The sequence below is a fragment of the Salvia splendens genome, chromosome 10 (assembly GCF_004379255.2).
Source record: "Salvia splendens isolate huo1 chromosome 10, SspV2, whole genome shotgun sequence".
In the NCBI taxonomy this organism is placed as follows: domain Eukaryota; kingdom Viridiplantae; phylum Streptophyta; class Magnoliopsida; order Lamiales; family Lamiaceae; genus Salvia; species Salvia splendens.
This window is the reverse complement of record NC_056041.1, coordinates 23,067,026-23,118,369: the sequence shown is the minus strand read 5'-3', so window position 1 is coordinate 23,118,369 and position 51,344 is coordinate 23,067,026. Positions and strand designations below refer to the sequence as shown.

Below are 51,344 nucleotides of genomic sequence, written 5' to 3'. Positions count from 1 at the left end.
CCATCGTCTAATGGATGATTACTTTGTGGATAACCCTCGTTATCCACCCGAGATATTCCGCCGAAGATTCAGGATGTCGTGACGGTTGTTCAACTATATAGCGACGAATTTGGCGGAGCGTTACCGGTGCTTCACCCTCCGGCGTGATGCGGCTGGCCGGATCGGGTTGTCTACGCAACAGAAGTGCACCGCTGCAATCCGGCAGCTTGCCTACGCCGGACCAGCGGACATGTTCGATGAATACCTACAGGTGGGTGAGACGACTGGCCTCACGGTGCTCAGGCAGTTCTGTAATGGGATCCGGGAAATTTTCGGTGGGGAGTTTCTACGGAAGCCCAACCTGGATGAGTGTCAGCGCCTACTGGATATGCACGGTTCGATGCACGGGTTCCCAAGAATGTTAGGAAGCATCGATTGCATGCATTGGGAGTGGAGGAACTGCCCCGTGGCATGAAAAGGTCAGTTCACTACTAGATTCAAAAGCAAACATCCAACGATGATTCTGGAAGCCGTTGCAGACTACCGTCTGCGGATCTGGCATGCGTATTTCGGTGTGGCAGGTTCGAACAACGACATCAATGTTCTTCAGTCATCGCCGCTATTCAACGAGGAGTGCCGGGGGGAGGGTCCAGAAATCAGCTTCGTAGCCAACGGTACGCGGTACAGTAGGGCCTACTATTTGGCAGATGGGATATATCCGCGGTGGCCCGTATTCGTGAAGACTGTCCGCCAACCGGTTGGACCGAAGAAACAATATTTTGCGCGCAAACAAGAGAGTGCTAGGAAGGATGTTGAGCGGGCTTTTGGTGTTCTCCAATCGCGGTGGGCTATTATACGGTGTCCGGCACGAGTTTGGCACGAAGATGATGTCGCGAATATTATGCTAGCCTGTATCATATTGCATAATATGATAATAGAAGATGAAGGCTTTGCGGCAGAGCGATGGGCACCGGAAGAATGCGCAAGTACAAGTCACGGTGTTGCCTCCGCGCCGATCCAGATGGGCGTACCACGGAGCAATGAATATTTGATCCAACGCTTCGCTGATATGCGCAGGACCACATCACATAACACACTGCAGGCCGATTTGATTGAAGAAGTGTGGGCACGTAGGGGAGGTGGTGGCGCAGTGTAAACATGTTAGTGATTTGTACTAGATTAAATGTAGTGTGTAATTTTAATTTTAATTTTAATTTTAATTTTAATTTTAATTTTAATTTTAATTTTAATTTTAATTTTAATTTTAATTTTAATTTTAATTTTAATTTTAATTTTAATTTTAATTTTAATTTTAATTTTAATTTTAATTTTAATTTTAATTTTAATTCTACTTCTACTTCGTATAGTCGTGTTCTTCTAATTACGTATAGCCCGATAAATTTGTTCATAATTACTTGAAACATTATAAAATGAAAGTTGATTATAAAATTTGGGGGCTATTGGAGGTGTCCACTATAGTGGCGGATACAAAATTTTGGGGCTATGGACAATAAAACTGAGCTATGGACAATAAAACTGGGGCTATGGATAAAAACTAGGGCGGGGCTATTGGGCGTGTCCGCCTCATAGTGGATACTCTAACCATTTCCATCAGGTCCAATACTGGACATGTGCAGCTACAAATTTTGTAAATATGTCATCACTTCTGTAAGAGCGTCCACTATAAGGTGGACGCGGCTATAGCCGCGAGCGGGGCGGAAGCGGGGCGGTAGGCGCGGCTATTATAGTGGAGGGGGTGTCCGCCGCGAGGGTGGACGCGGCTGGTGGGGGGAGGGCGGCGGACGAGGCTTCGCCGCGAGTGGGGCGAGGACGCGGCGGGGTGGCTATAGCCGCGCCTATAGGCGCGGCGCCTATAGTGGCACGAAGATTAGCCGCGGCGGTTGCATGCGATTAGCCGCATGGTTTGAAAATTTTTTATTTTCGTTTTTCATATTCGTTGTATAATTTTACCGGTATGCAATACAACGAATATTCGGCCTAATTACCTCGTATTCTAGTTATTTACACTGCGATTATTTAAATTACACTTGATTGAAACTAAAAAATATTTAAAAATGAAAATTGATTATAAAATTTTGGGGCTATTGGAGTTGTCCACTATAGTGGCGGAAATATAATTTTGGGACTATGGACAAAAAATTGGGGCTATGGACAAAAAACTGGGGCAGGGCTATTGGGCGTGTCCACCTTATAGTGGACACCCTAAAGTACACTAGTTGAAATTATCACTTGTCTATCTCACATTTGATTAAAGAGTTGGTGTGGAAGTTACAAAAGTGTAGTAGAACTCTTTTATTGTCAAGTATGTCTAATCTAAACTAATCTTGGGACACTTACCAAAAAAATTGAATAAATCGACGTCAAATGTATGATTCTAGTTGCAGTCTTGTTGCAACGAAAAATGGTCTACCTCTACAAACAGTTTCCGGCTCAACGCCCCGACAGCGTGGAGAAGGCCATCGAGGGAGCCGCGGACAAGGGAGTATCGCGCACCACCACAGCTCTTGGCTGCCTACGCTTGTCCATTCTCGCATTTCCATCATCGTCGTCATCTTCATCAATTGACAAGAGATCCACGACAAGCATCTGCGTGTCGGGCGCATCCTCCACCGGCCTCCGCCCTTCCAGCATCTCAACCACCTCCGCCATGGTCGGCCTCGTCCTCGGCTTCTCCTGTATGCACCACAGCGCCACCCCAACCATCCGTCTCAACTCGGCCTCATCGACATCGGCCTTGTCCAACCTATCATCCACAACCTCAATCAACTTCCCCTCTTTCAACTTTTCAACCACAATCCTCGGAAAGAACTGAAACTTCTTGTTGGAGTGATGCCCCTTGTCAAGCTCAGTAATGCACCTCCTTCCACCAATCATCTCCAACAACACCATTCCGTAGCTGTAAACATCGCATTTCTCTGAAACACCGTTTTCCAGCAGCCATTCCGGCGCCATGTAGCCTCTCGTGCCGCGGATCGTCGTCACAACACGGCTCTCGTCCCTCCCCTTGAGCTTCGACAGTCCGAAATCGGAAACTAGGGCGCGGAAATCGCCGTCGAGCAGTATGTTTTCCGGCTTCACATCCAAATGCAGGACGCATGATCGGCAATCGTGGTGGAGATAATTTAGGGCTTTTGCTACATCTAACGCGATTCTGCATCTCAGATCCCAGGGCAAGCAGCCGCTTCTCTGATTAGGTTTAATTTTGGGGAAAATCCAATTGTCCAGTGATCCATTGAAGACGAATTCGTAAACGAGGAAGCGAGGGCTCCCGCCGGAGGCAATGCAATAGCCGAGGAGGCGAGCTAGGTTTAGGTGCTGGACGCTGGCGATGGCGGCGACCTCGGCTTTGAACTCCTTCTCGGCGCGCTCCTCGCCGTCGATCCGCTTGACGGCGACGGCGGTGCCGTCGGAGAGGATGCCTTTGAAGACGGAGCCGGATCCGCCGCGGCCGAGGAGGGAGCGGAAGCCGTCGGTGGCCTCCTCGAGCTCGCGGTGGCGGAACTTGGTGGGGACGCCGGCGACTTTGCGGAGGAAGCTGTACTCGATCCGCAGCTCGCGGCCCTGGAAGCTGAGCTGGTGCTCGAGCTGCTTGCGGCGGATGTTGTAGCGGATGCGGAGGAAGGAGACGGCGGCGACGGCTAGGATGGCGGCGAGGGCGGCGCCGCAGATGAGGTAGAAGGATTCGGAGAGTTTGAGGGAGAGGCGGGCGATGATGATGGAGGTTATGAGGAGTAAAATTATGGCGATGGAGATTAAGATTGATCTTGTGTCCTCCTCCATTTGCGTGTTGGATGGATCAAGATCAAGATCAAGATCAGTTGGAAGAAGAAGTAGTTGCTGTTTTGATGTTCATCATCACAGCTTTGACTGCCATTTATTTCTTCTTTTTAAAATTATGCAAAGACTTTTTCTTATTTACCGAATACTAAAGCACACATTTGCATAAAGCTAACTACCAAGTCTTTCTGGATAAATAACGAGTGAATTACTCCAAATAAGTAGTCCTTTAGACTTTTGAGGTTTGTGCTTTTGTGACGTTAGGGTGTCCATAATGGTGGCCCTTGAAGGCCATCAAATGTGGCCCGGCCACCATTCGTGGCTTTTTTATGGTTCTCTGCAATGGTAATTAAATAAAATTTAACAAAAACAACAAGGGCCACCAAATGTGGCTCTCTAAAAAAAATAGTTTGTTTATTTTTTTAATGTTATTTTTAATTTAACTATATTAAATTTTATTAGACTTTAAATTTATGATATTTATAAATTTAATTAAAATAAAATAATTTGGATTGTAAATAAAAAAATTCACAACCTAAAACCAAAATGTAACAAGAACTTCGTTGTATTATATTAAAATAGGAAAATTATACAACGAAAGTTTTCTAATTTAAAAACAACAACCCGAAAACTCATATCACTCTGCGGCGCCCCTTCTACGGTTCCAGACCTCTTCAACCATATCAGCCTGCAGTGATGTATGTGATATTTGGCTCCGCATATCGGTGTACCGCTGGATCAAGTATTCATTACTACGTGGTACACCCATCTGCAGGGGCTCCATGGCAATACCCGAGCTCGAACTAGCACCATCTTCTGGTGTCCATCGCTCTGCAGCAACTCCTTCGTCATCTATTATCATATTGTGCAATATGATACATGCAGTCATGATGTCTGCGACATCATTTTCGTGCCATTGTCGAGTCGGGCACCATATAATGGCCCATCGCGCTTGGAGTACACCAAAAGCTCGCTCAACATCCTTCCTAGCACCCTTATATTTTTTCGCGAAGTAGGTTTGCTTCGGCCCAACGGGTTGTCGGATCGTCTTCACAAACACGGGCCAGCGAGGGTATATCCCATCGGCCAAATAGTACCCCATGTTGTACTGAGTATCGTTGGCCATGAATCTAACTTGCGGACCCTCACCCCGGCTCTCGTCATTGAACAGGTGTGACGATCGTAGAACGTTGATGTCGTTGTTCGATCCAGCGACCCCAAAATACGCATGCCAGATTCGCAAGCGGTAATCAGCAATGGCTTCCAGAATCATCGTGGGATGTCTGCCTTTGAAACCAGAAGTGAACTGTCCCTTCCAAGCCACCGGACAGTTCCTCCACTCCTAGTGCATGCAATCGATGCTCCCCAACATCCCTGGAAAATGATGTGCAGTCCCGTGCATATCAATCAATCTCTGGCAATCATCGGCCGATGGCTTCCGTAGATACTCCCCTTTGAAGATATCCTTAATGCCCCTGCAAAACTGCCTCAACGTCTGTAGGGCAGTCGTTTCGTCCATCTGTAGGTATTCGTCGAACATGTCAGCAGGCCCGGCATAGGCAAGTTGCCTAATTGCCATCGTACACTTCTGGTATGTCGACAAGCCGGGTCGACCGGTGGCATCATATCGCAAGTTGAAGCACTTGAACCTCTGCGCCAAACACGTCGCTATATGGACGAAGAGATTTTGAGACATTCTGAATCGCCTACGGAAAACCTCTGGCGGATAACGGGCGTTCTCGTTGAAGTAGTCTTCCATCAACCGGCGGTCAGCCCCGGCATGATCACGGTCGAAATACCGCCGATGATAGAATGGCCGAGGGACTGCCACCGCCTCCGCCGCATCTTCCACCTCGTCGGCTTCACGTTGCACCGCTGCAACAAGGTTTTGGAACACCAGATCTACCGCTTGTTGGAATCGTTCATCGTCGGAATCCATAGTTGCAAGGTTGAATTAAAATTGGAAGGAAATATTGGAAAGATTGGAGGAAAATGGAAGTAAAATGGAGTTGAAAAAATGGAATGGAAGTGTTGTATTTTATAAATAATTTTTGAAATTAAAAAAAAAATTAAATTAAATTCCGCGGCCCACTGCAGTGGAGGGCCGCTGCTCGCCCTCGGCTCTCGGCCCTGCGCCCCGCCTCTCGGCTCTCTGCAATGGGGGGCCGCGCACCGAGCCGCGGGCCGCGGCTCCCCCATTGTGGACACTCTTAGAGCATCCCCATCCCCATCCATGCTCTTCGGGTCTGGCTCCATATTTATTAATTTTTTACTCCCTGCTTTACTAAAGAGCACAACACCCACATCTATACTCTTCCGCAAGAACATGCTCAAAAGTCCCACCATTCTATTATTTAATTTAAATACTTCAATTATTAAAAACATTTCTACAATATAAAAATACATTAAAAATATTCGAACTACTATTACAAAATTTTAAAAAATATATTACATACTTAAATCCTAAAAAATAAAAATTACATACTTAAAATCCTAAAAAAATAAAAATTACACACTTAAAATACCTTCGGGGAAGACTATTTTATCCCCAATGTTTTTCGAAGACCTCATATCATTGCAAAATGTGCATCAAGTAGCTCGGGAGACATGTGCGACGTATTGGCCATATTGAGTTGAGCCAAAAGGGTTCACAACGAGTTGGTGGGCGGTTGAGGTGGCATAAAGGGAGGAGAAGCGGCAGCGGCACGACGACGGTTGGCCGTCGCATGTTTCCTTCCTTGCGGCCGGCGTTAGGAACTACTCGGGCCGGCGTCGGGGCTACCCGACAAGCTCCGGATGCGGAACCAAAACCTATCCCCGGTTTGGTTCTTGCCAACCTCCGGATCTTCGGAGATTTCCAAATAGGCTTTGAATAAGATATTCATCTCCCTCGGAGTGTACGGGGTGCGGAGGTGAGGATCGTCGCCACGACCCATGATACGAGTGCTACGAGGAGGAGGAATAGGAGGAGTTTGGGAGCCGCCGCTCCCTCCCGATCCTTGTTCGGGTACCCACCTTTATCGCCCATCGGGGGTAAGCATGCACAAAGCGAACCGACCAGGCGGTCCGAACTGGCCCGGCGGTTCCGAACCGCCGGTTCATGAACTGGAACCGGCCGGCGGTTTCGCGGTTCAAGCGGGCTGGTTCAGGTTCGCGAAAATCATGAACCGTGAATCGGTGGTTCAACGGTCCCAACGGGCAGTTTCCGGCTAGGGGCGTAAGGTTGCAGGTGAGGGTTGCAGAAAAACCGGCGGTTTCCTACGGTTCCGGTGCTTTTTCAGGTGGCAGAGCGTAGGGTGCAGTGTATAGGCCTGAAAACCGGTCAGAAATCGTCAATCTTCGGCCTGAAGCCGTGGACTGAACCGCCGATTTTGGTCTGAACTGCCGGTTCAGGCGGTAAACCGGCCGAATTTGAAATTTCAATTTTTTTTTTATTTCTTGCAATTTTACTCCTATAAATACCCCACTTCCCCCCTCATTTTTGCTCACCACATTCTTGTGTTAACAAGGATTTCATTCTCAATCTCCCTTTCTCTATTCTCTCCTCATTCTCTCTAATTGCTCAAGTTGTTTACTAGTTACTACTTACTACTATATTTGTTGTTGTGTTCGTAATTTACCATTTATTCCATACTTCATACATATTTCATCTATACTACTTTCATTTATCACTATGTCTTCTTCTCGTGGTGGACCGGGACGTGGTGATCGGGGTAAAGGAATTGCCCAAGATCAAAGTAGTCGTCCCTCAAAATCAAGGCGACCTAGTCGTCAAGAAGTTATGGAAGAGGTTTCCCGAGTGGCGGCTGAACGCCTGCAAGTAAGTTCTAAAAAATAAAATTATTTTTACAATTCATAATTTCATAAGATTGAGTTTTTAATTTTTTTTTTGTTCCTAATTAAACTTCAACCTATATTATATTTATAGATAGAAGAAAATCATAGGATGGCCACGCTACTCGCTGAAATGCATCAAGGTGGGGGCGGGGGCGGTGGTTCCCAACAAAATGACGAGTACGACGTGTCTATATCGTCGGACTCGGACAACAATGATGATGATCTCATTCTCGTATTCCGTCTAGCACCGGCGGAAATGAGGAGATGCCTTCTCCTCCTCCACCCACTAACACTACAAAAGCTTTGAAATCTGATATTTGTGTTAAACACTACAAGAAGGTCCCGGTGGTGATTCCAAGTCCTCATGATCTGCACTCTCAAAAAGACATCAGCGTTTCATGCGTATTGTAACTATTGTGATAAAGTCTACAAATTTGCGAGTGGTGGGGATATGGCACCCTCCGTCGTCATTTGGTGACAAAGCATCCGGTAGAATGTGGCACTACCTCTACCCAAACCCAACTAAACTTCCAACCCGGTGGCTCAGGTTCGTCAGGTATGCCTCTTTTTAAATATGATCAAAAATAAAATTCTGACGTTATGACTAGATGGGCTGCAATGAAGCATTTTCCTTTTAATGTTTATGATGACAAAAAATTTGAGGTTACTATGCAAAGTGGTCTAAACGTAGCTATAAAAAGAATAGGTTGAATGACCGTTCAACGATCTACCGTTAGACAATGTTTAGATAAAAAGGTTGAATTATCACGTTATTTAGTTAACTTGTGCCACAAAGTGAACATTTGCTCAGATGTATGGACTGATTGTTTTAACCGGCATTCATACATGGGAATTACGGTTCACTTTGTGGACAATAGTTGGACTTGGAACAAGCGTTTAATTGGTTTTAGAGAATTTGACACACCACACACTGCACCTGAAATTGCTTCTTTAATTATTCTAGTTTTGAATGAGTTTCAATTATGCAATAAGATATTTTCTATTGGTTTTGATAATGCAACTCCCAACACCGCAAGTATTAGTGATTTGATTGCGGCTTGTGCTCCGGTTATTGGATGTAACTATTTTCATCAAAGATGCATATGTCATATTTTAAATTTATGTGTACAAGATGCGCTTGAATTATAGCAAAAGCATGTTACTCCTATTAGAACTACAGTTAGATTAATCCACAAAAGCCAGCTATTGGCAAAGCTTGGAAGAAATATTGCCATCAAAAGAATGTAAGATATATGAATTTTACTATGAATGTGTCTCATAGATGGAATTCGACATATGATTGTTCTACTTTGATGCATAAAGATTCTTTATGTGATTTTTTATAACCTATCCCGTTCATGATTTATATCTTTCGCATAGTTGTTGGGAACATAGTGTGGCTTTATTTAAATTGTTTAAATATTTCAAAAACGCTACTGTTGAATTATCGGGTGTTTATTATTGCACCGTTGTTCGTGTTTTAGAGCATTGCATGTATATATCACTTGGTTTTAAAACTGCAATGAAAAATGCTTCCTCTTCACCTGAATTGATGTGTGTTTTATATTATATGATTGAAAAATGGCGTAAATATTTCAGTGAGATTCCAACGGTGTTTTTTATTGCAAATGTCTTGGATCCAAAATGGAAATTAGCCGGTACCTCCAAGATTTTAGATTTTTATTATAACAATTTGAGTTCTATTGATCTTGGTCCACTTCAAGCAATCCAATCGGATACCAGTGACGAATTTAGAGTAGACCTCTCCGAAACATTTCAAATAAACCTCCCGGGCCGGTCAATTATCCAACAAACCTTCGAGTTTAATTTGCATGCTCTCTACACCGAATATGAAACCAAGTATAACAATACCCACCAAGTCAGAAGACCCCCCCTCCTCCACAACATAACTACGGCTTCGCATTTCAAGCCGATTATGATGACTCCGACGCGCAATCCCAATTAGCCGACCAATACAGCTACAACACCGGCGGAAGGTCCTCAGGTATGGTAAGTGAATTAGATTTATATTTCGATTCACTCTTTTCCTTTGGTGATGAAGGTCCTACTCCTCCCGCCCAAATCGACGTCCTCAATTGGTGGGGACCCACGAGAAAGATTTTCCCATACTTGCGTCAATGGCCAAGGAGATTTTTTCTGTTCCGGCTTCCACTGTCGTCGTCGAGTCCGCTTTTAGTGTTGGCTCGCGTGTGTTGGATGAATCAAGAGTAAGCTCTCAACGAAAAATATGGAAGTCGTGATGTTACTTGATGATTGGGCCAAAGTTGACGTTAGAGAACAAGAAAATGATTTGGATGATCGTCAGGAGGGATCACAAGATGAATTCACCGGGGATGAATCGTAGGCCAACCGTCAACCGCCGCCGGCCAAGCCAAATAGGTAAGTAAGGTAATAGAACTACGTGGGCTTTGATTCCCTAATACAAATGAGCATTGGGGATACGTAGGCACCTCAACTTAAATTTTAAATTTAAGTTGAGCTCAAGTCCTTTTTTCCTTTATATCTTTTTTTTTCCATTGGTTCCTACTTTAAAAATATGCAAATACAATTAAATAATTGTATTTGTATATACTCTAGTCGATGAAGTAGATTTCTCTATAAGGCTAAATCCGGGAAACTCTTGACAATTCTACTATAATTGTTGATTGTTAGACTAAACTCAACAATTAAAGTTGAATTGCTAAAGGTGTCCTCAATTTAGTTATGTAGAAAGATCTTCTTCGCCGATTAAGAGTATATATACTTATAAGTTTTTTTTATAAGAACTTCTAAGTCTTTTTTGTAATTTGTAATCAGCTTTGTTGTTGACTAGTAGTCTCGTTTGTATTTAAATTTTTGTTTAAGACTTCAAGACCTCAAGATTTTTGTGATTTGTAATTGTTGTAACGTGTAATCTCAATAAAATTGTAACTTTCATCGTGATTTTTTGAATTATATTTACGCACATTTCATACATAGAAAAAATGCAAAAAAAAATTTGTGGACGAACCGCCGAACCGGAACCGGCGGTTCAGGCCGAAAACCGGCGGTTTTGAACCGCCCCGTAAACCGGCGGTTTTTTTAACCGGAACCGCCGGGACCCTTGGCGGGCCGGTTCTGGTTCATGGGAAACGTGAACCGTGAACTGCCGGTTCATGAACCGGAACCGGCGGTTCCTGAACCGTGTGCAAGCCTAATGGGGGGCATCTTGCTCGTCCACCAGGTAAGGACGGTAGCTACCCGGAATTTGAGAACCTTGGGTTAGAGGAGGGGCGAGAATTCCGTTTTCGGACTAGGGAACCATTTGCGGTTCCAACCACGGGAGTCGGAGGGGTGATCGCCGGAGCCGGATATTTTTTTTTGCAAGAGTGGAGTGAAAGATTGAGAATTGATGAGAGAATTTAGATGAGAATTGTATAGTGTGGTGTAAAATTTTTTGTGTGGAAATGATGGTATTTATAGATGAAAAATGTGAATTTTGGGGAAAAATTGAAAAATAAATTAAAAGTGGTGAGAAAAGGTAATAATTTATTGGGAAGTGGGAAAATAATTTTTTTTATTTAAAAATGATTTTTAAATTAAAATTCGAATTTAAAAAAATAAAAAATGCCAACGGCTTGGTGTGCGCCACGTCGCCCTGCTCAGCGGCACGGACGTGCTCGATGTATCGAGCAGCGTCGTGCCGTCGGCAAGAGCGCAGCGGCGGACGTGGCGCTGTCGCGCCGTCGGCACGGTCGCCGTCCGTCCCAGCAATCACCATTGGGGATGCTCTTACTTTCAAAATATTATACTCCCTTCGTCTCATTTCAAGCGATTGATTTCTTTTTTACCGTTGTTTTTACGAAGATGGTAATAAATAATTAAAGTGGAAAGAAAGTAAAGTAAGAGAGATAATAATATAGAAGAGATTTGTATTTAAATTATTCTTTTATTTATTTTATTTTCTTTTGACTTTAACTATTTATATTATTTTTCTCAAACATACGATGAAAAACAGTAAATCACTTGAGATAACAACGGAGGGAGTAGATAATTATTGCATTATGATGTTTACTCATTTTCTATACTTTGCTTTTTTATATTTTTTGGATTGAAATGCCTAAATTCACATTTTTTTACTTTTCTTGACCAACTTTTAGACTACACATATTCTGCTTATTTACACAATTTAACTTACTATTCCTTCTCTCACTATTTAACATTGAAAAGGGATGAAACAAACATCTTGCAAAGTAAGCAGTTTTGAATGGTCTGAAGAATGTAGATTATCGGATTGTTTGTAATGCAAATTGTTTTTACAGTATTAGGAAATCTTTAGAGGTTTGGTAGAGATGCGCGAATTTGTACTTTGGTATAATGCACTCACTCCGTCCCAACTAAATTGATATAAAACTTTTCATTACCGAGATTAAGAAATTGCGTTGAAAACTAGGAGAAATGAATAAAATAGAAGATATAAAGAGAGAGTAAGTAGGTGATGTAATTAAGTAAGAGCATCCACAATGGAGGCTAGCGGATAGGCTAGCCGATCCGCTAGCCCCCATTGCGACAATTTAGGCTAGCCGATCGGCGAGCTCTAGCCGATTCGCGGGCGCTAGCCGATCCGCTAGCCGCCATTGCGGGCTCAGAATCGGCTAGCCGATTTTTTTTTTATGTAATTTTTTTTATAATTTACTTTTTTTAATTTAAATAAAATTAAGAGCATCCATAATGGAGGCTAGCGGATAGGCTAGCCGATCGCGGGCGCTGGCCGATCCGCTAGCCCCCATTGTCCAGTTGCTTATCCTGATGATGTGGCAGGAGGAGTTTTTAGTGCTGCTGATGTGGCAGGAGGAGTTTGTGGCTAGGCTATGGTTGGACTATTTCTATTGTGGATGCTCTAATTGGATGTTTTGATTTTTGTTAAAAAGTGAAATGACTCAACTTAGTTGGATATCCCAAAAATGTATACGACTTAACTTAGTTGAGAGACACATGGGTTTTAAGAGTCTCCAACTTGAATGTGTAGTGACGAGCATAAGCAGTCCTCCACGTGAAAAACTTCTTCGCATTCAACAAGCAACAGTGACTTTTGGAGATTTCTGCCGATTTTTTATTAAGATTCATGTTTAGAATTTGAGGAGAAATTGGTAGATTAAGATTCATGATTTTGATGAATTTGGAGTTGAATTAGTAGTAGAATTTAGGATTCATGTTGGATGAGTAGAATTTAGGGTTCATGTTGAATTAGCGGAATTAAGCAGTTAGGATTTATGTATTTTGTGCAATATATTGGGTAATTAGTAATTGCTTTTAATAAAGAATAATTAAAACTGCTTGTGATTCTAAACCTGTTACTGTTTTTTTTTGGTTGAAACTCTTGTTTATAACTGAATGAAGATTGCATTGGAGATGACTAAGGGTGCTTCGCATTCTTCAATATCATTTCTTGGTTAAGGTTAGGATAATGTTGTAATGTTGCAGCCTGTAGATTTCATTTTTGCCAAAATACTCATAAAAAGCATTATTGCAGGTAGATTGTGCATTTTCACCTTGTGGTGAAACATTTCTTCTTTGTGGTGATTATTGAAACTATTCTAAACTTTTAATTAGTTTGAGTATTTGTCAAGAAACATTTCTTCTTTGTGGTGATTATTGAAATCCACATCCCTTGGTCCTTGATGCTATACTATTGTACTCCTTAATATGTGAAAAATGGGAAGGCAGAACAGACGCATTGGGCTTGAGCTTCTCTATTTTAGAGCATCAGCAGTGGCGCAGAATTCCCGGTGGAATTCTCAAAAACACCTTCTGCCACATCATACGGACTTCCCACTGCACTGCCACGTCATAAGGACTTCCCACTGCACAGTGGCGGACATCTCGAAGGACTTCCCACAATTAAAAAAAAACCACAAATTCACAAATTAAACAATTTCCGGAATTAAACAATTTACGGAATTAAAATTTCGACACAAATAGGGAAAAAATTCCATTAAATAAAAAATTTCCATTAAATAAAATTTCCGGACGTCCGTGGGAGTCAACGCAATGGCGGACGTCCGCACGCCCGTCGCGACGGAATTCCGCGTAACGCCACGGAACTACGGTGTCCTCGGCGGAATTCCGTATCCGTGCATACCATGCACAATGGCGGACGTCCGCCACAAAATTTCGGCACGCCGGTCAGAATTCCGCCGGGACGAGTACCATTGCTAATGCTCTTACATTTAAAAATGGACGGAAGAAGTGTGATATTTTTCAATTCAAAATAGAGAAAGAAAAGAAGAGAAAACGTGTGCAGTCATAGATGAGTGGGTAAAGAAAAGTATTCCCTCCGTCTCGGATAATTTGTCTTATTTTTCCATTTTGATCCGTCTCATTTCACTTTTATCGTTTTTTGTAGTAGATCTCATATTCCACTAATTCATTTCTACTCACATTTTATTATAAAACTAATATATAAAAGTATGACTCGCATTTCACTAACTTTTTTAACTCACTTTTCATTACATTTCTTAAAACTTATGCTCGGTCAAAATGAGACGAATTATCCGGAACGGAGGGAGTATAAAAATGGCCCCAATGACTTGGAATGCAAAAGTAAATAATAATGAGCAAACATCAAAATCTAGAGATCACCCATTATATTATTAAAGTCTAAAGACCACAATGGTGCAAACCTCGAAGTCCATGGCTATTTAGCTAATTTACTCATAAATAAATTTATAGAGCTATATCTTTGTTTTTAAAAATTTTAATTGTTTTGGACGATTTAAAAAAAATAAAATACGAATTTAGATCTAGATTTTATAACGACAACAAAGAAGACTTCAACTAATTTAGATATCTTTCTCTATCTGCCTCGGCTAATTGAATATTCGTATCTATATTTTATTTGTTGATTTTTTTGTTACTATATTTTTCAATATATCACACAGGCGAAAGAAGATTTTAATTTTTTGTATGCAATAAATGTGAATTAATCAAATCTCACCACTCTCCTTTCCCAAGTAAAAGGAGGGAAATCAAGCAAGCAAGCCATGCAAATTGGCAGAAACGTTTCTTTCAAATTAAATTGTGATTTAAAGACTCAAATCCCCAAATAATCTCAAGTTCTCAACTTGGGATGAAAAAACTACTTAACTTAATGTCTGTATCAATAAGCTTGTTATTCTTGACTATTCCATGCCTAATAACCACAAAATAGAATTGATCTTTCGCCTCTAATTTCAGTCAAACAATGTTCATCTAATCCAGCAATAACATTATGGCCAAATCACACAAGAAAGACTCCACAGATTGAAACAAATAAATAGTATTCAAATTCATCGACGAGCCTCTGAGTAATGGTGCATCATTTACCATCGAGTCCCATTTTGGAAGATAGCCAGGCACAAACCTCATCCATTTCCTCTGGAATTGTATAGTGACCAAGCCTGTAAAATACATTTGGTAACTATCAAATGAACCAATGGGACAAAAGGCTTAGTTGTAGCAGAAGATGGCTTACGTAGCATAGGATTTAAAAGTGACATCTCGAAATCCAGTAGAAGTTACCTTCTCCGCGGACTTCTCACCAAATTTATAAGCAACTACGTCATCCCCTGCAATGATATCTTCCGGTATAAATTAAAAATGTAACTGTGTAGAGACATTGTTAAACCTTATATTAACACATGCGTTACGTAGATTCACTGGTGTGTACAGAAATCGAATCTGAGTAGTTCACACCAGTAAATCTGATACTATATCTTCATGGTCCATCAAATTCCATGTATTACCATAGGACATACGCGCGCGCGTACACACACACACACACACCTTTGCCATGACAAAGCAGAATGGGTAAGGATGCAGCACGTCCAGAAGCCTCAGCCACACCTTCTAATTTGGAACTCAGAGTCCTGCCAAAGTTCATGGAAATATATCATTTTATAATAATATTTCACCATTTTGACAATGAAGAGGATATTGTTTGGAACAAACTTTGCGCATGGAAGCCAACCGCTCAATCCAACAACAGCACTTATATTTTGGGAGAACTGGTTGCCATTCTCAAATTTCCCTCGAGCAAAACAAGTAGCACAGTATAGGGAGGTTGCCGCACCCATACTGAAGCCTCCAACACCTAGTTTTACTGTGAAAACCAATTTTGAACTAGGTGAGTTAGTTGAAAATATTTTTCAAAGAAAGAGGTGCACATCCCCCAACTTCTAACGAGAAAAACTAAATATATAAGCACACTGTGGCCTGTGCATAAAGATACTGCCAAATAATGTCTTGCAAGAAAAATGATCTCTTTCTACACAAGGGACATTCGAAATTATCATTCCTAATGTGTCGAAAGAGCAAATGAAAATTTAAAGAATGCAACAGTATAGTAACGTGCCCTCGCAATTGGGTTTAAAGAATGCAACAGTATAGAATGCATCCACTGATGAAGGAGTTATTGTCTGTCATAATATTGCACAGCCAACCTCCAGCTTCTCCTGGGATCATTGTGCAGTTCAGCACAAGTGGGTTTATTGATCCATGTTGCTTAAAATGATTTTCAGTTCTTTGATCTTTTGCGTGTTCTTCCACTCGGAAAATTTCTCATGTCCGCAAGCAAAAATACTACCCCCACGGTCAGAACAATTTTTTTTTAGCCGGAGTAGAGGACATTCCATCCACATATTCTGCAGATTCCTTTCAAGGTTATTTTTAGTTATTGATTAATTGTTCAATTATTTATTTTTGTTGGGAGTCTAGGAGATAGGTTTATCTGTTAGAGTTGAATTCAAGTTGGGAGTCTACAGTAGTTCTTATAAATAGTGCCTTGCCTTGTGTTCTTAAACTGAACCGTTCAGAATTACTATAGAGATTTCAGCTTATTGTTGTGGCCTTTACGAAGAAGTGGCCTCTTAGTATTAGGAGGAGTGTTATCTTTTATTTTATTTTATTTTTCTTTTTGTTCTTTTTGTTTCTATCGTTCATCCCTTTCCCTCCTTTCCCATTCTTCTGTTATTTTTTAGTAGCAACTTTTATGAACTAGCATACTTCAAGGAAAGGCATACAGATGAGTTACTTTTTGTTCAGGCACTGAGAGATGCATAATATATACCATAGATAAAAAAAACCAAAAAATATATGCATGCATAACTCTATTTAAGTGCAATGATAAAAAAAAGTGGAGGAGATCAAGTAAATTTGCAGTTGCAGTGGGTCAAGCATAAACATGCCCTAATCAGAAGCAAAATCATCATATCAACCAAAGTAGAAAGCTCACTATCAGCAGGTTCATTAGCCAATAAGCTTGCAACATATGTTGCTGAAGCTTCCAAACCATGTACATCATCATTAGCATTTTCTGAAAGGTCATTCACATCAAACCCTGTAAGATGGGAACCATATATCGTATCTTTCAGCATTTTAAATGAGGAAAAATCTGAAATACACTAGACTACATACAGAAAACAGGTAGGTAGGCACATCAAAGGAATCATGAAATATCTACATAAATATGTTTTTGAAATCACATGCTTACAGGTAGTGATGAGTTAGAGTAACTAGGATGCATCTGCTTGTACTAATAGTCAACTATCCACAGGCTCCAATCCATAACTAAAAAGGAGGAATAAAGAAACCAACAGTTCTATCTGGTCGCAAGGAAACCAGCCACTTACCTATGAACTAGAGAGGCTAGTATAAAGCCCTGAAATGGTGACCATAAACAAGTAATATGCCTTTAGCAAAGAGCCAATTACTAAAGCTTCTTATCTTGCATACGATATTTAGAATTATAATTTATAATGTCTTGACCTTTGATCTTCCAGTTGCCAAATTCACATTAAGCCTAATAACTAACTCAATGTTATGATGAGATATATAAACTTGTACCTCTTAACTTGAGTTGTTGTGTCTTTCTTATCAAAGATTACTTCCAATTGGACGGTGAGAATATTTTTTAGCACATTAAATATATGTAATATAAATAAGTGCAACAGTTCTCCGTGTATTGCTGAAAGTTTCTTATAATATTTTTAACACATGCGTGGCTTGTGGAGTTCATTGTTTTATTTTCTGAGCCTAGAGTTTGCAGGAGTCCTTAGTAGTCCAGATCAGGCAATATAACAATACCAACCATTTTCCATTCAAGTAAATTAGAGAGTTTATCTGACTTATCTGATCTCTATCATTTCTAGAAACAGCCCAAACCAGTAACCTGTCTGCAGATTGAATGGTACATGGCATCTAAAATACTTAGTTAAGAAACTGCATTTGGTGCTATAAGCGTATAACTTTATCATAAGACATGTATCATCATGTGCTATAACTTTATTGCATTTGGTGCCTGACATCTCAGACTTAATCGTGAATCAAAACTATACTCGTATAAAATTCATTCCAAGAAATCATAACGAGCCCATTTAAAATTTTAGATTTACAAAAACTCATGCCCAAAGCACTTTAGACAATTTGTGAAGGGGTGAAGCAGGTTATGATAGTTTATCACAAACTTACAAGCAGTTGATGGAAAGCCTCCAAATAAAGTTACTGGTCGTTGAGGAGCAGTTGGGCAGATCCACTTTATCTGCACATTGTTGCTAACTCTGTTAGATAAAATTATCCCACCAACGGTCATTAGAAGTGAACACATTATATCTGACAGTCTGACTGAGTTGAAAACACAAAAGTTTTTAAGAACTTTTTTATATGTAATACCCATCCTTACATTTGGAAGTGGAAGGGTTTCCAGGAGAGTAGACCAGCTGCAAGAGACATCAAACCAAAGAGGATTATATCAAACACGTGTATAACACTAAGACAATCCTAAAACCAAATTCAGTTAAGCTGAGAGAAACAGCCACAGATTACCTATTGCCGTTGTCACCAAGGCCATGCAGCCACACTATGGTCGCTTGGTGTTTACCTTTCGGCCTGACCACATATGTCCGTCCAAAGTCGAAAGTTCTCCCAGCAGCTGCAACAGATTTATGTTAATTTCCATACACACCAAAGTAAAAATAATGTCACACTACAAAAGATAGTTAAACTGATGAGATCAATTTAATAATAGCATCAAATCCTTTGTAAAGAAAAGACAAAAAATCAAAGATCAAAGTTGCAGGATAAGAGGTTTCGAGAAAAATGTGGAGCTAGATTAAATAAAATTTGGCAATGACAATTAGGATAAGGCAAGTAACAAAAATGTTGTTTGTTTATCCTTTTTTCCTTTTCAGCCGATGCCTGGAAGAAATAAACCAAGACTAACCAGAAGGCGCAGCGGAAGGGGCAGTGAAGCTCATGTTCCTCCCGAAAAATGAATAAAGCAGCTTACTGCTGCGAGAGAGAATCGCACCTGCAAACATAATGCGGCAGCTTTACACATACATTTCCTGGCTAAAATAGTAAATTACTCGAAAATGTATTGCTCAATTTTCCTCAGTAATCAACCAATTGGTGAATGAAATAGGGGATGTGAGCCGTACATTTCAGAATCAGAGATGCTAAAATGAGAATAATTAGAGAAAAGCGCAGAATATGTGATAGACCGATAGGAGAAATTGCAGAAGAGAAGCAGTGGAGAGAGATTGGGATTTGTAGAGGAAGAAGATTGATTGGGGATAAATTGATCGAATACCTGAAGAGCTCGTGATGCTGAGAGTAGTTGTTGCTGCTCTGTAAATTGTCAACAACTAAACTAAGCACATCACACAACATCAACATAGGTTTATATTTCTTATTTACTAGTATAATTTTTATTAATATGTTGAGAGAGAGAGAGAGAGAGAGAGAGAGAGAGAGAGAGAGAGAGAGAGAGAGAGAGAGAGAGAGAGAGAGAGAGAGAGAGAGAGAGAGAGAGAGAGAGAGAGAGAGATATAAGAGAATAGAGAGAGATATAGATTCGCTCTCTCTCTCTCTCTCTCTCTCTTCTCTCTCTCTCTCTCTCCTCTCTCTTCTCTCTCTCTCTCTCTCTTCTCATCTCGCTCTCTCCTCTCTCCTCTGCTCTCTCTCTCTCTCTCTCTCTCTCTCTCTCTCGGCTCTCTCTCTCTCTCTCCTCTATCTCTCTCTCTCTCTCTCTCTGCTCTCCTCTCTTCTCTCCTCTCTAGAGAGAGAGAGAGAGAGATTCTCTAGTTTTTCTAATGACGAGACGAGACGAGGTATTAACAAAATCATTGAAAATAATAAATTGCTTTTTCGCTTTAATTAATAATTTTGGCCGACTACTCAATATTGGGCCTATCCAAGTCTAACATGTTTACCAATAATATTAGGGCAATTGCTAAAATAAACAAAAGGTTAATAATGATCAATTACACACTTTAAAAAATTGTTGATTATACTGTAATTTGATATTTTTTTCTCTATTGTCCCATTAATTAACTACTCCCTCCGTTTAGTGATAGCAAAGGTGTTTCTTTTGAGAAAATATTCAGTGGTCTAGACACACCACGTGGCATGATGACGTGGTGTGTCCCACTAATTAGAAATTGACAAATAGGAGTAGTAGAAATATAGAAATTGAGCTATATAAGGTGTCTAGTTCTGAAATAAACTTTTGAAAATTTTAAAAACTTTTCAAATCATAATATTTATACTATATTTCATCTTTTTTTACTAGTATTATTTATTCAGATCATTCTAGGTGATTTATTTAAAATTTGATGAGACTATTCTCTCTCTCTCTCTTTAAAAAAATATTTATGGAGTAGATATATATACATATGGAACGTATAAGTATCCCAAAAATTACAATACTCTAACTTAAAGTTACTATTTTTTTTCATTTTGTATCTGTACATGAAAAAAAATCAAAAATAAAAATATAATGATAAACTAAATCACATTTAATCATGTTAGTACTATAGGCACGGAATTAAAAATATTTGTATAATTTTATTTTACCAATGCACAAAATAAACAAATTCCTTAGTATTATATGTATCTCAAATAATCACAATACATTAACTTAAGTTTACTAATTTATCATTTTGTATTTATATATTAAAAAATTACAAATAAAAATATAATACTGTAAACTAAATCATAATTAACCACATTAGTACTATTGGCATGAAATAAAAATATTTATATAATTTGATTTTCCCATTATACAAATTAAAAATACTTATATAAATTAGTTTATAATGATGTGAATGGATGATGAAAATAAAGATGAAATATATTATTATATATGTGTGTATTAATAGTTTATATTGTAATTTGAAAAGTTTTTAAAATTTTCAAAAGTTTATTCCATTTATAAGAACTAGATGCTTTATATAGCTTAATTTCTATATTTCTACTACTCCTATTTGTCAACTTCTAATTAGTGAGACATACCACGTCATCATGCCACGTGGTGTATCTAGACCACTGAATATTTTCTCGTTTCTTTTCGGCACACAGTTTAAGAAACATTGTGTTAAGTGAGTTAAGTAAAGGAAGAATAAAGCAGGAAATGAAAAGATAGATAGATAGATAAAAAGAGAATAAAGTAAGAAAAAAGAAATGTGTTGAATTTTACTAGAAAAAGTAATGACTCTACTATTATGGAATGTATCAAAATCGAGGGAGTATAAGTTTAGATTAACATATTTTGACTTCCAAATTATTTATAAGTTTCTCTCACATTTAAATTAATGAGACATATGAGAAAAATGACAAATATAATTGACTATTTTTTAAAGTTATGGGACTGGCATAAATTTGATTACATTCATATTTTTTTTTTGGCAAATTATCAAAAAATATTTGTAAAGATTTTTTTGAAAAAGTATATTTGTGGACGAAAATTGGATTACTTCCTCCATCTCAAGGTAATTGAGTCATTTTTCTTTTTAGGTTGTTCCAAGGTAGTTGAGTCATTTCATTTTTTAGAAAATACTTTATCTTCTCTTTTATTTTATTTTCTCTCTTACTTTACTCTCTCTGTTTTAACTTTTAATACATAAATTTCTTAAATCCGGTGCCCAAAAGAAATGCAGCAACTACATTGGAACTAGTGGCGGATCCAGGGGGCAGGAGGGGGCGACCGTCCCTCCCCGACGATCCGCTACCATGGACCCGGACGAGATTTTTCCATTGTCGCCCCCTCCGATAGATTCCGACGTCGCCCCTTCCCCTCTATTAGCTTCTGATAAATTTTATTTTACCTCTTCCGTTTAGGATCCTGGACCATTGGGAACGAAGGGAGGAAGTAGTAACAATGTATCTATGCCATATACTCCTATACCTTTGTTCTATAATTAAAATTCATATTTGGCAAAACATATTCATATATCTTTGTACTTCGATTGTTAGTTTCAGTAGTTAGAATTTTTTTATTGTAGCTAGAAAACATTAATATAACATAAATATTAAAAAAAATCCAGATTCGAACCAAAAATTAATTAATAGTCAAATATGTTTACATATAACATCTCATTATTCATCGAAGAGTTTCTATTTTTATTATTATAATCCTACAAAATAGCTTATTAAAATCAAATAGTAAAAAATTTATTCTCTCTGCGGCATTAAAGATGAAGCAGGGAACAACGTCCAAACAATATACACTATTTTGCTCTCTGCATTTTCATTTTGCTTCGAAAAAGGAGGAACTTGCTAGAAGCTCAATATTTCGTCCATTTTACTCTCTGCGCCACCAGTTGTTGTTCTGAAAATAAGGTGAGGAAGGAGCCTTCTTTCAATAGGTTGTTATCAAGTGTGTGTTTTTTTATTTCTCTTATGTCCATTGTCCAAATTGCAATCAAAATGCAACTAATTAGAATGCACTCAACATCTTCTATGAAATTTGGAATGTTGTTCCTACTTCTAAATGAGATTCAAGGCTGCATTGATGAGATTATAAATTGCACAACATAAAAAATATAGACAAATTGAATATTGTGAACAAGAAATTTCATAGGAGAAATGCTCATGACGACTACCTAGAGAATTTATTTAATGAGGTTCGTGTATAACTAAGGTGTAATAATGTTTGATTAATTATCAAGTATTTTGTACTATGTATTGAGGAAAATATGAAACATGGATTTCATTTTGTAAATCAGATATGATGTGGAGTTTATTTTTAATACTTTCTTTGTCCCAAGATGCATTAAATTCTGTGTCCAACCAAAAATGTATATATTTGTGGAACTGGGGAGAGTATAAGAGTGTAAGATAGGGGTGTGTTATGGTGACACCATAGTTAAAATGACAACTTGACAATTTTACAAGCGATTTGCTATGCATAAGCAAGTAATTTACGATACATAGGCAAGCAACTCGTCATATGATTCCAAGCAATATGTGATATCACTACAAAAAACTCACAGTTTACCGGTAAAAATTAGTAGCAAATATAGTATGTTGCTATTAGTAGTGGATTGGCGGCTAAATGTTCACTAGTAATTTTACGAGTGGAATTAGTAGCAAATTTATGATGGATTTTGACTCTTCGATCACACGTCATAATTAGCAGTGTATATAGCAACGGATTGATGGTCACTGGTAAGTAGCAACAAACAAATGTCGATATATTGTTTCAAGCAATCTGTGATACGAATAATATTGCAGCGGATTGATATTCACTAGTAAGTAGCAACAGACAACAGACAATCTAAGCAAGCAATATGCATATATAGGCAAGCAACTCGATATATTGTTTCAAGCAATCTGTGATACGAAATAAGAGATAATCAAGCAATCCGCGATAATATCCAAGCAAACATGTCATATGGCAGGCTAAGATTGAATCTGCTCCTAAATCTAAGGGTCCTCATTGATGGTAGGATGTTATTTTAATACAATCCTTGTAAGATATGTATATTATTCATCTATTTGACTATTTTTATAATTACGAAATATTGTCGACACGTTTTGTTTAGTACTCCCTCCGTTCACCAATACAAGGGTACATTTGACCAGACACGAATTATAAGAAATGTAGTAGAAAGCGGGTTGAAATGGTTAGTGGAAGGTGAATCCTACTTATATATATTAGTTTTATAATGAAATGTGAGTGAGATAAAGTTAGCGGCAATCGAGAAGTTTATTAGTGGACGAATGAAAATGGCAAAACGGGAAGTCTATTGGTGGAAGGATGGAGTAATTATTGCGAGTGTGAATGTAAGACAATTCACATCACTGTTTGAGTATTGAACGAGCATAAACAAAATTCTAGAACGACCACTTTTTTTGTAAAATATAATATACACTGTACACACTAACAATATGCTTTCAACATAGAATGAAAAATTATCATTTCTAGAACGATTCCTTGGTTGAACGCTTGTTTAGACCAAATCCAAAAATAAAGAAATAATGGAAGTTAATTATACTCCCTCCTTAGTAGAAGTAGTAGTAAATTAATTGTAAGAATTATAAGATTCAAATAGTTAGCACTCCATCTATGAATGATTAAATATGAAACCGTGTTCCCAAGAAAAGTAGACGCACACTTTAATTTCCCCAAAGCAATATTCTTTCCTTGTACATATATATTGGCTTATTTTATTGGCTACAACACGCATTTACACACATATATATAGTCTGAATTTCCGAAGCATGAAAATTATATTTCACAACAATTTAGAGAAAAGAAATCAAAGGTAGTAATAGAGAGGCAGGGGCAACCTGGTTGAACACAATAAAAAAATGGCTAACACTAAGAGTTTGGTATTGTTTGGATGGTTAGCCGCCGCGGCCGTATTGAGCGGTTGCACTGCCGATACGTACACGGTGGGAGACGACCTCGGATGGACGAGACCGCCTCTTGGAGAAGTAGCCTACCAGACATGGGCTAGGGTTAAGGATTTTGACGTCGGAGATACCATAAGTGAGTATAGTAGTAAATAAGTTTGCATTTCTTCAATTAACTTAATTAGCTGCTACACAACCTTTCTTTGCAACACACTGTGTCACGAAAGTTTTATAATATTTTACAAATTAAAATATATCCTTCTATAGTTTCTAAAATAAATTTATGATAAATATAATAGTCATATCAACGTACTCCCTCCGTCCCATAATAAATGTCACACTTTCCTTTTTAGTTTGTCCCTCAAAAGATGTCACATTTCTTTTTTTGAAAAAAGCTCACACACACATTAATTTAAATATATTATTTTCTCTTTTCACCTAACACACAAAACAACTTCTCCTAAAATCTCGTGTCATTCTCCAAGTATGCCATTTATTATGGGAAGAAGGGAGTATAATATATCATACAGTATTACATTACGCTACCATATTCTTACATTTGTGCCGTGTTTTGTGTAACCCGTTATCATTAATATTAATATTTTTATTATTAACTACTTTAGTTTTTAATTTACTATTTATGTTTTAGTTGAGTATTAGTTTTAAATTTTGGAGGATTAGACTTTACATAGGTATTGTATAGTGTAAAATTAATTTTTTTCTCATGTAATATCGTTATCATGTCACATTAATACGAATTATATCATATTTCTACTGTATTCATGTCTAGGTTTTCCAGTATTATTCATATTTGATATTATCATGTGTGATCATCTCGACATAATAACGATTAACGAGACCACACATGTTACATGTTTTTACATGAATGAATTGGATCTTGGGCATAGATTTTTTTAGTTTTTTTTTAGGTATACGCACACACCATAGATACTCCCTTAAAATCAAACAGTAGATCATCACACATTAATCATCCATTTCAGGATATCCCAAAATAAAATAATTTCCAATCTTCTATTCATGTTCTGATACAGACTCAATGTCCCGCATCGGTTGTGAGAACAATTGGTGTGAACAGGCTAATCTATTGGACTGAGTTCTCCTGTTTAGTCTGTATATCTTCCCAATTATTCATAACCTTTATACTAATTTGAAAAAAATAAATACAGCATTCAGTTGGAGTGGGACACACAATGTAGCCCAAGTGACAAAAGATGGTTATGACAATTGCAATGCGACAAGCAACTTGTTGATAGGCCAAGTTCAGACAGTAAGCCCATACAACTTCTTGATCAACTCAACTGACCCTTACTATTTCATTTGCACCGTCCCCGACCACTGCGCCAACGGCCAGAAGGTTACCGTCCAAGTCCGGTCCTGGAACGCGGCAGCACCCTCGGCTGCCTTCTCTTCTGCCTTCTTCGCCATCGCTGCCTCCACTTTCATCTTTGCATCTCTTTTCTATTAAGATATTTTTATGTTATTAATTTTTCATACAACATTTTGTAATTTGAATCATGTTTTATAGTATCTATTGATTGTGTTGTTCAAAATCTAATCTTTAATAAAATTGCATTTTTAGTCTATTTATTAATTAAATAAATAAAGTTATGATTCCACACGATTAAGAGATTAGACAAAGCTCATGCCAGATAACACAACAATTGAGAATTCGTGAATGACGTTATTAACTTATTAAATTACAACTAGAACTAATTCATGTAATTCATTTTTCTCCAATGATTCTCAATATTATTACATCAACACACCGCCTAAACAAATGCAAAGAGCAGCTGGATTTCAAATATTCTCACCATTCTTAGTTCTTACATTCTCAGTTCTTACATTCTCGGATGAGTTTGGAGAAGGCCAGGTGTGTAAAATTGAAAAAAAAAACTCCTTATAGTTTGAAACAACGACTAATCAGAAGATTTAGTGATGCAATGAAGAAATATGGACTCTTAAAAGAGTAGTTCTAATCATCGACAAAGCAAAGTGATATTGTGACATGTTTAATCATTGAGTGAACTACACTAATAGTCCCTGAACTTGTCGAAAAATGCATCAATGATCCCTAAAAAATTTTAACAGTATCATTTTTGATACGATAAGACTAAAGTAACCCTAGGCACCACTAGTTTTAATATTTATTGTTTGGGGCATTTTGAACCTTTCTATTCTCCCTTTATTTTTATTTTTATTTTTTTTCCATAATCATTTTCTTTTAAAAACTCAATTAAACCCTCATTTAAATAATATTTGATGCTTTATGATTGCAAAAATTTTAATAAGAAACCAAATGTTTAATTTATGCTTTATACCCAAATGTTTAAATAAGAAACCAAATGTTTATAATTAAATATTATTTAATATACAGCTCTATTAATTTGTATGTTTGCGAAGAAAAAATTAAATCTAATAGCAATATTTTTTTAATAAAAATATTAAAGGGAACTATAGAAAATTAAACTTGAATTTTTAAAATTTGAGAAGAAAAATATAATATAGTGAACTATAGTAATTTTTTATTTAAAAAATGTTACTCCCTATAGTTAAGTGAAAAATAAATATTTTAATTACGTTAATTAAAATATGTATAGTGAAAAATATTTTTTAAGTATAATAATTAAAATTTAAGTGAATTATATTTAGCGTAAATTAAAGCGAACTCTTGCAAGTAACATTTTTTACTAAAAATATTAAAGTAAACTATAGTACTTTTTTATTATAAAGTTTAATCTATACGTTATTCAAGTAATTATTTAAAAAAATCAATTGAATTAATTCAAAAGATGCTTTTGTATATGTCCAAAAAAATTGCATGATTGAAGAGGTACCAAAACTGTAATTTCTAGATACCAAAAATTTCCTCCATGGCATTTAGGAGATTTTTCAAATGCAGAGGGGTATAAAAGACCGACAGGTACCAAAAATGTAATTTCTAGGGACAAAAAGGCTATAAATTTTTTTTATGGACTATTAGTGCATTTTTCGACAAGATCAGAGACTATTAATGTAGTTCACTCTTAATCATTTATGTGGAGTATAATTATTACAGAAAATGATGTTGGTGAGATTGAGAGCTTGAAATTAATCTATTTGTCCGATTTGAAATTAAGGATCTTGGAGCAATGAAGGGAGTAGTATTTAAAAGGAACCATTGGACATGGAGTTTTGTTTGAAAAGATGGACATTTAGAGATACACAACTTTACATATATAGATTAGGTTGACAATCGAGTGGATAGAACTATAGTTAGTTATGTTACCTTTGTTGGAGATAATCTAGTCATTAGGAAGAGCAAGAAGCAGAAGGTGTTTGACCTTTCAAGCTGAGAAATAGAGTTTAAAAGAGTGAAGAGTGGTTTAGTGGAAGTGTTTGTGGTTGCGCAACCTATTGCTTGAGATCAGCTTTCCACCTTTAGAGAATTGTCGTTAGTTCTGTGACAATAATGATGCAATATATATCTAAAAACTTAGTTCAGCTAGATCGAGGAAAAGATTGATGCTAGAATCGTAAAATTGTCATCTGTTCGATTTGAACACTAATTAGAAAATATTTTGACAAAGACTACAAATTTCAAGAACTTTGCAAATTGCTGTGATTTTTGGGGTGTAATTTAAGTTCACTAAACAAGTTTTAATTCCCAAAAAACACTACTTCTACAAGTATACAGACGTGCAATGTAGTACAAAGGATATCGAATCTACAGGGATGAGGATAATTGCTAAAACTATTAAATCTAACTAAAAGCGATAAATTTGTAGTTTAAAAGGTTTGGACAAACGACTCAAGCAAAAAGGTCGAGAAAGTAACTTGAGATTAACACAATAAAGAAACTACTCCTAATTTGGTTCAGGTTGCTTTTTCACATGGCTTCTATTTCCTAATTATTTTTCCAATATTTTTAGGGATCGTGTTGATTTTACACTCGCTCACGGCTGATCACTGATCGAGGAATTGTACACCTACGATATGTTGATTACGTCTCCTAGGCTTTACTCACTAACCTATCACCCCTACAAGACTCATAGTTGGCTTTAGATTAGCTTCTAACACGATCCAACACAATATCCACCCCCGGTTTATCACCTAATCGGTTCTAACTCGAAGGTTCCTTATCTTTGTTTGCTCCTTATTCTAAGTTAAAGAGACAATAGAATTAAGACAATTCTCAAATTAAGTTTACATGCTCAACTCAACAAGGGTAAGAATAATCACCAAAGATAAGAACTAAAAAGCTAAGGAAATCATAAATATTCAATTAAAGAAGTTCATATTCAGCAACCCTAGGAGTAATCCCAAGCTCTAGCCACCCATGGTGGTCACAATAACAAGGAAACAAGCTAAAGATACCATGGGGGACAAGGCTTGGGTGGATGAAGCTTCAATCTTGCTATCAAAGTGTGGCTTCCAAGCTCCAATTCTCTCTCAAAAAACGTTCTAGCCTCCAAAAATTACTTTGGGAGTCGTGCCCTAGCTATTTAGATAGTTAGGGCTCAAAAAAAGGCCCAGTTACCTTTGCCCGGTCAGGCATTTTTTTGCTCAAAAATCACCGGGCAAGGCGTGTTTTCTGTATCGCGATATACATGCAAAACGCCCGGTCGGGTAATTTTCGCTCGGGCTATAATCTAGATGGGTTAATAATCTAGATGAAACATAAATTTTAGGGCGGGCTTCCTCGGGCTATAAAAATAACACGGGTCATTTAGTAAAATTAATACAAATACTAAATGCACCTAAAAAAGTATCTGTAATTTAGTGTAACATAGCCAAACGCACGTAGCATTTAGTTTCAACTAAAATGCACAATGGAACTTCATATAATGTCGGCCAAAGGGCTGAGATCCGCAGAAAGTTGTGATGGGGAGACAAATAATATAAACACTTTCTAATGACATGGAAAATTGTTTTCTAATAAATACATGTAACATTAGAAAATAATTGAAAATGATTAAATAAAAATATTGAATTGTCACTGAATAATATAGGTACATATCTACTAATTCATTTCACTCATATTTTATTTAAAGCTAATACTAATAGGACTTAGAGTGATCATAATAGGGCCGCCGCAACGGCCGTAATGTGGTGTGGCTGCGACGCAGCGGCCTATTGTAAGCCGGCAAAGCGCAGTGAAGGTGGTGGAAGCGTTGGGTTCTCGGCTATGCCGGGATGGAGGGCCTATTGTGAGGCGTTGCTCCTCCGCCGGGAGTCAATTTCGATTTTTTTTAATTCTTTAATTTTTATCTATAAAATACCTATTCCCAATTCATTTTTTAATTCCATTACAATCTATTTATTTTTGTACAATTAATTTTGTTATAGTCCAATTAAAATCTACCAACAATTAAAAATAATGTGATTTGTGCCTTTGGCATTGATGCACAAGTTTTTGTTGCTGAATCATGACTGTGATAACTAGGCAGACAATTTTTTTTTTGGTTGTGACATGGCCATGCCACTAATGTGGACACTCTTATATTCCATTAACCTTTATTAACTGACTTATTTTAGCATTTCTTAAAATTCTTGTTAAAAAAAATAAGAATCCTAATAATAATGGAGGGAGTAGGTACTGAAAAACCAGAGCACAAATGGCATTTTTCAAGTCTCCTTATTTTGTTTTTCATCATCATCTCCTTTTTAATGGGATAAGACATCGCATTTTATGGAGTGAAGAAAGTGATTTGCGCTCCACCTCCTTTTAGCAACTGTGGTGATATAGTGATATCTCTTTATTCAATTTTTTTAAAAAAAATACTTAGCATCCTTTCACAAGTATGCCACACATTTTTATATACTTCCTCCATTCTACTAAAGTATGAAACATTTGCACCTTCTTAAAAAATCTAGTACCCCTTCATCCTATAGAATAGAAGCATTCTCCTTTTCCATCTGTTCCATAAAATAAAAAAAAAAGCACCATCTGTTCCATAAAATAAAAAAAGCACATTTTCATGTTCTCAAACTCATTACTCATATATATCAATTTATTTACTCATTTACAACTTTTCTATCTACTAACACTATTTTAACTACTATTCTCATCATCTCTTTACTTTACCAATTATGCAATAATTCACGTACCATTCCAAATATATCTATTTTTGTGGGAACGAGAGAGTATTAATCATTAGCAAAAAGAGATTAATGAGCACAGTGTACATCGTGTTGAAAATGAAAATTAAATAAAAAAATCATGACTTTTTCATAGTTAAACCGAGTAGTAATGTTTCTCGAAACTTGGATTTTCATAAAATTCCTAAATACAAGAATTTGATCTTAACATTCTTTTGGAAATACCCAACATCCACTTTACCAACCCAGATTTACAGTCTTGGACTCAAACATGGAAAAAGAAAAAATCATAATGGCTAGTAACTTTTGTGGCTATTAAATTACACAAACAAAGGCCTCAAATATAATACTCCAGAATAATAAATGGAGGCTTCATGTACTCAATTTTTTGCTGCTTTTCTTCTCAACCAGAAAAAAACAGCAGGGGATCAAGCTCAAATAAATGTACTGATTTAATAAGTACAAAGGGCACAGTATTGAATATTCATTGCTGGTCCAAGCAAACAGAAAAAAGGAGTAATGCACTGAGCCAATATAGGACTTTATTAATCTGTAACACAATTTTTAAGGAGTTTAGTTTTCTGAATTTAACAAAATTTGAAGGTCAAAAGGTTGGTTGCTTTCACTTTCTCCTTTGCCAAAAACATCATGGCCTGAAAAGCTTCAGCTACACATGACATATAAAAGCAAGAAATCCACCAAGTTCCAAATTATTGCTGTGACAAATAAGACTTTTCCTCCTTTTTTCAGATGGAAAGAGCAGTTATAAGCCACCTTTTAACATGATGAAATCACACTACAGAAGAAGCCAGCAATAAATTTACCTCAGTAGTTTGCTAATGTGACAAACTATGTCAATTAAACTCTTCAGCCATCCAAGAATTCAACCCGCCCGGCCAAGGCGTGTACCTACAATGCTTCGACAAGGCATCATCAGAGGAAGGCCCAGATGCAACCCCTTTTCATTGCTTCGTAGCATCAGATTTCCTAGACACAGTAATATAGCTCGTGAGTATACAACAATGAAGACGGTTTTTACACTCTCCCGAGGCTGCTGAGGTACCCTTCTGCTTTCTCTAGAACAAATCCTCGAGGACGTTCTTTACCCAACGAGCATAAACTCTCTCCACATAGTTAAAGAAACCAGCAATTGAAACACAAATCATGATTAATAATGCTAAAGTTTACAGTGTAACAAGTTATTTATTGTTCAATCATGAATTGACTAGCAAACTTCATAGCCTTTACTCAAATAGCACTATCAATAAGAATAACTTGTGCTACATAAGTATAATTGAATACGCAGTTATGCTTACTATTAGCTGCTGTCATAATATAAATGCTTATAAATGGAATATGAACCCTAGAATTAGGACTGCTGCATAATGATAAAAAAACAGTATCTTACTATTTCTCTTAAAGCATGTGATTCATCGTTACCGTAGGACCTCCAATACAGGACAGGTCACTTAACTTTTAAGAACGCCTTCTGAAACATTCCTCGCAAGAACTTGGACAGAGAAGTCACATAAAGGACTGCAACTGCGTATAAAAATATAGATGCAATCTACAATTTTTTTTTCGATTTTCTTTTGAAAACATATAATTTCGCAATACAAACAATGAGAAATGCAAATTTCTACATACCAGGTCTTCTTATTTGACCAACAAAATGGTTAGCTGAATCCTGTGACCAGAAAAATTGATCATTTCCTAAATCTCCACTAACCGATAGCCTACGCTTCCTAGAAACTAAATCCGCATTCTGACTCTCACTCTCTTCGTTCCGCTTACTTCTATTCAACCACGTTGTGTTATGAGCAGGCTCCATAGGAAAGAAAGGGAACTCCTTATCCACGGGAAGGCCTTCATATGAAGATAGCCTTCGACCAAGTGTATCAGTAACGAAACCAGATCCCTTTTCCCTGCTCGAATTCGAATCAGAAAATAGTCCCAACCTCAGGGACAAGTCAAAGCCGGCCTGAGGCCCCTTCCCTTTGCTATCCTTGGAAGCAACATCACATGTCTGCTTCCCAAAAACCTTATCTTCGCCATACGGGAATAGATTCTGTAAGCAACCAACTTCGGCAGCAGGTTCAGCAGGTGATGAAAACACCGGCACACCAATAATTACAGAATCCGACTTTTGAGCTTCGTGAAATCCCAACTGACGAGCCTCGGGTTTGAAAGTCATCCCATAGTACAAGGGGTACACCGAGCTTCTACTAAGCGAAGCATTACTATTGCTAATACAATGAAGCTTCTTCGTCTCAAACGAAGAAGCAATGTGGTGCTGGTTAGTACTGTTGGGTATGACTCGCTTGCTAGAATCCCAAACTAAACGGGACGAATCCACATGTTGGGGCATCTTCAGCATCGAGCTACTGGTGGCTTGGGTGGGTGGAAAATCAAGATTCCGTTCACTAACATTGTCATTCAGGAACCTCGGAGACAAGCTATTGGTGCATTCTTCATACGACGGTCTGAGGTAAGTCCTCGGATTGTTGTGCCTTTGGCTCCTCGATGCCCTCACCGGTACACACCCTAGGTTAAGTGCAGCTGAAAAAACACAATTCCATTCCACATAGCAAGATTAAAACCATAGCAAACTAGCTAGAAGATTACAATGATGAAATAAAACCAAATAATGAGACAAAAGACGCACACCTTCAACACAGGGCGGCAGAAGCTCCCCAGTCTCCGTGCTCTCGTCTTTCCTAATAATCGTGTCGACGGCATCATTCACTCGGTCCCATAACGTCTCAACATTCGAGTATTCAGCCTAGAAACACAATCAGTAAACACCAATTATAGCAAAATTGAGCTCAATTGAAAATTGGGGAAAGGGCAAAACCTCAGAATTGGCTTTGGAGTAGATGATTTCCTCGGCTTTCAAGACCACAACAGGGAGCTTCTCTTGCCATTCTTTGTTCTTTTTAGTAGCAGCGGAGTGATTATCGTGTACAAGTCTACTCAAGAAGAGATTTTTAGCAAGAGCTTGAGCAAAATTCACCCAAATTGAGGAAATCCAGTACCTGAAAATCTGTTGGATGACGAGGCCTCTCATGGGCTGGTGCCTTTCACTGTGCCAAGCTCTGCGCACGCACTCGTACGGTCTGGGACCTGGGCGGGGCATCTTGTTCAGCTAGACCAAATATCAAACAGTTGGCGCAATCAACGAAGCAGAAGAAGAAAAGCGAATTTGGGGAAGAAGGGAGGGAGAGATACAATACAATGTTGGCGGAGGAGTATGAGCTTGAGAGAGAGGAGAGAGAGATGCTGCGCTTTTTAGCATTTGGTTTTTTCTTTACAAGCAATAAATGGTTTTGGCGATGGAAGAGTGGGGCTGTTTGATTTGGATATTGCTCTACGGCCCTAGCCGGAATCCGCCGTTGGAACTGGCGAACCGCCGGTTCACGGTTCAATAAGCCCTCGACCCTGAACCGGTCCGCCTGAACCGCGAACCCGCCGGATGGTTCAAACCGTCGGTTCCGGTTCCGGTTCATGAACCGGCGGGCCCGAACCGGCGGTCAACCGCCGGGCTGGTTCGGTTTGTGCATGCTTAATTGCTCCCCACATCCTACAACCTTCCCATTTTTCAGAACTATATACTCTTTTCATCTTTTATTTTTGGTATTTGATTTAGCACGTATTTTAAGAAATATAATCTCTTTGTTCCATTTAAGATACTGACTTTTTTTTTTGGTTCGTCTCAATCAAGATAACTCCTTAATAAAAATAAAACACTTTCACCTATACTTTATTCTCTCTCTTATTTTATTATTTTCACTCAACACACAAAATAAATTTGCATAGAATCTTGTGCCGTCCAAGGAATGAGTCATCTTCCTTGGGACGGAGAGAGTGATAGAAAGTGGATTGATAAAGTTATTGGCATGTGGATCCTCCTTTTATATAGTATTACTTTTAAAATGTGGGGTAAATCCACATTTGTTTCATATTAGTACAAAAAGTTTGAAGTTGACATAAATCATAAAAAAAGTTTATTTCGTGTTTCAATTTAGTACATTCCGTTATATGTGTTAAACGGTGTTAACTTTTTACTTATATGACGTACAAACCATGAAACAATGATAAAAAAAATTTGTACCAATACGAAACAATCAAAAAACTATTTGTACCAACATGAAACAATCATGAAGCATTTTGTACTTCACATAGATAAAGAGTTAACACCGTTTAAACATATATAACAGAATGTACTAAATTGAAACACGAATGAAACTTTTTATATGATTTATGTCAACTTCATACTTTGTTACCTTTTATATATTGAATGAGTTAGTAGAATGTGAGTTCACTACAAAAATAAGGTAAGGTGAAAGGTAACAAATTTTTAGGCACCAAAGAAAATGAAAATAAATGACAAATTTTCAGGGACGGGGAGTGTATCTCAATTTTTTATTTTGGTCCCATATTAATTGCGTCACTTTACTTTTACTCCTTTTTTGGTAATGGTTCATATTTAATACACTTCATTAATTCAATTTCACTCATATTTTATTATAAAACTACTGGAGTAAAGGTCAAAATTGGATCTAAACATATAGCCAGAATACGAATTTGGTCCAAAACATTTACTTTTTTGAAAATCGGGTCCTAAATATTTAAAATCTTTATCAAAGTGGTCCTAAACATTTGAAATCGTTATCGATGTGGTTCTTTTTTTTACGGTCCCGTCAAAAACTAACGGTCAATGTCTAATTAATAATTTTTTAACTTAATTAATATACTAATGCATAATTAATTAAAGAAAATTAAATAAGAAATTTTAAAAAATTCTAAGAAATTTCAAAATCGTACTCTTTCTCTTTCTTCTTCCTTCTCTTCCATCTCTCATTCGTTCTTCCTGAATCGAGCTCTCTCTCTCTTCTTCTCTCCGGAACTCAACGCCATCCCGTCTTTCTCTCTATCTGCTCACTCCTCCACAACTCGCCGTCATCGTGTGCTTCTCCGCATTCTGCTATCCAACATCAAAACCATCGTCGTCCACCATTGCTGTCGCCATCAACGCCCATTCCTTTCGGTCCTCCTCATCTCTCTCTCAATTTTCTTTCTCGGCGGTTCAGCGTTGTTATCTCTCCGCCAACGCCGACGTTGATGCCGGAAGATGGTTTCGCTTCCGTCGCCTCTGCCTACTGTCAGTCGCTGCTGCTCCATGACCTCATCGCCGCTGCCCGCTGCTCTTGCCTCGGTCCAGCCCATTGTCATCCTCTCTCCGTGTCCATCTCCCAGCTCCACGATCAATGCATCTCTTCTCTCCCTCCTTCTCAATTAAACTTACTCAAATTTATATTCTGGAACCTTAATTGTCCGCCGCTGCTCAACAATTCAATCTCTCTCACCCCTTTAAATTTTCGTTGTGGTGCTGCCTTACGTATAGAGACAGTGGCGGACGCAGAAAATACTGTTGGCGGGGGCTCCATTACACTATATATTATACTCAATAAATAAATATATTTAATAAAAATGTTAGGATTCGCACACACAAGGCTTTCACACACTCAATAAGATCACACACACACTCATTGTTGTATGAGATCACACAATGCAGAAAACACACACACTCACACTTTGAGTATTGAAGATGATAATCTTGGAGAGAAAACTGGAAAACTCTTTATTGATTAAAACTCTTCTCTAAACTACATACACGGTGAGCTATTTAAAGCTCTATAATCAAGTAGCAACTGCTACTAACTAACTACAAGAAGAATCAAGAAAGCAAGAAGAATAACCGCTACATCTCAGCTAACTAACTGCTGCTCCAACGGCTAGTTCGGCTAGGTTGCTTCTACCTTCTCGGTTCAAGACCGAACTCCTTCCTCGGTTCAAGACCGAACTCCTTCCTCGGCTTACAACCGAACTCCTTCTCGGCTTACAACCGAACTCTTCCTTCTCGGCTCATTCCAGCTCAACGCCGAGCTTCCTTACCGAGCTTCCTTACCGAGCTTCCTTACCGCTGAGCTTACCGACTTCTGCCTTCTTCTTCTCGGCTAGTTCCAGGCTAGTTCCAGCTCGGTAAGCCGAGCTTACCGAACTCCTTTCTAGCCGAGCTTCTTCCAACTGAAATGAGCACTCCATTATTACAATTCTCCACCTGAGGGCTCATCTCAGTTCTTGCACAAACATTGATCAATTTCTTGCTATGATCAAACTTGTCTCTACCTAGAGACTTTGTTAGCATGTCAGCCGGATTGTGCAAGGTGTTAATCTTAATCACCTTCACTCTCCCCTTTTCAATCTCATCTCTAATGAAATGCAACTTTATGTCTATGTGCTTGCTCCTTTCATGAAAACCCGGATGTTTAGCCAAGCACATAGCTGAGCTGCTGTCACAATGAATCACCATTGTCTTTTGGTCAAAACCAAAATCAGAAATCACTCCCTGAATCCAAAAACTCTCCTGTACAGCTGCAGTGAGAGCTATATACTCTGATTCTGTTGTTGAGAGAGCAACAACACTTTGCAACCCTGACTTCCAGCTGATTACAGTTCCAAACATGGTGAAAAGATAACCTGTTTGGGACTTTCTGTTGTCCAGGTTTGCAGCATAGTCTGCATCACAATAGCCCTGCACAACCTCCTCAGATTCACCTTCCCAGCCATTGAACACAATCCCCTAGTCCTTAGTTGACTTCATGTACCTCAATATCCACTTAAGAGCATTCCAATGCTCCTTCCCCGGGTCTGCCATGTATCTGCTAGTCACTGAGATAGCATGAGCCAAATCTGGTCTTGTACAAATCATAGTGTACATAACACTTCCAACCACACTAGCATAAGGGATAGCCTCCATCTCATCAGCCTCTTGCTTAGTTTTAGGGGCTTGTTCCTTTGATAGCTTAAAACTCTGGGACAGAGGAGTTGATGCAGCTTTTGCATTTTCCATTTTGAATCTCTGCAAAACTTTCTCAATATAGTCAGTTTGCAGCATCCACAGCTTCTTGCAGCCTCTATCTCTCTGAATATGTATGCCTAGGATCTTCCTTGACTCTCCTAGATCCTTCATTTCAAAGCTTGACTTCAGATCTTGTTTAACTTTCTGAATTTCTGTCATAGAAGGCCCTGCAAGTAGCATATCATCCACATAGAGTAATAGGTAGGCAACGGGAGTCCTGCCTGCCTTCTTGATGTAGATGCAATCATCATATTCTGACTTGGAGAAGCCAATCTTCTTCATCTGTGCATCAAACTTCTTATTCCACTGTCTAGGACTTTGCTTAAGTCCATAAAGACTTTTCTGTAACAGGCACACCTTGCCTTCTTCTCCAATCTTCACATAGCCCTCTGGCTGTTCCATGAAGATAGTTTCCTCTAGATCTCCATTGAGGAAGGCTGTCTTCACATCAAGCTGTTGTAGCTCCCAGTCAAGCTGATTCACCACAGCCAATAGAATCCTAAACGAAGTGTGCTTCACAACAGGTGCAAACACTTCATTGAAATCGATTCCCTCCTGCTGTGTAAAGCCTCTAGCCACCAGCCTTGCCTTGAACCTGATTCTGTCTTTATCAGTGGTTTCTACCTTCTTTTTAAACAACCACTTGCAACTGATCAGCTTCCTCTCCTTTCCATCTGTATTCAGCTTGGATTTGTCCACCAAAATCCATGTTTTGTTCTTGAGTAAAGACTCTATTTCCTCATTCATGGCTTCAATCCATCTTTCTCTATCTTTACTCTGCATAGCTTCTTTATATGTGAGTGGATCTGCACCATCAATACCTTCAGCTGCACACAGAGCATAATACACAACATCAGAGAACTTTGTTGGTGGCCTTGTTTCTCTTCTAACTCTGTCCCTTGCAAGCTGATAGTCTCTGATAGAGTCTGATATAGACTCACCAGCCTGGTTGCCCTGAGTTGGAGCCTCTTCTTTATCTGAATCAGACTCACTCCCTGAGTCAATAACTCCACCTGCTCCTAGGCCAACCCCCACAGGCTCCACCTTGAAGAAATCACCCTCATCTTCACTGGAGTCCAGCTTATCTTTCAGGTATGGCATCTGATCCTCCAAGAACACCACATCCCTACTCACCAAGACCTTCTGCTTACCGGGCTCAATACACCAGAGCCTATACCCCTTAACACCCCTCTGATACCCCAGCAAGATACATTTCAGAGCCCTAGCTTCAAGCTTACTTTGCCTAGCATGAGCATAGGCCACACACCCAAACACCTTGTATTTTGAGTAGTCACTATGAGCTCCATACCACATGTAATCAGGAGTTTCAGATTTCAGGGCAGTAGATGGGCATTTATTGATGAGATAGGCTGCTGTATACACAGCCTCACCCCAGAATCTGCTGCTCAAACCAGACCCAAGAAGTAGGCACCTCACCCTCTCTAGGATTGTCCTATTCATCCTTTCCACAACACCATTTTGCTGAGGATTACCAGGAACAGTCCGGTGCCTCTTCATACCCTTCTCTTTACAAAACAGATCAAACTCAGCAGACAAGAACTCTAGGCCATTGTCTGTCCTTAAGCATTTAACACTTCTACCCTTCTCTAGCTCAACCTCCTTACACCATATCTTGAACTTTGTGAGTGTTTCAGATTTTTCTTTAAGAATATATACCCACAACTTTCTTGTATAGTCATCAATGATAGCTAGATAATACTTTCCTCCACCAATTGAACACACCGGTGAAGGCCCCCAAAGATCACTATGTATGTAGTCTAAAGGGGCTGTAGAAGAGTGAATACCTGTAGGATAGGGTGCCTTCTTAGCCTTTCCAAGTATACATTGCTCACAGGGGTCCATCTTGTTGAAATCTCCAGAGATCAGACCCTTCTTGATGAGTTCTTTCAAGCTTCCTTCGGCTGGGTGGCCCAATCTCTTGTGCCATAGCATTATGGAATCATCTGACACTGCATTGCTTTCTCCATCAACAGCCTTAGCCTTCAGATAATAGAGAATATGCTCTCTGTCAGCCTCCATCATCACTGCATCTCCAGATTTCACAAACAATTTTCCTTGACTCATCAATATGGTGAACCCTTTCTGTTCCAGCATTCCCAATGAGATGAGGTTCCTCTTTACTTCTGGAATATACCTCACCCCAGTTAGGATCTTTATAGAGCCATCTTGTAGGCTTAGCTTTACCTTCCCTATTCCTTTGATCTGACAAATGTGATTATTACCAAGAACGACCGTACCCGATGCTTCTTGAAGATCATGAAACCAGCTTCTATTTGGGCACATATGGAAGCTGCACCCCGAGTCCATTATCCACCTATGACTGACCCCACTATCACTGATATTCATGAGTTGAGCCGGGGGATCAGCACTCTCCACACAATCAGATTGATTGTGTCCCTCAGAGGCCATCTTTCTCTTCCATGCATGACAATCTTTCTTCAAATGTCCAGGTTTCTTGCACCAATAGCAAGCTCTGGTTTCCTTCTGAGCATCAGAACTTGAGGGTTTAGGGCCCTCAAACTTCTTCTTGAAGTTCTGCTTCTTGAACTTCTTCACATTCAAGGCCTCTGCAGCTTGAACATTGGAGCTTGCAGAGCCTCTGTTGGCTGTCTTCTGGAGTTCTTTGGCCATCAAGGCTGAATAGACTTCTGCATAGGTGATAGGTTTATCTCTTCCATAGATAATTGCATCACTTAGCTGGTCATACGAGCTAGGCAAGGCATTCAATGTGAGAATGGCCTTATCCTCATCTGAGATCTTGACATCAACAGATCCCAGGTCATCAATGATCTTGTTGAACTCCTCTAGCTGCTCAATGATGGACCTATCTCCAGAAAAACTATAGGCATACAGCCTCTTCTTGAGATACAGCCGGTTAGCCAAGGATTTGGCCAAGTAAACTTCATCTAACTTGTCCAAGATCTCCACCGCAGTCTTGGCTTCTTGAACTTCCCTCAAGACCTTATCTCCAAGGCACAGAATCACTGCAGAATGTGCCTTGAGCTGCATTTCCTCCATCTTTGCCTGAGCTTTTTCATCAAGCACTGGAGCCTTTCCTTTCTCCTCTGGTTTTGCAAGAACTGCCGCCAAGCCTTGTTGAATTAAAACCGCCTTCATCTTCATCTTCCACAGGCCATAATCATTCTTGCCTGTGAACTTTTCTGCATCAAGCCTTGCTGCCATCTCTGAAACCGTTTGATCCTCTGCAAATCAGCTTCAATATCCCTTTCCCACAGACGGCGCCACTTGTTAGGATTCGCACACACAAGGCTTTCACACACTCAATAAGATCACACACACACTCACTGTTGTATGAGATCACACAATGCAGAAAACACACACACTCACACTTTGAGTATTGAAGATGATAATCTTGGAGAGAAAACTGGAAAACTCTTTATTGATTAAAACTCTTCTCTAAACTACATACACGGTGAGCTATTTAAAGCTCTATAATCAAGTAGCAACTGCTACTAACTAACTACAAGAAGAATCAAGAAAGCAAGAAGAATAACCGCTACATCTCAGCTAACTAACTGCTGCTCCAACGGCTAGTTCGGCTAGGTTGCTTCTACCTTCTCGGTTCAAGACCGAACTCCTTCCTCGGTTCAAGACCGAACTCCTTCCTCGGCTTACAACCGAACTCCTTCTCGGCTCATTCCAGCTCAACGCCGAGCTTCCTTACCGAGCTTCCTTACCGAGCTTCCTTACCGCTGACCTTACCGACTTCTGCCTTCTTCTTCTCGGCTAGTTCCAGGCTAGTTCCAGCTCGGTAAGCCGAGCTTACCGAACTCCTTTCTAGCCGAGCTTCTTCCAACTGAAATGAGCACTCCATTATTACAAAAAATAATATATTAAAAAAAATACAAATACAGCCACAAGAACGAATAAATATTACTCCATTCGTCCGCGAAATGTTTTCCACATTTAACTCAGCGCAGGTTTTAAGAAATTTGAAGAAAAGTGAATGAAAATGTTAGTGGAACGTGAAATATAATAGTATTAGTTTTATAATAGAATGTAAATATAATGAGTTAGTGGAAAAAGTGCTTCATTTACTAAATATCGAAAAAATGCAAAGTGGACAACATTTGACGGACGTACTGAAATGACAAAAGTAGACCACATTTCACGGACGAAGAGAGTATATCTTATTCTAAAGGAGTATATAATTTAAAATATAACCATGCCGTAAATATAAACAAAAGATAGATAATATTAAAATTAAATTTGAACTAAAATCTAAATCCAACTAAATCCACCAATTCTTAAACTCAAATCAAATACAACGTGAATAGTCGCCAATTTACATAGAGAAAACAACACATTAAATATATTATTATAAATATACTTATCAATTCTTCTTGTAAATGACCGAAAATATTGTGGCAAATTTTTGGCTAAAAAAGGCCAAATTATCAATTTAGAATGTTGTTACACTCTCTAAAATAATATTGTGCTAAATTTTTGGTAAAAAAGCTAAATTATCAATTTAGAATGTTGTAAACAGAAAATGTTATTAAAAATTTTAAATTGATTTTACTTTTGTGTTTGTGAAATAAGGAAGTTTATTAGAACTAGTCCCAATATCTACACTTCGTTCGATAAAACTTTTACTATTACTAATATAATATTGTTAACTTTTGTAAAAAGGTTTCTTCTTCCTCTAAACGATGACATCCCTTTTCATCTCAAAAAATTCACCTCTGCAATTTTATTCCAAAAACTCAGTTAACCCCTTTTGTTATTCCTTTTTTTATGATTTACTCTCTAATACGATTAACTTAGCAGGGGCTAAAGAGTGTTTGAGAATTTTATCAAAAAATATTAAGTAGAAAAAAACAAAAAAATAGTTCTTGGGAGGGGCTTAAGCCCTTCCTCCCTCCTTACTGTGTCCGCCACTGTATACAGATGTTTGTGGTTGATTTTGGCGAGTTGAGGAGATGGAATTTGTGGGAGGTTTTGGCTTTTCTCCAAATCCAGACTCATTTCAATTTATGTTCTTGGAAGTAGTCGGTGATCTCCTCGCCACGTTCCATAGTGATATTCATGTGTTTCTCCTTTTTGGGGCTTGTTGATCTTGAGGCGGTAGGTGCTGGGGCTGATTTGGGGATCAAGATAGGCGACGACGACGGCGTAGATTATGGAGTAGAGACCTCTATTTTGATTTTTTTTAATTTTTATTTTATTTTATTAAATTATTATGTATCATTATACTAATTGAGTCAAAAAAATCGGGTGCTGACTGTCAGAAATTAACGGTTCTGTCAAATTAGGACCACTTCAATAACGATTTCAAATGTTTAGGACCCGATTTCAAAAAGTGAATGTTTTGGACCAAATTCACATTATGGTTATATGTTTATGACCAATTTTGAACTTTACTCAAACTACTAAAAAAAAGTAGGACTCATATAATAGGGGTGGCAAAACGGGTTACCCGCGGGTACCCGCACCCGACAAGTCGGGTACCCGTACCCGATTTCAGCCAAATTTGTTGTCCAATACCCGCCCCGCAACATATCGGGATTACCCGATACCCGTGTCGGGTATCCCGTACCCGACATTGCGGGTACCCATACCCGATCCGAAACCCGGATGCTAAGTATGACCCTTCAATCGTGCAGGAAGTTCTTCAAACCAAAGGTTGAGTTCATGAAACCAATTAATATTTATGCTTTGAGCTTTTTTAATAGTAATGAATTTTGAGATTGTTGCTGCATTATGATTCTAGATTTTTGTTTTTAAATTTATTCTTCAATCTTCATGCGAAAATTCCAACTATCATCTATGCACAAATGTGGTGATTTCTAGTCTCACTTACTGAAAATAATCAAAATACGATCAGAGTATGTATTTACATCATATTTGTATATTTTAATATATAATTTGCACATTTCCAAATTCCAAATTCAAAATTAAATGCAAACTAAAATTTATTGTATCAATTTTGATTGTAAGCTTTGAATAGATTGCGAATAAAAGTGAGGGGACAATCTATAGCTAGTTCTGATGAGTTTTCAAATGTGTTTGTTGAAATATAAAAATATTTCAAAAAACTCTTAGAACTTTTAGATTCTATAAAGTATTAAAAGATTGGATATAGTTAATACTAATAATATCGGGTATAATCGGGACTAACAGGTATAATCGCGCGGGTAACGGGTATACCCATACCCGCAAAACTCTAAAACACACTACCCGATCCCGCCCCATTTCCCGTTATCGTCGGTAGCGGGTACCTAATACCCGGCGGGTATCGGGTCGAAATGGGAATAACATTACCCGCTACCCATTTTGCCGCCCCTATCATATATCACTAATTTTTTCAGTTCATTTTCTTTTACTTTTCTTAACACTCGTATTGGGTCAAAGTGGACTAATATTAGGGGACAGTGAGGGTATGTAACACCCCCTTCGTCCCTGAAAAGCATGAACTTTCTAATTTTAAAATATTTAAATAATACATTACCCTTACACATCATCTTATTTACATCCATTACACGATAATACTACTGATGTGGAGCCCACTAACCACTAAAACTATTTACATTATCTTTTATCTCTCTCTTATTTGAATAATTATATATTAAAACTCGTGTCAAACCGAGTGTCCTTGTTTTTATAATTCACTTTGTAGATTATGAAATATTAATTTTATTTTTATAATAATCTTTAATTAAATGTAATGGAAACTAATTAATAGAATGCTATATCTATATTTAAAATATACTAGTAAAAATAAGATAACACTCCAGCCGTCCAAAGTTACTTGCTACGTATTTCATTTTGGGTTGTGCCATTTGTTTTTGACAAAAAAAGTTATTCTCTCATCCACTTTATTATTTTATTTTATTTTATTTTCTCTTTCTAATTTTATTCTCTCTGTACTTAATTTTCAAACATCCCTTTTCTTAAATTAACGATTTACTTCAAAAGCCAAAAACTGATTGGTTTTCTACATAGTTGAATTGTTTGAAATCTTTTTTAAAATATATACTTCCTTCGTTTCTTATTAATTAATGCACTTCTTTTCAGTACGATGATTAATGATTGTGTATTAAGTAGATAATGAATAATATAAAAGATATAATCATTTTTTTACTAAAAATATAAATGACTCAATTATTTTAAAACTTTTAAAAACAAAAAAAATGACTGAATTATCATGCATATAGAATAGCTAATAGAAAATAAATCCCATAAGTTCATTTAAAAATATAACACCAATCTTGTTATAGAAATGTGTGCATAAACTGGTTAGTGTGCCCATGGGGGTTGTTGACGTGTAAATGGTTGGGGAGCAGTGCAGCCTAATTCTTTTGTCTCTTATTTTTAAGAGCATCTCCAATAGTGGAGGACATCCAATAGCTCTCACATAGTCTTCCCACTGCCATATTATCAGCACTAAAATCCTCCTGTCACATCATCTGGACATGCAACTGGACATCCAATAGCCCTCACATAGCCTTCTCATAGCCTATCCACACCACTAATAACAATTATATAATTTAATTTACAATCGTAGCAACATACGGAATTTAATTTACGAGACAAATACGGGAAAATTGAATAATACTATTAAAATTTAAAAAAGTACAATAATTTTTAAAAAAGTACATTAATTTAAAAAAAAGTACAAAGATTAAAAAGTACAATAAAAAAATTACATAAAAAATCACTCCTCGCCGCCGTCATCGCCCAGCCCTTCGTCGTCGCCGCCTCCGTCGCCACCAACGCCGCGGCTACTCCCGCCGGTATCCCTCTGAAACCTCTCCAATTCTTCACGCATGCTCCGGAGCAATACGCGAAGATAAGCCTTCTCCTAGGGGTCCACCGCCGTCCGGAAGTCGGCTAACGTCTTCACCATTTGTGCGCGCATTTGTTGACGCGCGCAATCCTCCTGCAGTCTTCCTCTGTTTGGCCACTGGTCTGCATGCGGAGGGCGTTGGCGTTCAAACCCGAAAATCGAGAGACGCCAGACCTGATGCGGTCCCAGCACTTCCTGCACTCCTCCCCGGTGCGCGGTCTCCCTTCAGGACAAAATGCCCTGTAGGCTACGGCTATCTTGGCCCACAAGTTGACGATCCTCTGGTTGTTCGAAACAAGAGGATCATCGCATACACTCACCCACGCCTTGGCCAGCGCAACGTTCTCTGCGTCCGTCCACTTCCTCCGGACCCGGCTATCCTCATCCGGCTGCGACGACTCGCCGACCTTCTTGGCCTTGCCCTTCTCCTTAGGGGCGCTCCGACCCCGCCCTACTCCCCGGTTTTGAATGGGAGTTTCCGGAACCTCGTTAATATCAAAACCCAACTCATATAAGGAGAAGGTCTCATACTGCGTGTACTGTGCATCCGTTGGGGTCGACGTTTTCCAAACCGGGCGTCCCCTGCGGCGGTTGCATCATCTGCTGCGCCGGTGGCTGCATCCCGGGTGCCCACCCCGCCATCATCTGCATAGGGGGTTGCATCGGCGGTACCCCTGCCAAGCCGGCACACTTCCCCCGGCGGCCATCGGTGGCATCATCTGCTGCCACGGGTACATGTTGTAGTACCCGGTCATCGGAGGCCAACCACCTACCACGGGAGCCGGGGGAGTCTGAGACACTCCCCCGGGGGTCGGGGGAGTCTGAGACCCCATCGTCACTGGAGTACCTTCGTAGTTGTTCTCCATTTTTCGTTGTTGATCTTGTACAGAAATTAAGATAGGGAGAGTACTCGTTAAAACAAGCGGTGCGAATGAAAACGACGTCCAAAGAGCGTATATATAGTGTTTCAGAAAATTAAAAAAAAATTAAAAATCTGACGCCGGTCTGTCGCCGATCCGGGGCCTACAATGGCGCCGTGAGGATCGGCGTGAGAATCGGCGTTAGCCCAAGAATCGGCGTGGGCACGCCGATTTTGACGCCGACGCCGCTCGCCATGGTTGGGCGTCAGCACCGGCGTCCGCGAAAAATCGGTGTGCCGGTGCCGACGCCGCCATTGGAGATGCTCTAAACTCTATCTGTTCGCTAAATAGTTTTATTTTTACACTTTAGGATATTCATGAAAAATATTCTGATTTCAAAAATGAAATTTTTTCCTTACATTTTCTCCGTCTCTTTCTTACTTTTTATTATCTTTTTTTCTCCTATTTTCATTTTTCTCACATTTTCTCCTTCTCTCTTTTACTTTTTATCTTTCTTTCTCTTATTTTATTTATTTTCTCACTCTTTCTCTTACTTTACTAATTTTTCATTATAACTCGCACTGTCCACAAATAAAATTATTTTTTTGGACGGAGAAAGTACTAAACATGTCCTAATAATTGAGTTAACCTAAATATGGTAGTATGCAGTGAAAATTGCTTTCCTTCGACTTCAATTGTGTGAAATATCTATTAATTTCCTCATTCCATGTGAATCATAAAAACTCACATTCCTTGTTAACTTTACATTAGGGGCAACCATAATGGGATGTCTCTCCTCATGTCACAACTCTCATTAGGTCATTATTCCTATCCCCATACAATAATATTAATTTGCACAGTTGCACTATTTATTATTTAGTTTTAAAAATAAAATACGAGATAAAATATAACACGGAAACACTTCATTAAAACATTAAAAATTACAAATGCTTAAATGTAACATATAAAAATACTTCAAAATTAAAAATACTGAAAAAAGAAAAAAATGAAATAGTAAGTCATCTTGGAGATTTTAGTGGATTTGTTATTCGCACGTAGAACCTCGAATGGATGCAAACTCGCAAAATTGTGGAGGCAAACCTTGGGTGTGGGGTCGGTCACCACAGTAGAGCAGGAGGCACAATTCATCTTGCAAATTCACGGTGTTCTCTCATTCATCTTCAACTATCAACTATCATGTAATGCATTACTCCCTCCGTCTCTCATTAATTGACATTATTTAACTTGACACGAGTTTTAAGAAATATAATAGAAAGTAAATTGAAAAATTTAGTGGAACGTGGGTCATACTTTATATATTAATTTTATAATAAAATATGAGTGGAATGGGTTAGTGGAATGTTGGGTCCATTACCAAAAGTAATAAAAAGTAAGGGTGTCAATTAATTGGGGACGGGCGAAAAAAGAAATTAGTGTCCATACGGAAGGTGTATTATACATGCATACAAGATGTCGGAGATTATATGGTACCACGAACGTGCCGACCCTTCCACTGTAACCCACCGAGATTGGAGCACTCCAAATGTATGTTCCACGTCTTTTCGAGCCGACTCCTACTTCTGACTAAACAACGTCCTCTTCGGAGTTATTGGTCATCGCCTTCACGAATACAAGTCATCGTGGTAGATCTCATCCGCCAAATAATAGCTCATATTGTACTGGTTGTCGTTGGCTATGAGCGTCCAACGCATAAATCGTTTAACATCGGTGACTCGTTTAACACATTGAGGTCGTTGTTCGACACAATGACTTTGATGTATGCAGGTCAGATCTACATACGTTGGTCAGAAATCGCCTATAGTACAATAGTCGGATGTGTATCCTTGTGGTTGCTAGTGAATGCCGCCCTCCATGCCACGTGACAATTCTTCCACTACCGGTGCATAAAATCGACACTGCCAAACATCCCGGAAAAACCATGAACTAACTCATGCATGTTCACCAGCATATGGGTGTCGTTGGAGACCGGTCTCCCAAAAGAACTGTCTCGGCAAGCGTGTCTGCATTTGTTCCATAGGCAAGTTGTCGTAGTGCCATTGTGCAATTCTGCAACGTAAAGAGGCCGGCACAAGAACATCCATCAGGGCGTCGTAGGAAATATTCGTCACGAGCAGCGAGTGCATCAACGATGTTTAGAAATACAAGTCGCCACATCCCGACCGCCTCGAAAAGTATGCTCAGGCCATCGAAGTTCCATGGAAAAATATTTTTGAAATAGCCGATAGCAACATTCTCGCGATCGTGGTGAATTTACGTCCGCGTTCGTGGTATGCACGAAGCTTGGACCGCCGGGTATTTATTATATCGACCACCTCTTTCCCAATGTCTCCAGATATTGTAGGCATAATATCTATGATCAATTTTATGGCCGGCCCTAGCATTTTTATCCAGAGCCAAATTCATATTTTTAGAGAGATAAATTTTGTAAGAGAGAAATATGTTCAATGAAGAATGAAGTGGAATGAAGTGTATTTATAGAATTTGAAATTTGAAATTTGAAATTTAAAAATTAAAAATAAAAAACTCTACCCACCGCATCACCAACCACAATGGAGCGTCGCTAGCGGCCACGCCTCTCTCAAAGATTGTGTGGATAAAAATTTCCATGTTTAATGTATAAAAATATACTTATAATGTTTACAATATTGTATCAAGGCCTTGTGGTGGAGTGGTCAATGTGTTACTGTAAGTGATTTGTGAAGAGCTTAATGCGTTATTCCCTCCGTCCACGAAATATTGTCAAAGTTTGACTTGGCACGAATTTTAAAAAGTACGAGACAATATTTTACTAACAGAGGGAGTAGTAATTTGTGGAGAGTTCTCGGTTTAATCCGTATAAATAACAAATAAGTATTGAGAAAACAAACATATTGGAAAGTAAAAAATTGGTTTTGATTCCTGATCGAACTGATCTGACTGGTCGATTTCAACGTCCCTCAGCAGTCTAACATGTTGGCAATTTTAAGAGGTGATCTAGACCGTACTATTTGTCGACTTCCAGTTGAACAGATTGGTCTACTTTTAAAACATGTAGACTAAGTGATGTCATATTCTTGTGACTAAATAATGAGGGTTTGTCACTAAATTTATTAATTAATTTTGCATTATGTACTTCATCAATCATAATAATATAAACACGAGAATAATAACAGTATGAATGAATGGATAATTTAATTGTTGAACTCTTATTATTGTTTCATATCGACTTAGTAATGATACGTCTTATTATCTATATATTGTTGAATAATCCTCTTTTCTTATAAGGCATTTAAAATGGGCGAATGGTTCGTTTCTATATTGTTTTGGAAACTATCCAAGGCGATATAGATCTCTTTATTTATCTCTTGTTGCACGTGTGAAGGTTCAATATACATTCCGATCCATACATGTGGGAGCATGTTGAAATCCTATTTTTTCGTCTCTCATTAACTTAGTAATCATCATGTCTTATCTATACATTCTTGGATAGCTCTTGTTCTTATTTATCCTTTAAAGAAGACGAATGACTTATTTCTACATTAATAGATATGAGATCATATTTATTTGAATTGCTAGTATGAGATAGATCTTATTATCTTCATTTAATTATTGTGATTTATTTTGATTGAGTAAGAAGCTCAGATCTTATTATCTTCATTTGATTATTGTGATTTATTTTGATTAAGTTAGAAGCTCCAACTTATTTTCTCTACACGATACAGATTACAGAGTAGTAGGAGTATTCATTAAAGTGTTAGCAGTATAAAAGAATGTATTCAGTTTTCATTTTGTATTAATAAACTCTAAGAATTCATCAACATAGAGTATACGCTGAGTATTAGGGTGTAGACCAAAACTTTATGACTTGATTTGTGGTAGTTGCATTGTAGTACATCACAATCCCAAAATGGACCTCAATTTTCAATTAAAATCCAGGTATTTATCGTTATTGAGTTTAATTATTTTGTGAAATTTGGTTTGCAATTAAATACTTGATCCTTGATAAAAGATTTTTTGCTAGGAAGTAGCACCATATATTATAACAGATCCTCTGCATAAATTAATGCACACAGTCTGAAAGATGAATTATATCATACTCCATCACATAAATGGGTGCTGAATAGTCATGTCACATTAATGGGTACATGACAAAATGCCCAAATATCGGTCTCTCATTATAACTCAAATAAATTGGCTATTCACTATTGGTGTTTTAATTCATTAATTGAATAAAGGTGATTGAATTGAGTATCTCCAATGCAGTGGAGTTTTGGTTCCGTTCCGAGGGGACGCATTGCAACTGTTCCGTCTCCCTATTTGTGAAGTGTGAAGGGAGGCATTCTATCAATGAGATATCAATGTGAAGCCAACTTAAAGGGATGTGAGTGGGCTTCTTTTTATTACCAATTTTAATAGGAAAAAATTGAGCAAAATAATCTTTAAATTACTATTCAAAATATATCAAATGTACTTTGTAAAAAAAGCCTAATAAAACAAAATGCATTAGTACAAATACTTAGAAGATATTGGTATCATCAATGACATCATTGTTGGAGATTACTTGTCATTTCTAAACTTTGCATCGCGTTTTACATTATTTTAATTTGTACTTACGAAAAAGGTAAATTGGAATCGAATGGGTGTGATCGAGTGACATGAAATTCGTCCATTTTTAACCAAGTAGTCAAGGGATCAATCTCTATCTTTGAGTATGAAGCAGACTTAAATCCTTGAATCAACTATCCCGCCCATCGAGATGCTTACAAATTGTCGCGAGAAATAGTCAATGAGCCGCAAGTTCACTCTCGGTGATTACCAAAAAAAATAAAAAGGTAAATTGGAATTCATGTTGAGAGCATCATTCCTTTGTTAATCATGTCATGTCGTGATGGGTATGATGTAGTAGTAGTAGGTACCACATGTTCTATTCCATCATACACACAGCAAGGTCTGCCCCCTAAACTAATAGTGAGAAGACATATCAGTAGACATTATATGGCAGTGTTAGAATAATTCAAAAACAAGATAGTCCCAAAAATATAAACATAGGACATCTGCTCTTCTTTATACCACAACCATAAATATCTCGATATTTTTGTCTCCATTTTTAAGTAAGAAATCACAATCATTATCCATTGGAGGTGACAAATCCATCTTCTACACTTCAATGGTATCTCAGGTCGACTCTGATATCATCTGTTACTCTTCAAACGAAAAAAGCAACCATGATTTCCTCTTTAATACGACGTATGGAAGAGTGAGTAGACTGATACACAACCTGTGCTGGCAACTATATTTGTAGTCACAGAATTAACAACCTTCTCCTGATGCCTCAACTCAGTGTAGAGTATGTATTTCGTAGCCC

At 38.3% G+C, this 51,344-nt stretch overlaps 5 protein-coding genes across 9 annotated transcripts; 1 reads left to right on the top strand and 4 right to left on the bottom strand.

Moving 5' to 3' along the window:
- Positions 1 to 2,262: 2,262 nt before the first annotated feature.
- Positions 2,263 to 4,012, bottom strand: LOC121750331 (probable receptor-like protein kinase At5g20050). Its single transcript, XM_042144851.1, has one exon. It carries the CDS (start codon positions 3,778 to 3,780, stop codon positions 2,431 to 2,433), a length of 1,350 nt encoding a protein of 449 aa, XP_042000785.1. The 5' UTR covers positions 3,781 to 4,012; the 3' UTR covers positions 2,263 to 2,430.
- Positions 4,013 to 5,119: 1,107 nt separating this feature from the next.
- Positions 5,120 to 5,716, bottom strand: LOC121752784. The gene has a single exon (XM_042147876.1). It carries the CDS (start codon positions 5,714 to 5,716, stop codon positions 5,120 to 5,122), a length of 597 nt encoding a protein of 198 aa, XP_042003810.1.
- An 8,983-nt stretch (positions 5,717 to 14,699) lies between these two features.
- Positions 14,700 to 19,357, bottom strand: LOC121750566 (acyl-protein thioesterase 2-like). 3 transcript variants are annotated; one of them, XM_042145124.1, is made up of 10 exons: positions 19,220 to 19,357; positions 18,851 to 18,937; positions 18,454 to 18,559; positions 18,311 to 18,347; positions 18,100 to 18,169; positions 16,865 to 16,969; positions 15,583 to 15,733; positions 15,418 to 15,500; positions 15,107 to 15,200; positions 14,700 to 15,032 (listed from the first exon to the last, which is right to left on the bottom strand). In XM_042145124.1, the coding sequence occupies exons 2-10, from the start codon at positions 18,882 to 18,884 to the stop codon at positions 14,951 to 14,953; spliced, it is 762 nt and encodes a 253-aa protein (XP_042001058.1). In that variant the 5' UTR covers positions 18,885 to 18,937; positions 19,220 to 19,357; the 3' UTR covers positions 14,700 to 14,950. The 3 variants fall into 3 exon arrangements, with proteins under 3 accessions (XP_042001058.1, XP_042001060.1, XP_042001059.1); XM_042145126.1 differs by having other exon boundaries at positions 15,154 to 15,200; XM_042145125.1 differs by lacking the exon at positions 19,220 to 19,357 and adding an exon at positions 19,068 to 19,211.
- A 4,807-nt stretch (positions 19,358 to 24,164) lies between these two features.
- On the top strand, positions 24,165 to 25,871 carry LOC121751238 (umecyanin-like). Its single transcript, XM_042145947.1, has 2 exons — positions 24,165 to 24,403; positions 25,455 to 25,871. Exons 1-2 carry the CDS (start codon positions 24,223 to 24,225, stop codon positions 25,751 to 25,753), a joined length of 480 nt encoding a protein of 159 aa, XP_042001881.1. The 5' UTR covers positions 24,165 to 24,222; the 3' UTR covers positions 25,754 to 25,871.
- A 4,872-nt stretch (positions 25,872 to 30,743) lies between these two features.
- LOC121753212 lies at positions 30,744 to 33,692 on the bottom strand. Of its 3 annotated transcripts, none has more exons than XR_006040361.1 (5): positions 33,221 to 33,692; positions 33,034 to 33,148; positions 32,014 to 32,925; positions 31,191 to 31,908; positions 30,744 to 31,106 (listed from the first exon to the last, which is right to left on the bottom strand). XR_006040361.1 is itself a non-coding variant. In XM_042148419.1 (5 exons), the coding sequence occupies exons 1-5, from the start codon at positions 33,500 to 33,502 to the stop codon at positions 31,832 to 31,834; spliced, it is 1,320 nt and encodes a 439-aa protein (XP_042004353.1). In that variant the 5' UTR covers positions 33,503 to 33,691; the 3' UTR covers positions 30,744 to 31,831. The 3 variants fall into 3 exon arrangements, 2 of the variants coding, with proteins under 2 accessions (XP_042004353.1, XP_042004352.1); XM_042148419.1 differs by having other exon boundaries at positions 30,744 to 31,908; positions 33,221 to 33,335; positions 33,402 to 33,691; XM_042148418.1 differs by having other exon boundaries at positions 30,744 to 31,908; positions 33,221 to 33,511; positions 33,595 to 33,678.
- Between the last annotated feature and the right edge of the window lie 17,652 nt (positions 33,693 to 51,344).

What these genes read in the sequence shown, in the direction of transcription:
- LOC121753212 (XM_042148418.1), bottom strand. Translation starts at nt 33,502, where the DNA reads ATGCCCCGCCCAGGTCCCAGACCGTACGAGTGCGTGCGCAGAGCTTGG. An exon ending in ACTCCAAAGCCAATTCTGAG is followed by an intron (nt 33,149 to 33,220) that starts GTTTTGCCCTTT and finishes TTGTGTTTCTAG; the next exon opens with GCTGAATACTCGAATGTTGA. An exon ending in TGGTCAAATAAGAAGACCTG is followed by an intron (nt 31,909 to 32,013) that starts GTATGTAGAAAT and finishes TTTTATACGCAG; the next exon opens with TTGCAGTCCTTTATGTGACT.
- LOC121751238 (XM_042145947.1), top strand. Translation starts at nt 24,223, where the DNA reads ATGGCTAACACTAAGAGTTTGGTATTGTTTGGATGGTTAGCCGCCGCG. An exon ending in TGACGTCGGAGATACCATAA is followed by an intron (nt 24,404 to 25,454) that starts GTGAGTATAGTA and finishes AAATAAATACAG; the next exon opens with CATTCAGTTGGAGTGGGACA.
- LOC121750331 (XM_042144851.1), bottom strand. Translation starts at nt 3,780, where the DNA reads ATGGAGGAGGACACAAGATCAATCTTAATCTCCATCGCCATAATTTTA.
- LOC121750566 (XM_042145124.1), bottom strand. Translation starts at nt 18,884, where the DNA reads ATGAGCTTCACTGCCCCTTCCGCTGCGCCTTCTG. An exon ending in AGGCTTTCCATCAACTGCTT is followed by an intron (nt 16,970 to 18,099) that starts GTAAGTTTGTGA and finishes CCCATCTTACAG; the next exon opens with GGTTTGATGTGAATGACCTT. An exon ending in GGCTAATGAACCTGCTGATA is followed by an intron (nt 15,734 to 16,864) that starts GTGAGCTTTCTA and finishes TGGTTTTCACAG; the next exon opens with TAAAACTAGGTGTTGGAGGC.
- LOC121752784 (XM_042147876.1), bottom strand. Translation starts at nt 5,716, where the DNA reads ATGGATTCCGACGATGAACGATTCCAACAAGCGGTAGATCTGGTGTTC.